Below are 72,089 nucleotides of genomic sequence, written 5' to 3' on the forward strand. Positions count from 1 at the left end.
TGTTTCTTTATTCAGGAGTTTGGCTCTTTAATAGCTGGTAGCTCATGGTGCAATAATTGATCTGGTCGACAGCAAATAAATTACAGGATGGGAATGTGTCTGGGAAATGAGAGGGTTGGTAAAAGTTTACTTGTAGCCCCCTTTTCCATGGTGAAAGCCAGCCATATATCCCACCCTTCTTGGGACAGGAGCCTGGTGGTGAGAAATGCCAACTGAGGAAGACTCGTGTGATGCCTCCACCCATTGTCTTCTCATGACAGTGAGACCCAGACAGTGCAAAAAGGTCCAGATTCCTGACACAGACAGCCCAGGCAGGGAGTCACGTCTCCGGGCTCTCCTCCTTATGTTAATCAGAAGCAGGCATGCTCTAAACAGACTGCTCAGGAGAGAATACAAATGCCTGAGCCTCCCTCCCCCCATTCACAGGATGCTTCAGGCCAAAGACCTGTGGAGCCCTTAATGCTTCGAAACCCAGAGCCTCCACCCACTTCCCCAGCCATGGGGTCTAAGTTTCATTACATATCTCAGGAGGGGTCTTCATTCTTTCTCAGTGAACATCTGGCCTCAGAGACCTCCTAATTAAAACCAGAAACTAATTATTGTCACCTACTCTTTCCACTTATTGTTTATAATCTCCATGTAACCCTCCACCCTGTCCCTGACAGACGTAGATCCTTCAGGAATGGCTAGTCTCTCTTACTTTTCTTTTTTCCTTTAATGAATCTTATGTCCCAGCTATGTTTCTCAGTGGAGCTGGAGGTCTGGCACCCTGATTACTACCAGCATTTCCAATTGCCTATTCTCCCCCTGGCCTTTCTGAAAGGATCCATTGAGAAAGGGGTCATGATTAAAGCCCTCGGAACAGGCAAAGTGTAATTGAAGTAGTGCCTGGCGCCTCTTGGCTTAATCTCCCTCCCCATAAACCACAGCCAAGCACAGCAGGCTGCACACCCTTTCCTGTATCTCTGCAGGGAAACGTGAAGTGGGGGCTGGGGACAGCCAAAGTTCAGAGAAGTCAAAAAGGGTAGGGTACTAAGAGGAAGCATCCCTGACATGTGATGGAGATGCTCAAGAAAAGTCATGCAGAAAGAATTGTGTCAGGCATGAAACAAAAGGACTGAAAAATATGTTGATATTGCATACAGTACAGGTTCGCATGTGCAACTCAAGACAGGAAAGGTCAGTTACAAGTGGGAGAAGGAAAAGGGTCTTCGGCTATCAGATCTGCATTTAAAGGCAGCTTAACACTTCCTGACTATATAATCTTGGAGCAGTCCCTTCCCGCTGAGTTCCAGTTTCTTCTAAAGATCTTACTTGCAAGGTCACAGTGAGAAGTCACAAAGTTGATGTGTACAGAGTGTCTAGGGCAGAGGCTGTGCATAAAGGGCACTGACTCACCGCAAATGTCTGTCTTTTCTCCTAAGTGGGAGAACAATGGAGCATTGGGAGCTTTGTTGTGTAACTTCCTTCACCGTGATCAACATTGTCACTGCAGCAGCTAACGTTATTCAGTTTTACAATGTGTCAGATACACACACACATGCACAAGCACATTCATGCCCCAACAATTATATAGAACATATAAGCTGGGTCATGTTATTTTCCTTGCTTGAGGAAACAATTGCTAAGGTGTGGTTTTTATTAAGAAGGGAATTGGATCCTGCTTGAAGCCACTCTAAGAAATTTAACTCTTGTTACTTTTGAACTCTGATAAGTGAACTATGTTGCACATAGAAAGATGCCCATTGCCTGCATTATTCATAGTCCTGATGCTATAAATACAATGAGAGAAAATAATACAAATATATACCCACGGCTTTATTGGTGTGAATAAATTAGGATGCAAACATCTATACTATTTGTCAGTGCCGTGCAGACTGTGACATCATTTATGGTTATGGTTACCAAGAGTTTCTGACACAAATATATTCAGAATATCACAGCAAGATGCAAAAGTATATCCTTATACAAACAGACAGCAAGTATGTGGAAAAAAAAAACACTAGGCAAAAAGAAAAAGACTGGAAAGAAATACATCATTCTGTTAAGAGTTAATCCTCTGGGTTATTTCTTAATATCTCTCTGTAAACTTTGGCATTTCAGTGTAGTGCAGCACATTGCTTTAAGACTGGGGGTTGAATCCAGGTTCTGATATTCCCAAGACTCAGGGCGTTGGGTAAGGTGCTCACTTCTCTAGCTCTGATTTTCCTCTCGTGTAAAATAAGTAGAGTGGTAATGTCTCCCAACACAGGAAGGCTTGAAGGTTCAAATGGAAAATGCATGTAACTCGTTCAGTACAGTGGATAATATTATAGTTTATTGTGCCTTGCTATTAAAATAGAAAGTAATGTGAGGGGAGAAAAAGGGCAGAAGCCACGGAGGGAGTTGGGCTTTACTGACAGAGGGTGGGATTGGGTCCAGACCTGTCTGGTGATGAGTGGGGGTCTGGCAGTCATGGCCTGGCCCTATCTTTTTTACAAACAAACAGAGCGCTCCTGGAGCCAGTCTCCACACCGACCATCTGTGTTCATTCAACACTCACCTTTGCCCTTTTACCCCACCAGGTTTCATTTTCAGCTTTTCCTCTTTGATGTTGATAACAATCTGGCTAGAGCAACCAAATGTTTTCAAGTGTGAGATTTAGACCGGGGGTCCCCAACCTCTGGGATCCAATGTCTGATGATCTGAGGTGCAGTTGATGTAATAGTAATAGACATAAAGTGCACAGTAAATGTAATGCTCTTGAATCATCCCCAAACCACCTCCCGCCAATCCGTGGAAAAACTGTCTTCTGCAGAACAGGTCCCTGGTGCCAAAAAGACTGGGGACTGCTGATGGACAGCAGATTCCCCGTCTATAGTAGAAAAACTCTGAGCAAGGTTGAGAAGGAGATCAGAATGAAGTCAGGACACCTGGACTAAGGACCCTGGGTTCTGCCCTTTGCTAAGCAAACAGCTAAGCAGGGTCCGGGCCGGGAAATTTGCATCGGCAGTGGGGACTGTGTTCTGGCTTCGCTGAAGTTCACCCTCTCTCTCTTTCTCTCTCTTTTTCTGAGCCTTTCTTGCACCTCAGCTAATCCCAAGAGCTCTCACTACCATTCCCACAGCACCATGGGCTTTTCTACTGTGAAATGGATCAAAATACCTGGAGTAATACTGGCTTCCTCAACCTGGTGAAAATGTCACCCAGACAGGGGTTTTATCTGACTTATTTGACACTGTGTCCCCAGCACTGGGTCTGGCATGGTAGTTTAATGTTCAGATGCATGACATGAATGGACTCACCAGTCTGGAAGCCCTGCGTGAGTGTGGGGGTCCCTGCCAGGTACAGTCTGGAGTTGCAGGGGCTGGAGCGGCGGCGAGAGCAACGCCAGTGGAAGGGACGAGACTGGCTGAGGATTCAGCAGCCCACATGCCACATGTCCCTTCCAGCTTGGTACGAGGTGTAGCTCAGGCCCTGACTCTTCGTCATCTTTCCACATGTGTCCATGTGCGCTCAGAGAGACTTTAAGCTGCAGTGATGCGGATGGTGGTCGCTGTAACGATGTCCTCACTGATGCTGTTCCCCCCACCCCCACCTCAGCAAGTGCGTTTCTGCAGTGTCTGGCATGCGGTAAGTGCACAGCTAAGACTTGCCGCTTCTTAAAATATCTGAGCACACAAAGAAGACTTGGAAACTCAAAGCTGGAAGCTTCAGGACCTACTTAATTCACTCTCTGGTTTGTGTGTGCTTAGTCGCTCAGTCATATCCGACTCTTTGTGACCCCATGGACTGTAGCCCTCCAGGCTCCTTTGTCCGTGGGGATTCTCCAGGCAAGAATACTGGTGTGGGTTGCCATACCCTTCTCCAAGCAATCTTCCCAACCCAGAGATCGAATCCAGGTCTCCCGCACTGCAGGCAGATTCTTTACCATCTGAGCCACCAGGGAAGCCTAGGTTTGATGACTGACAACCTTGGAGGCCTCATATAAATGGAATTGTGGCAGGAGCTGGGGGAAGAGGGAAATGGGGAGTGGCTGTTCAGTGGGTATAAAGTCTCAGTTGTGCAAGATGAGAATGTTCCAGAGATCTGCCCTACAACACTGTGCTTATAGTTACCACACTGTTCTGTACACAAGAAAATTGGTTAAGCTGTTAAGTGGGTAGGTCTCGTGTTACATGTTTTTAATTAAAAAGAATCTCTTTTGTTTTGTGTGGGTCAGATTTGGAGAGGTTTAGTGAAGGCTCTCAATGGCAACCCACTCCAGTACTCTTGCCTGGAAAATCCCATGGACAGAGGAGCCTGGTGGGCTGCAGTCCATGGGGTCGCTGAGGGTTGGACACGGCTGAGCGACCTCACTTTCACTTTTCACTTTCATGCATTGGAGAAGGAAATGGCAACCCACTCCAGTGTTCTTGCCTGGAGAATCCCAGGGACGAGGGAGCCTGGTGGGCTGCCGTCTCTGGGGTCGCGCAGAGTCGGACACGACTGAAGCGACTTAGCAGCTGCAGCAGTGAAGGCCCTGCCCCTGCACCAGGTCTTCCCAGTGAGGACCACATGGCTACCTGCTGTTTTTTAAGAATGCCAGACAACCTCTCAGGACTCCTCCTGGGGGTGACCACTGTCTCTGACTGTGGAGACTGGCCTCCCTGCCCTCCACACCTGGGCTGTCATTAAGGAACGATTCAGCATCTGCAGACGTGATCCCGCAGCCTCCAGACCCAGCTCTGGGCTCAGTCACAGCGATGCAACGAGAATGCACATGCATTTCCCAGGCCCCTTAGGCTTTCATTCTCCATCTGAAGCCAGCGATTGAGAATTTTGTGGAGCTGACCATTGGTTTTTCAGTGACTCCATAGCTTGGTGGTAATACCCCAGGATTCTCCTGGCTGTGTTTGTCATCACAGTTGCACTGTCAAGGGAGAAGCAAGCAGAGGGGCTGCCGTTTCATACGAAAGAGCAGGAAAGTTATTTGCCTGTGTCCTAGAAGTGACATTGAACCCTCTGAAAGGGCACTGGCTGCTCAGCTCTCGCCTTCTCTTCCTCTGCCTAGTTCCCTTTGGGTTTTCTGTAGGAGCAGCCGCTGTCGTGTGCAACTTCACCAGAATTTCTGTCCCCATCATCATACATCCAGCTCACCTGTACTCAACCCCCTGTGGGGATGCACTCGGCTCCCCTCAAGGTGACCTTGAAGGCAGTGTTAATGATGGACTTGCACAATTTCACTCCTGACTTCCGAATACATTTTGGCTGCAGGACGCCAAGCGAGTATGAGGGGCGGCAGTGGTCTGCAGCCACCGACCAAGCTCTAACCCATCTTCGTTTAAAGAGCCCTTAGCCTGACTGCACTGGGCATTCTTAATGCCTGGCGATATTGCACCTGCTGGAGGAGCAGGCCAGAGCACACACTAAGGAGCGATGCCTGCATTCACCACCCCGAACCTCTTACTTTCTAGCCCCCTGTCCTCCTTAATTTACCTTCCTAGCTCCCATTTGCTTAATACATTCCACATCTTTCCTGGTTGCCTGTCTCTTGTCCACTCTGAGATTTAAGGCAGTGTGCTTTCTCTCTTGCCTCCTGCTGTATTCCCAATGCTGGGAACCTTGCCCGGTATATAGCAGGCCCTCAGTAAATATTTATGGAAGAGATGGGTGGACTTGATGACACTGTGGGCTTGAGATTAAGCAGACCGCAGGGACAATCCTGGGGCTAATAATGGAGGGCAGTCTGTTCCAGCTCCAACTCCTCACTTCTAAGAGCCTCAGTTTCTGCATCTATGCAAGGAGGGTCGTAAATACCCAGACCTCCCAGAAATCTTGTCAAGACTGCCTGGGAGGCTGCAGGTGAAAGTGTTACTAAACAGTAATATACCTGCAACGTATGTGGGGCATGATTTCTCTGGCCTGGTTTTAATGTTTTGGTAGCAGCTTTGTTTTTGCTGTAAGTTACAGTCCTTTTGAAAGCGTGTAGAATATAAATGATATAGGTAGAAAAAGAAATTAGATAAGGATAGTTCACAAATGAGCATATAGTATTAGCAGAAAATTCACAAAAGAAAAAGGGTATAAGTGGTAAAATTATGTAAGAACAATGAGAATTAGCCCACTCGTAAGAGATGCTACTTTAAGAATCAAACTGGTGATAATTACACACATAAACACACACACACACACACAAACCCAGGGGCCACACACACACACAAACCCAGGGGCACGTAAAGGCCCCATGAGATGATACTTGTATGTTCCTAGTGGAACTATAAATTTTTTCTAAAAAATTATCAAGTACAAGAGCCTTAAAATGTTCATATTTTTTGATTGACTAATCTGTTTGGAATTTATCCAGTGAATAAATTACAGGCAGTTACATGTACAAGACTGTTAAACATTGTGTTGCTTATATTAGACAACTGTTGGTAATATCTGAAATCCCTGACAATAGGGGAAAATTCAGTAAATGTTTCAATAAAGAATAATGCATCTAGATTCATCCATGAAAGACATTGTACTCTAAGAATATTTAGTGTCAGAAGAAAATGCTCTCCATGTAATGTCAAACTGAAAAAAAGAAATAAAATGTACATACATATATGCAATTTCCCAAGTTTTCAAATAAAGCATATCTATATATAATAGTTACATCAAAAGCATACAAACATAGAAGTACAATTGTCGGTACCCATCACTATGATAAATATTGAATATTTGCAAATCTTATATATATGTGTATATAAGTATATATATGTAATTCATATTCTATTAATGTTTTTTCGACTTCTTCATGTTCTTCCTAATAATGATGTATTACTTTTGAAATGAGAAACCACTGTTTTCGTTGGCAAAATTTAATTTAAATTCTAATTTCCAATTTTCATACTATACACTAGGAAACAAATATATCAGTCATATTATTAAACCAAGATACATAAATATGAGATTTGTTTTCAATGAATAAGGCATCTCTCAGCTGGAGAAAGACCTGAAATAACCAGCTGAGACCCCCGTTATCCCTGCAGATGCTCTCATCACATCCCGCCCCGTGCCTCCCTAAGCTGGTCTTCTTTCCCGTGCCCTGACAGTTGGACTGTCCATCTTCTGTCCTTTTCTGTCTTCCCATCTCTACCTCTTTTGCTTTCTCTCCTCTCTGTTTCTGACAAAAGCCCCTCGTTGAGAGAGCAGGGACATCAGGGAAGAATCCCAGATCAATTCTGAGCTGAAGTAACTGAACTGACTTGTGCCCTGTCCTTCTCGTGGAACTGAAAGGCCCCCAGAACCGCCTCCATCTGAGTCCCCCTCATACCCCTCAGCAATTCAGGCAGAGCTCAGGTCACCATCTTGGCATTCCAGGGACTCACGCTGAGATTCTGGAGTTGTTTCTCTTCCACCCAAGTGTAAACATTAGAAAGATTCAAAAGTCACATGAACTGAGGCCCATGTTAATTGGACAAATTAGACAAGAATGCTGGGTATAGAATTCAAACTTCCAAGTACACTCAGGTTGCTCCAGTTCTCTATGCAAAGGTATTCTGCATCTACAGAGGGGAGGTAAGGATACAGACAGAGGCTTTAGAGAGATGAGATTGTGCATTCCCTTTCTGTTTTTCATGATTTTATTAGAAGTCCCTCTAATGTGGCTTACATGATATAATCATGTCATAAAAGACTGATTTGGGGGACTTTCCTGGTGGTCCAGTGTCTAAGACTCCGTGTTCCCAACGCAAGGGGCCTGAGTTTGATCCCTGGTCAGGGAACTAGATTCCACATGCCTCAACTAAGAGTTCACATGCTGCAACTAAGACCCAGCACAGCCAAATACATAAAAATACATATTTTAAAAGGTGATTTTAAATGTGGAAATGGATTCAGGGAGTTTTAGCAACTGCCCCACCCCCACCCCAAACACACAGAAGGTAAGACACAGAGCTAGGGTTCAAGTCAAGGTTCCTCTGACTCCACCCTCTTTCGAATCCCTGCGTGTGTGTGTGGGCACATACCCTCAGTCATGTCTGACACTTTGTGCCCCCATGGACTGCAGCTTGCCAGGCTCCTCTGTCCATGGGATTTCCCAGGCAAGAATACTGAAGTGGGTTGCCAGTTCCTCCTCCAGCGGATCTTTCCGACCCAGGGATTGAACTTAAATCTCCTGCATTGGCAGGTGGACTCTTTACCACTGAGCCATCTGGGAAGCCATTCTAATCTCTACTTTATAGCATTCCTATGAAATGAGGTTACCATCACAACATTTGGCACAAAGTATTTGTAAAAAATGTTTTACTTAGAACCAGAAGATAGTATGTGAATGGGGGATAGGAGGATATAAAAGAAAAAAATGAAGGAAAAAAATGAGCCCTGTGCTATAGACGGTATCAATTTTGCTAAATCGTGCCTTAGAAATAGTTCAGACTTGAGGGGGTCAGAAAACTTACTGCCCTCCACTTCCTATATTTTCTGTACTCTAATTCAAAGCCACCCAATTAGTCATCCTCTTAAGACTCCAAAAAATGACTTTAGGGCAATTTTACACTGATTTTTGTACTTACTTAGTGCATGTCTTATTTAGTGGCTTCCCTTGTGGTTCAGCAGTAAAGAATCCGCTTGCAATGCAGGAGACAGCCTGCACTGCAGTAGATGTGGGTTCAGTCCCTGGGTGGGGAAGATCCCCTGGAGAACGAAATGGCAACTGACTTCAGTATTCTTGCCTGGGAAATCCCTTGGACAGAGGAGCCTGGTGGGCTATGGTCCATGCGGTCACTAGAGTCAGACACAACTAAGCGGCTAAACCACCACACTGCCTGTCTCCCCAACTAGACCAAAAACTCCATAAGTGTAAAATTATGTCTGCTTTTGTTTACTCTGTGTTCCTCAAGTTTAGAGCTGAGTTTGTCATATAGATAATGCTCAATTAATGCCTGTTGGACAAGTGGGTGGGTGATGACTTTCTGTCCATCCTGATGTTTGAGGTGCTTGCTCCAGTGTCTGTTTCTCCTTCTTGGAGGTACTGAGAGCTGGAGAGCAGGTGTCATCCATGCTCCATCCTCCCGCTTACATCCTTATGCTAAGCCTTATAACAAGGTATCCTTCAATTCCTTGGCAGAAAAGTACAGGAAGCCTCCCCAGTGCTCCTTCTGCAGCCCCAGACCTGAGCCCCAAGAAACAACCCCAGGAGAAATGAGATTTTACCCACCTGCAGGCTCTTGTGTGGAGCCCTCACCTTGGTCTACCTTAGCTTTGCAGCATTTGAAAACATTTACTTCTCTTTTCCTTTAGACTTAATCTTCTTGACTTCAAGGTCTCTGTGTGCACATCACTCTGTGCCAGCATGAAGATCCACTCTCCCATCCGTCCCTTATTTATCACTTGTTCAGCAAGCTTCTATCAAGCATATTTTTCCCAGGCACCGGGCGGGGGGGGGGAGGGCAGGGTGCGGTACAGGACAACAGTGCCTAGTTTAGTCCAAAAAGCAGAGAAATTCTGTTCCAAAGTCCCCAAGAATGAATGTCGAGTCCCTGAAACCTCCCCCCATGATTCATGCTCGAGGAATATGCTAATAGATTAATTAGTACTGTTTCATGTGCAGAAGCTCCTATGTAAGATTTAAAAACTAAATAGAAGTGGTATCAGTGATATTTTTCCCATTTCAGGTACTTAACTGACATTTATTTTCCATTTACAGTCCCTTCCATAGAGTGTGACTGAGATGCTTTTGAATTTATGTTGCTTTGTTGCTGTTGGCATGCTTATTAAGAGGATTAAAGAGTGCGTCTAGTCCATCAGCCAAATATCTATTTCACTTTGATTGTAGGGAACATGGTTGACTACCACAGCCTTGGCCAATTATGAAATAATTAGAATGCTTTGTAATGTATATTTAACAAATTTTTAGAAGTATTTCTCAAACCCCTTGTATAGTTTTATTCATTTTGAGCCCTACTTTCCTGTTTTTCCTTATCTTTCAATATGATTATCATCCAAAGGAATTAAATCTTGCATTCTCCAGTTTGAGAAATAAGGAAGCAGTTTATAGAGTGCAACTTTATATACTGTAATTCCTTATAAGAGGAATAGTGTTACAGTGTAACTGCTTATAAAAAGAATCCCAAACCCAGTGTGGCACCATTCCTACTAATCAATGATCTCGGTAAAAAGGTAATGCCAAAATGGAAACTGGCTGAGATCTTTAGATAAGAGATACACTAGACTTGAAGAACTGGGGTGAGAGTTATTAAATGGTTTCATTACACTGAAAGTTAATCAATAACCTCAGATATGCAGATCACACTATCCTAATGGCAAAGTGAAAGTGAAAGTGAAGTCGCTCAGTCGTGTCCAACTCTTTGCAACCCCATGGACTGTAGCCGCCAGGCTCCTCCCTCCGTGGGATTCTCCAGGCAAGAGTACTGGAGTGGTTTGCCATTTCCTTCTCCAAGGGATCTTCCCGACCCAGGGATCAAACCTGGGTCTCCCACATTCCAGGCAGACGCTTTAACCTCTGAGCCAAAGGAAGAGGAACTAAAGAGCCTCTTGATGAAGGTGAAAGAGGAGAGTGAAAAACTGGCTTAAATTAACTCAACATTCAAAACACTAAGATCATGGCCCCTGGTCCCATCACTTCATGTCTAATAGATGGGAAAAAAGTGGAAACAGTGACAGACTTTATTTTATTGGGCTCCAAAATCACCACAGATGGTGACTGTAGCCATGAAATTAAAAGACACTTGCTCCTTGGAAGAAAAGCTATGATAAACCTAAACACTGTATTAAAAAGCAGAGACATCACTTTGCTGACAATGGTCCATATAGCCAAAGCTATGGTTTTTCTGGTAGTCATGTACAGATATGAGAATTGGTCCATAAAGAAGGCTGAGCACCAAAGAATTGGTGCTCTCAAATTGTATTGCTATAGAAGACTCTTGAAAGTCTCTTGGACCGCAAGGAGATCAAACCAGTCAATCCTAAAGGAAATTAACCCTGAATATTCATTAGAAGGACTGATGCTGAAGCTGAGGCTCTAGTACTTTGACCACCTGATGCAAAGAGCTGACTGATTGGAAAAGACCCTGATACTGGGAAAGATTGAGGGCAGGAGGAGAAGGGAGCAACAGGAGATGAGATGGTGGGATGGTATCATCGACTTAATGGACATGAATTTGAGCAAACTCTGGGAAATAGTGAAGGACAGGGAAGCCTGGCATGCTGCAGTTCATGGGAATGCAAAGAGTTGGACATGACTGAGTGACTGAACAATAACAACGATACTGAAAGTGATGGGGAGGAGGCATCTTTGGAGAGAGCTGCTGGTGTACCATAAGTCTCTATAGCTTCCATGAATGGAAAGGGGAGAGGAGTATTTCCTTCCTTCAAGTCTCCACAGCAGAAGGTCTTGGCAGGACTATTCTGAAAATATAAATGCTCTCTCTTGAAAGTTTGATGGCATAACAGCTTGGTGTGTGACACCTGCCTTGAACACAACAACAGAAACAATGAATATTTATTAGAAGCTTCAGCAGTGGAGCAAAGGTGAGAACTGTGTGTTGAATGGCCTGTGCCCCTAGTGTTGACACTGCAGCTGCAGCATGAGTATTTACCAGGATCTAGAAAAGCCATCCTGCTTTCCCACCACCACCCCACCCCCCATCACACACACATGAGACAGAGAGAGATCTGGCATGGGATCGTTGCTTCCAGATAGAGTTGAACAGCTCTCAGCACATAATCTAGATATCTTAGGACTGGGAAAAGGTCAGTGTCCAACCACAGCAGGTAAGCATTGTGTCTGGCACGGGAAACTGAGCCCTACCAAAGAGCGCTGGGTGTCTTTGAAGAATCTGCCAAATTCTTGTGGAGAAATTAAGCTCCAAAAAGGACATCGCATTCTGTACCACTCTATAAGACTGGAAGTCAGACAGCATCTGGGCCATGCGCCTTTCCGTCATCGCCTCTTGGTGAGGCTCAGAATCCTCAGTGGGCAAATTAAGGGAGAAGGAGTCCAAATAGTGGGAGGAGGAGAGGAGAGAGACTGGTGACCTGCTCTCCTGAAACTCTAGTCTTCATGTCTGCACTTGGAGCAGCTGGGGAAGAAGAGAAATCCCAACCTTAAAAAGCCATCAAGGTTTGATTATTCCATAGGACTGGATATTACACTTGCTAACATGAAATTGTATGCATGTGTGTGTGTGTGTGTGTGTGTGTGTGTGTGTGTGTGAGAGAGAGAGAGAGAGAGAGAGAGAGAGAGAGAGAGAGAGAGAGAGAGAATTGGATTGACCTGGGAACTGTTTGCATGGGCTAACACCAACCAAGGGAGACAGAGGTGTTTGTCGTATTTATCCACTGTCAGAGAAAGAGGCTGTGCAAAGGGTGACAGATTTGGAGGGACCAAGAGAGACAAAGATGAAGGTCCCCTATGAGTCTTCCTCATTCTATGTAATGGCTGCATGTGACACAAAGTCACTAGAGGATTTACAGGGGGTGGGAACAGGGTCTAATCTGAACGGTCAGAGAAAGTGTCTTAGATGGAGAAATGCCTGAGATGAGTGTTGACGGATAAGTGAAGGTTGATGGACTGTTGAAGTCCGATTGTTCTTAATACAGAAGCATCTAGAGCCCACATTCTCACCTCCTGAGATGACTTGGAAATCTGAGTCCAGGAATTTACAAATTTATTTGCACCCTTTATATCCATCTTGCCAGGTGGCACTAGTGGTAAAGAATCCACCTGCCAGTGCAGAAGACACAAAGAGATGTGCATTCAATCCCTGGGTTGGGAAGATCCCCTGGAGGAGGGCATGGCAACCCACTCCAATATTCTTGTCTGGAGAATCCCCATGGACAGAGGAGCCTGGCAGGCTACAGTCCATGGGGCCACAAAGAGTTTGGTGCTGCTGAGCATAAAATACTTCATATCTGCACTCATCATCTCTGCTTGATTCTCTCTTCTCCTTCTGCCTGAAAACATTTCATATTCTCCATGACATTCAGCCCTCCGCTGTCTTCCCCAAAGGGTCGAGGCGGTTCATTCAAGCCATTGAAGATAATAAAGGAGGCCTGCCACATTGCTTTCCTTAGGTCCTGGCATGAGACCCAGCAGGATTCTGCTTGCATCTAATCTTTCCCAGGTTCGCCATTGCTGTCAGAGGCTGCTTTCCCCTGCAAAACCCTCTTGGCATTCTGTAATTTCCTGATATTGCAAGGAGACTGATATTGAGGAGGCTGTGAGGATTGCCTTGGGAAAAACACATCAAAAGACAAAACTCAGCTGCCTTTACCTTGCCCCTCAGCTTAGTTATGCAAACCTCACCTGGCAGAAACATGAGGAATCCATTCAGAGCCCTGACCTCCCAGTCACTGGGAAGAACGCTGCATCCAGCTACAATTCACTGGGCACCTCCTGTGAGTCGGATCTTTTGATTAAAAGTACTTTGTGTATAGTATCTCTAAATTTCACCCCAAAATGGCAAGGGAGAGGTTATTGCTTGCATTCTGTGGGTGAGGAAAAATGAGAGAGAGAGAGAAGGGTTAAGTAGAAACCCTGCTCTCCTTCAGCAAGACCTGGAGTAGGGTTTCCAGGGCTGGTGCCCATTGCTGTTGTTTTATGAGGTGAGTAAGTCCATCTTTCAATTCTCAGAGCAGTCTTTCTGGCAGAGATTTTTGAGACTCCTCCAAACAGTGCCCTGCAGTTGTTTCCTCCCCTCGCTCCCAAAACCCTTTGTCCAAATCTTGCAAATGGCACCTACCTTGATGCTGTAAGGGTTTATTTATGTGCCTGCATTCCCATCAAACTGGAAGGTTCCCAAGTGCAGAGATGGAGCTCTTGCCTTCTGTTTTCGCTAAATATCTAGGCCTGTTCTGCACACAGTGCGGCTTCTTTTTTAAACAATATTTATTCATTTATTTTGGGGTGTGCTGGGTTTTCCTTGCTGCATGGGCTTTTCTCTGGTTGAGAAGAGCAGGGGCTGCTCTCTAGTTGCGGTGCACACGGGCTTCTCATGGGGGAGGCTTCTTTTGTTGCAGAGCACGGCCTCTAGAGTGCTCGGGCTTCAGTAGTCACAGAACGTGGGCTCAGTAGCTGTGGCACACGGGCATAGTTGCTCCATGGCACGTAGGAATCTTCCTGGACCAGGGATTGAATGTGTGTCCCCTGCATTGGCAGGCAGACTCTTATCCACTGTGCCACTAGGGAAGTCCCCCCAGTAGAAACTTCTTAAAGTCATTGAGGGATCAGTGCATCATCATTTATACATAAGAAATAGGGGGGAACTCGGAGACATGATACAATAAGCAGAGGTCACATAGCTGTCACTTTGAAATCAGAATCTGAAGTCCCTCTCTCCTGACTGCAAATATATAGCTGTTTTTCACTATATGGAAATGGAATTAATAGCATTTTTATGATGCCTCTGAAGATATTATACTGGACTACCAAGGCAGACTCAGAAAGTTGCGTCTGTGTGTATGCGTGCACACATGCACATACATAGAGAAATGCAGATGAATTTACCGTTAGCATGGCATTTCTCCAACTAGCCTGCCTGACGATCCTGGTTCTCATTTCTTTTCTGAGATAACATTCCACCATTGCACAACTTTCATTCAACGAAGATTTATGGAGTGCTTATTTCCATGTTGCAGGCAATGTCACAGATGTAGGGGATACACAAACATATAAATTTACTAATCTGAATTTCAGTGGTATGAAGAGTACAGTATGCTCCGAGAATGGGTGATAGAAAGCCTTGACCTGGGCTGGTCCTTCAGAGCGAGCGTCCCTGGAGGAGTGAAGGCAGATCTGAGAGCTAAAGGAGAGACAAGATTTATGTCTGAAGTAGATGGATGAGGGGCTAGGCGCCCATGGAACGTGTGTGGAACTGAAAGGGGGCTGACAATGCTCCAACCCAGGGATCAGGAGAAAGAGCTATGTGACTCCCTGCAGACATAAACCGTGGCCAGGTCACGCAGGACCCTGGGAAGATTATTGATATTCTGTCCCTTACTCTAAAAGCACTGTAACGGCACTGACGAGTTTCAGCTGGAGACTCATATAGGCAGTCTCGAGTTTCTCTCCCTGTTGGGAGAGTGAGTTGGAAGGAGATAAGGATGGATGTTGGGAGGCCAGGAACTCCTGATGTGGTCAGGGGAGAGATAACAGCATATCTGAATATTCTGTAAATCACCAGAGTCATCTATTTTTGTCTCTCTCTAGAGAAAGGAGAAAGTTCAGTCAGTCTTCTGGTTTTGACATAAATCATTAAAATTTTCTCTCCAAAGAATGTTGTTCTAATTGTCCTACAGAGTCCTCCCAAGTGTCCTCTAGAGGTACACACGGTAGGAAAACTGGATGCTGGGCTTCTTAGGGTCTGTGTGTGTTGAAGACAGTCTAGATGCTACGACTCTTTTTTTCTCCACCAACCTCACATTTCCCTGTCTGTGCCCGAGCCTGTCCTCCGCAAAGCTGCTGATGACCTGAGTTTGAGAGGCCCACATTTGGGAATCTCCTGAATAGCCAGTTGACTTAGCTACTGTCTGGAGCCCAGTGGAGACCTGATTCTCCACCTGGCTTGTGTCTCAGATAGAGGGCCTGGCTGCCTTCAACAGAGGTGTCTCTGTGGTTTGTCTTGCCTGCTCAACATGCAGAGCTGATGTGCAGGGAGGCCCCTGTCCTCCTCTTCCTTCTCCATCCTCTACCACCACCAGCACACTCCTACTATCATGCAATGGAATAGAGACCGGAGTGGTGAGTAGAGCAGTTAACCTTCATCTGTTAACACCAAACTGAAGAAGGGGGAGAAAAGAGAAAGCAGAGCATCCTCAGATTTCTCTCCTAACCGGGGGTTGTGTATCACACCAGCAGAGATAATGCCCAATTGATGGCTCTGCCAGCCTGATTAAGCCTTTTTTATCTTCTCTAAAACTGCAGAGGAGCAAAGGCCACCTCAGCCATCACTGCTCTGAGCCAGAATCTAGCAGTAGAGTCCCTTCCCTTTTATCCTTCGAGCCCTAGAGCCATTCGCTGGGGCTCGCCTAGCATAGCTCCTTGCATTTTACAGTTGGGAAGGTTGATAAACAAAGAACACGTTCATTCATTCAACCCAAAATCTGTACATAGCACCCTTTCTTTGTGTGGTAGGCTTTGTACTCAGTTAGGGAGTCAGAGAAACATGAGTCAAGTCTTCGCTGCTGAGGAAGCTCTCTGTCTGGTAAACAAGGGAATTAACCAGAGCCCGGGGAGAGCTCTAACCTTGCAAGGTACTGATAGCTCATAGGGAGAGAGTCCAGAGCGGCCTGGCCCTGGGCCCAAGGCTCTTAGAAAGGCTGAATCAAAAGTTCTATCTCTCTTAGAAAGTATTTTTTCCAAAAGCATCTAACTTGGTCAGCCTTGGAGTTGAACACAATGTTTTCTCCCTATCTTGTGTTTTTCAAGGCAGGAGTATTTCAACTACTACCATATTAGGCAGATAAATGTATATTTTAGTGCTTTAATTTGGATCCAGGAAAAGATACTGCAACTAGTTACCATATTAAGTGCTGACTGTGTGTTAGGAAATGTCGGATTCTACCCTCTTAGTTCTCAGTTACGTATGATATCTGATGAGTTATGTACCAGCAGGCATAGTGCAATTAGAACACACTGTCACTAGAGATGTAGCGGTAGTGAGGGACGGCTTAGTGAAAGACAGAACCTTTGCCTCAGTCCTAGAAGAATGGGCACAGTGTTGACAGAGGGCTGTGTACTGCAGAATGTCCTGCCGCTTATCATCCTGGATAAGCTATTCGCCCTGTGGCCACTGAGTTTCCTCAACTATAAAGAAAGAGAGGTTAATTAATAAGACCTACCTACCTCATGCTGTGCCAAATGAAAGATTTTGTTGCATAGCAATAATGATGATGATGCTGGTGGTGGTGTTAATCACAATATTGATGATGAAGATAAGGATGTTGGTGGTAGTGATGGTGATGACGACTATGGTGATGATGGTGTTGACAACAGTGACGATGATGGTAGTGTTGGTGTTGGTGATGAGGCGTATACGGATAATGATTTTGTGGTAATGGTGGTGATGATGATGGCAACGCCGAACTATACCATTTTTATAAATGTCATGATAACCTTCAAACATGCTTCAGAGTTCTGAAGTTTTTCCACTGTTCTCTCCAGCCACTGATGTACACTGGTTAGAGTGACAATTTGCCCAAGGAATTGTCCAGTGATCCATGCAGTCCCGAATGATGGGGTGACAGTTCCCAGTTGGCTGCGCCAGCCCAGCCCATGGGTGTTCCTGTCCAGCCACCCACAGGCAGAAGACAGATAGCTAACAGAGGGATTTGACATGCAACACAAGAATCCTCTCTTGTCTTTCAGTAGAAAGCTTATTTTCTATGTGGAGAGTTTGATGGATATTTCTTATTTCTCTGTTTTCTGTACTAGGCAGTAAACAACACATTCCATTTCATTCTTTACAGTGTTTTTATCAATAACAAGATTGCCTCTCTGCCTTTCTTGTAAGTACCTGGATTCGGGGTCCTGTTTATAGCTTCTCTAATCGGAAGACTCTTTTTAGTCTGAGGAAGAATAGCAGAGGGCCTGAGAGGAAGGCATCTCTAGAGTTTGAATGTTGTCTTCCTCATATGTTTGCCCTGTGGCCTTTGGCAAGCTTCCTGACACTCTGAGTTCCATGATACCAGTGTCATGCTCTTTGTCTCCTTTCCTCCATCGTCACGTCTTTCCTCTCTCTAGTCCAGTCCTTCTCGCATCAGTGACAGTGATTTTAAGTCACCTGAGATGTTTGCAGTGAGCTCCCTTGGGATGCCTGTTGCTCTTCTTGGCTGGCTGAGAACAGCTCTGGGATGAAGGGTGAGTTCTGATCGCACATCCTGGTGCGTTCTAGCTGTAGAGATGCGACTCTGTTGTTGACAGGACGGGACTTTCAAGGGGCTCTGGATGTCGCCAAGACACAGAGCAGACCACGTTGAACGGTTTGTGGAGCTGTTCTTTGAAGGTGTTGTTTAGTCGCTAACTTGTGTCCCACTCTCTGTGATCCCAGAACATGTCTTAAAAATAGCCCACAGCTCCCTCCTGCAGCCTGACCCTCTCCCCTGCATTCTGATTCTGCCGTACTCTGTAATCAACAAGTGAAAGCAGGTCCACCTAACCTTGACATAAAAGCTTTCTTAAAAAAGAAAAGATAGTATTAAAAACTGAGTGCTCTCCAGAAACCGGATGTAGAAGACAAAGTAACGATAACAGCAGTGAAAATAAAAGTAACAACCAAGTGGCTGCACCTTCACTCAGCATCTAGTGTTTCACTAAGCTCTTATGCGCGTTATCTCATTTAATCTTCAGAAGGACCGTGTGGGGTTTGTGCTAGTATTTCCCTAAATTTGCAGATGAGAAAACTGAGTTATCAAGGGGGTAAGGCTCTCCCACAAGATGCACAGGTTGCAGGGAGCAGAGTCAGGATTTGCATTCAGCTCCTCTGCCTTATTCTTTCCCAAGCACATGCTGATGTCACAATATTTACTTCTCAGATCTGTTAGAATGCTGATAATGTAAAAATGTCAGGGATGATAAAACGCAGACAAGTTGGACTTCCCTGGTGGTCCGGTGGTCAAGAATTTGCCTGCCAGTGCGGGGGACACGAGTCCCATCCCTGGTCCAAGAAGATTCCGCATGCCACAAGGCATCTGAGCCCATGTGCCGCAACTACTGAGCTCCTGTGCTGCAACTCCTGAAGCACACGAGAAGCGAAGCCACTGCAATGAGAAGCCTGTGCACCGCAACCCGAGAGTAGGACTCACTTATCGCAACTAGGGAAAGCCCACACGCAGCAATGAAGACCCAGTGCAGCCAAGAATAAATACATACACAAATAAACACAACTTGAAAAACGCAGAGGAGCACCAGGAGTTCTAGCCGGCAGCTGGAAGATGTCTTTGCCTATGCGCTCTTGCAGTTTGGGCTGGATACGTCTCTGTGACAGAGGGCTTTCACACCCATTGTAAGAGGTTTGTAGCATCCCTGGCTTCCACTCCCCCACCTCCAGTGTGACAACCAAAAATGTCTCCAGACATGTCCCTTGGATGCATATTTGTCCCAGTTGAGAGCCAAATATATTCTGTCCCTCCAGGCTTCGGTATCCATCACAGGACCGATCTCAACATTCTTTAGCTACTGGGCCCTCCTTCACAGTTTTTCTTGTCAGTCTGACCTTTCCCCATTGCCAGCCATCCTCTTTGTCCCTGCTTGATCAACAATAAAATGAAGAGGACACTTAGAGAAGTAATGTGACCTTCCTTATAAATGGTAATGACAAATAGTACTTACTAAAGGACCTAGAACATGATGATACTTAACAAATGCTAGTTAACTTCCCTTTGCCCATCTCACCCACTGTACTAAAGAAACCAAGATTGAACTTTGTCTTCCTGCCTCCCATGAAAGAATCTAATAACCCACACCACCCTCGCGAATCCGTGGAATCTTTTAAAAAAGTCAGTTCCCAAATTTGACTGTGCTGTGTGTATATATTAAGTAGACATTCGGGAACATCTGGATAAAGAATGACTTTCCTTATTTTTTATCCATATGTCTGCGCCTCTCAGATACAACCCAACTTATTTTAGTTGATTATGAAAGCTAAATGGGCCCTGTATGGACTTAAATCTTTTGTTTAAAACAGTTCAGTTCAATCTCAGTCCATCAAGTGTTTCATCTAAAATAAGACCGTAGTGTGATAGATTTACATAACAATGCTTTAGATTTTGATGGGGAGTAGAATTCATTTCACATCCCTGACACAGACTTTCCATTTTGACTGAAAGAAAGCAAGTTTTTTTCTGTGTGTATATGTGTGAATATGTTTATGTACATATGTGTTTGTGTGTGAGCATATATTTATGTACATGAATGTATATGTGTGTCTACATATCATGCACACTGTGTATATAGATAATTTCATGTATCAGTGAGAAAAAATATGTGGCTGACATAAAGCCATCTATATGCTGTGAAAGTAAAAAAGAAAATTTAACATATTGGCCAATCTGCATAGAACACACATACACAAATGCAGCCCATCTTGGAAGGCAAAAAAAAAAAGGTACTTTCCTGCCTCTAATGGCTTGATAATAGCCATTATCGGCAACAGTGCAAATGAAAAGAAAATAAAAAGAGGCATTTTCATGCACTGCCCATTAAGAGCAGCATACACATAAACTCATGAACTTGGAAAATAAATAAGCAGACTGGTTGCTAAACAAAAGCTTGATTTCATTTCCAGTGCTATCGATGGATAGTTTGTCATTAAAAAGATAGAGCTGTTTGAGCTGTCCCAAGGGAAAGACTTAAAGTGGGATAAAAAAGAATCCAGTGGAGTATGCAGACCTGGGCCAGTTTTAAATAATTGCCATTCCACCATGAGTCCAAAGAGATTGTGTTGAGACACGGCCCATCAACCACAGCGAGCAGGGCTTTCTTTTGGGACAGGATCCAGGCCCAGGTTGCCCATGCGGCCCCATGGGGACAAACCTTGGACAAGGATGGAGGCGTCTCTGCCTCCACTCTGTGACAACATGGTTCTTAAAGACCCGCCTGTCTGTTTCCCTTGCTAGTTTGTCATGTGTCCTCGTATATCTTTAGAATATTGCCTGTTAATTCTGGAATGGAACTCAAGAGATCGTTAGGTCCGGCTGCCTGCCTTCACCTCGCTAATCAATTTACCTCCATAAGTTACTTCGATATCAATCCGTAAAAGGGTACTAACTTTATTTCTTGGTGCATTAACTCATTAAATGAGGTATGCACATGGAGTGTATAACAGTGGCTGGCACATAATACATGCTCAGTATATGTCCAGTTTCATTGTTTCTGTATTTACTATTTTTTGAAAGGCAGTTGATATAAAAGAAACTTTATTGAGTTCAGAATTAGACAGAATTCTGTTCAAATCATCATTGCATGGTCTTAGTTAAAGATTTAGCGTCCATGGGCCTTAGTACACTCATTTATAAAACATGGTTGATGATTCTTGGTACGTTTCTTGACTCTTATGAGAAGTAAGTGAGGAAATACTTGCAGAAAGAGGGAGGGACATAGTAAATTCTCGGTAAGAATCAGGTACTATTATCAACACTTCCAGCAATAGCATTTACATCTCAATGGAAGACAGTCACTTCTATTACTGAAATTGCTGACATCAATGGGATGGAAGATGAATGGTATTCTTCCTTATTACTTTTGCCTTGTAGTGATGTCATGTATTGAGTCATTTTCCTCTTGACAGTAGAGTTTTAAGGAGAATTTGAGGGTCCCTTGGACTGCATGGAGATCAAACCAGTCAATCCTAAAGGAAATCAACTCTGAGTACTCACTGGAAGGACTGATGCTGAAGCTAAAGCTCCAGTACTTTGGCCACCTGATGCAAAGAGCCAACTCATTGAAAAAGACCCTGTAGCTGGGAAAGACAGAAGGCAAAAGGAGAAAGGGGTGGCAGTGGGTGAGATGTCTAGATGGCATCACTCAATTCAATGGACATGAATTTGAGCAAACTCTGGGAGATACAGAAGTTCAGGGAAGCCTGGCATGCTGCAATCCAAGGGGTCTTGGGGAGTCGGACACGACTTAGTGACTGAACAGCAACAACAACAAAAAAGAGGAAAGAAGATAAAGAGTAAGAGGTTGGTGATAAAAACCCTATGTGTGGACCTCGGGGGAGAAGGGGAATCTGAGTAGCACTCATGGTTCCCTGGAGGGGTCAGAATGGAGGTCCGGGAGGATACATTCGAAGTCTCACTTCTGTACTGAGCATGAACTGTGCTAGGGGTTGGGGGTGAGACAGCAAACAAGGCTGACATGGTCCCTGGTTAGGGAACAAAAGGTCTAGTAGGGGAGAAAGAGGACCCTTAGAATACAGTGGTGGGTAGTAGGGTGAAGTAGAGATTCAGAGATCATGGCCCTTAACCCTGAAGCAACAAGGAGGACTTCCTGGAGGAAAGTACATCTTGGAAACTTCTAAAGGATTTATAGGACTCAGGAAAAGTTGGCAATTCCTCTGCCACTTATGAGCTACCTTGCTTAAAGTTTTTGAACTTCTGTCTCTTTTTCTATAAAATATGGGTAAGATAATATGGACTGTGATCATATACACATATTATAATATATATTATACTTGGAATTCTCCAGGCAAGAATACTGGAGTAGGTAGCCATTCCCTTCTCCAGGTGTTCTTCCCAACCCAGGGATTGGACCTGGGTCTCCTGCATTGCTTCCCTGGTGGCTCAGATGTTAAAGAATCTGCCTGCAACGCAGGAGAACTGGGTTCGATCCCTGTGTTGGGAAGATCCCCTGGAGAATGGAACAGCTACCCACTCCAGTCTTCTGGCCTGGAGAATTCCGTGGACAGAGGACTGTGGCAGGCTACAGTCCATGGGGTCACAAAGAGTCCGACATGGCTGAGCAACTTTCACTCCTGCATTGCAGGCAGATTCTTTACCATCTGAGCCACCACGAAAGTCCTATATTATATCATATGTATATTTGGTGGCTCAGATGGCAAAGAATCTGCCTGCAATGCAGGAGACTCAGGTTCGATCCCTGGGCCAGGAAGATCTCCTGGAGAAGAAAATGGCAAACCACTCCAGTATTCTTGCCTGGAGAATCCCATGGACAGAGGAGGCTGGGGGGCTCCAGTCCATGAGGTCACAAAGAGTCGGACATGACTGAGCAACTAACACAGACAGATATTTTAATAGGTGATTCATCTATATATATATATATATATATTTTTTTTTTTTTTTTTTCCAGGCAGTTCCAGCTTTTATTGCCAAGCTGAGGAGTTTGAGCCAGTTACTCACCCACTCTGGTCTTTGCTTTGCAAACAGCAGTTCCTAAAATCCCGTTCTATGCTTTACAGTCTGATGAACAGAGCAAGGCTTCTCTCTGACAACCCTGCCTCTCCCCCTCCCTCCCTGCCTCTCCCGCTTCCTCCCTCCCTCTCTCCCTCCCTCCCTCCCTCTCTCTTTAGCTCCCTCTTGCTCATGCCCACCACTCCCTCTCCTGCTGTCCAGCCCCTCCTTAAAAGGCCTTAAGTCCTGCTGAGAACAAGAGGGCATATTTTATGCTGGGCGCACACCCATTGGGGACCACTTCCCAGACCTCAGCTTCTCCCTCCATAATTGAAGTGGAGGCTTTGAAATGTTCAGTGCGGCTTTCTCTGAAGTTGAAGCTGACCAGTTTCTCCTGCTGCCTCCCAAGCCTTTAATTTGTCAGTAAGATTGTTCAGTTTTCTTATGACCACTCGGGGTTTTTCATCCTCCTGTGGTTGCGGAAATGGAGCCTGGTGAGCGATGCCTATTTTTACAAGAACTCCTTTGCACAACACTGGCTGTCTCTGGGAGTGGCTCACAGGGAAATAGATGAGTGATTTCCTTCAAGGGCACCTGGATACCCAGGGAATTTGAGTTTCACCTTTTACTTCATTGAGGCCTAAGGATGGATGCTGCTTTCTCTTAAACAGGCACAGGGGAAGCATGATTCTAAGAAAGTGCATTTTTCTCTAAGCCAACATCAAATCCCATCTTTGCCCGTGATGAGCTGTGTAACTTGGGTATCTTCTCTGAATTCCAACCCTGTTTCTTCATCTGTATAATGGGGATTAAAATGTGAGTAACAGGACTGATTTGAGAGTGAAAATTGCTGGCATACTACATTCGCATCACTAACCTAGCTCTCGTACAGATGTCCACACACCCTTGCCTTCAAGGGGACTGCAATGTCATGAGAGGAGCTCAGGATCTCAACAGAGGGCAGCCAAAGAGACGGGAAGACAATGGAAACAGTGATGGACTTTATTTTCTTGGGCTCCCAGATCACTGCAGATGGTGACTGCAGCCATGAAATTAAAAAGATTCTTGCTCATTGGAAGAAAAGTTATAACAAACCTAGACAGCATATTAAAAAGCAGAGACATTGCTTTGTCATAAAGGTTCCTCTAGTCGAAGCTATGGTTTTTTCAGTAGTCATGTACAAATATGAGAATTTGTCCATAAAGAAGGCTGAGCACCAAAAAATTGATGCTTTCAAATTGTATTGCTCTAGAAGACTCTTAAGAGTCTCTTGGACTGCAAGGAGATCAAACCAGTCAATCCTAAAGGAAATCAACCCTGAATATTTACTGGAAGGACTGATCCTGACGCTGAAGCTCCAGTATTTTGGCCACCTGATTCGAAGACCCTACTCATTTGAAAAGACCCTGATGCTGGGAAAGTTTGAAATCAGGAGGAGAAGGGGACAACAGAGGATTAAATGGTTGGATGATGTCACTGACTCAATGAACATGAGTTAGGCAAGCTCTGAAAGATGGTGAAGGACAGGGAAGCCTGGCGTGCTGCAGTCCCTGGGGTCGCAAAGAGTTGGACACAACTGAGCGACTGAACAACACTCACAGATATTATAAGGTGGTGAGGAATAAGGTAGAGAAATATTGAGGCAGCCTTAGGATCAGCCCCCACTTAGGGAGAGGGCTCTGTGCCCTACCGTACCCATGGGACAAACTCGGATACTGGACACCATCCTTAGAGAAATGGGGAGCAGAAAAAGTGAGGATTATAAATTCCAACATCTGCCTGCTGGACTTTTTATCTCTACTTGGGGACAGAGTGTTTATTGAGACAAAGTAGCTTTGCAGTGATACATTAATATTAGTTTATGATATGTTCTGGGTGATGGAAAACTACCTCTAGACATATAGTAACAGAAACATTCTCTGTCGGGGAAAACAACAGCATCAAACCAGAGCAGTTCCCCAGGAAAAAAAAGAAAAAAAGAACAAAAACCTCCAGACCCAGATTATAGTCCATGTTGTTTTACTTTGAATTCCTAGAGTTTCTCCCACCTCACTGACTTTATGAATCTTTTGCCTTGAATTCAGATATTTTTGTTTGAAAGCTCTTGCTGGCATAGATACTATACTGACAACATTTGCAAGGTATTGCCTCCTTTTGCTTTGTGGTAAGTTTAGAGGCTCACCTTATATCACTATCTACTGCCTTTCCCATGTAACCTGGTGAGACCTTTGTCCTGGGTAAAGATTGGATATCTCTGAAGCAGTTCAGGTCATAGTGATCCCAGGAGATAAACATGCTCTTATGCTGTCGAATCAAAACCTTTTAAAGTGAACTGAGGTACTGAAGAGATCATTGATTCCCAGTGCCCCTCTTTTACAGATGGGAAAAAGATGGAGTGTCATGGTAAAGGTCACCCAAGAAATTAGAGTTTGGAGAAGGGATAAGAGCATCGGGGTCTGAAACGATGACGCTCTCATATGCATTAGGGATTACCATGATTCTGATTTTATGAATATGCAAATTATGTATGATCTTGAGGGCGTCATAAGTAAGAACATATCACTCATCCCCTCAACACTAACTCTTTTCCACTAGCTATCTGATTCTTGGAACATCTGTTGCAGGCATGATGCCTTTCATTCATTCACATTGGGAAAGCAAAATGTAGTTGAAATAACAGTGCACTTAGAGCCCCACTGGCTATACATTCTTGTTGTCGTCAAGGGGAATATATTAATACTTAACCTCCTCAAGCTTTGATTTCCTCACAGGTAAAACATTTAATGACAGTAGTTTTCTCCAATCTAAGAGTTATTAGATTGATTCAAAAGTAATTGTGGTTTTGGACTGTGTATTTTAAATCATTATAACTAGGCTCAAACACATCTTCATTAATCAAAATAGGAACCATTACAATCAACACATTTTTGCCAATGAGAAATAAGTTTGCTTGTTCCTGTAGCATAAATATCCACGCTTTGGGATTCACTGAACTCTTGGAAAGCATTTTCTGCCTCCTGCTGGTTGTGGAAGCAATTTCCATGCAAAAAGTTGTCAAGATGCTTGGAGAAGGGGTAGTCAGTTGGCGACAGGTCAGGTGAATATGGTGGATGAGGTAGAACTTCATAGCCCAGTTCTTTCAACTTTTGAAGTGCTGGTTGTATGACATGTAGACAGGCATTGTCATGGAGAAAGAATTGGGCCTTTTATTTTGACCAGTGCCAGCTGGAGGCATTGGCAGTTTTCGGTGCATCTCATTGATTTGCTGAGCATAATTCAGATGTAATGGCTTCACCTGGATTTAGAAAGCTGTAATGGGTCAGGCAGGCAGCAGACCACCAAACAGTGACCATGACCCTTTTCTGGTGCAAGTTTGACCTTGGGAAGCATCTTGGAACTGCTTCTCGGTCTAACCACTGAACTGATTGTCACCAGTTGTGGTATAAAACCCACTTCTCATCACACATCACAATCTGATTTAAGAAATGGTTCATTGTTGTTGAGTAGCGTAAGAGAAGACAATACTTCTAAACAAGGATTTTTTTTCTTTTCTTTCGGTCAGCTCATGAGGCACGCACTTATCAAGTTTTCTCACCTTTACAATTTGCTGCAAATGTTGAACAGCTATAAAATGGTCAGTGTTGAGTGCTTCAGGAACTTCTCATTTAGTTGTAAGAGGATCAGCTTCGACGATCCTCTCAGTTGGTCGTTGTCAACTTCCAATGGCCAGCCACTGTACTTATCTTCAAGGGTCTTTTTTCCTTCACAAAACTTCTTGAACCTCCACTGCACCGTACTTTCACTACCAGTTCCTGGGCCAAATGCCTTGTTGATGTTGCCAGTTGTCTCTTCTGCTTTAGGACCATTTTGAACTTGAATAAGAAAATCGCTCGAATTTATTTTTTGTCTTACATCATTTTTATAGTCTAACTGCTAAGTCATTTCAGTCATGCCCAACTCTGTGCGACCCCATAGACGGCAGTCCACCAGGCTCCCCTGTCCCTGGGATTCTCCAGGCAAGAACACTGGAGTGGGTTGCCATTTCCTTCTCCAATGGATGAAAGAGAAAAGTGAAAGTGAAGTTGCTCAGTCGTGTCCGACTCTTAGCGACCCCATGGACCGCAGCCCACCAGGCTCCTCCATCCATGGGTTTTTCCAGGCAAGAACACTGGAGTGGGCTGCCATTTCTAAATATAAAATAAACAGCAAGTAATAAGTCATTAGCAAAACATATGAAGCGAGAAATATGCATTAAAATGATGTATACCATAACCATGTTTACTGAGAAAGTATTCCAATATCAAACTGTAGATTTCAACAATGCAAAAACTGCAGTTACATTTGCACCAGCTTAATAATTTCACCTCTGTGATTCATTCAACCAGTATATATAGGATACCCACTATATGCCTGGCAATACCTATGTGCTGTGACACATAAACCAGGATGAAACATCATCCCTCCAGCTCAGGACTTTGAGTCTTAGTGCCGGATCTGCTCTGATCAGGTTTTGGGTCCCTAATATTGTGTTTCCAATGAGCTGAGATTCTATGAACATGATGAAGAAGAGCTGTTCACCCCTGAGACAGCACTACTAAAGGATGCTGTGCCCAGTGCACCCTGAGAAGTCAGATATCATCAGCCAGTCTTAGCCTAGCTTTGCAGCAAGTATGAACAGAAATGAGCCGCTTGGGGAGGGCTACCTGGTCAAATTTTTGTAACTATTAGAATTGCAGCATTCAAACTACTACCTCCACTAACTTCTCTTCTTCCCACCTTCAAACATTTACTCTACAGTAGCCTTGACAAACCTAGACGCATATTAAAATGCAGAGACATTACTTTGCCTATAAAGGTCTGTATAGTCAAAACTATAGTTTTTCCAGTAGTCATGTATGGATGTGAGAGCTGAACCATAAAGAACGCTGAGCGCTGAAGAATTGATGCTTTTGAACTGTGGTGTTGATGAAAACTCTTGAGAGTTAATTGGACTGCAAAGAGGTCAAAGCAGTCCATCCTAAAGGAAACCAGTCCTGAATATTCATTGGAAGGACTGACGCTGAAGCTGAGGCTCTATTACTTTGGCCACCTGATACAAAGAGCCTACTCATTGGAAAATACCCTGATTCAGGGGAAGATTGAGGGCAGGAGAAGGGGGCGACAGAGGATGAGATGGCTGGATGGCATCACTGACTAGATGGACATGGGTTTGTGTGGACTCCGGGAGTTGGTGATCAGGGAGGCCTGGCGTGCTGCTGTTCATGGGGTCACAAAGAGTCGGACACGACTGAGCAACTGAACAACAACAAGCCTTGATCCAGGCATTTTAAGAGCTGCTGAGATGAACTGGCCTTTGTAGTCAAGAAGTTCATGATCCTAGGGGCATTTGGGGAGGGAGGGACTTAGAGAGCATGGATGTTACCTAAATGTTGAGATCTTTAACAACCTGATAGAAGGAGTATCACCTTTTTTAAAGACAACAATCTAAGACAGTAGTTTATAATGGACCTGACTGCAGTTAGATTGTGATGATTGAGGATATTTCTTGTCTATGAAGATTTGTTGCTTGATGGGTGATAAAACTTACTTGCCTAGAAACCCATGTCTTAAAATAAGCTCTCTTCTAAAAGGTCCAGTCTTAGATAAGAAATGCTTCCTGTTTGTGTATGTGTATGTAGACGTGTGGGTCTGTGTTGTGGAGGCATAGATTCATGGAGCATCGCCCTTGTTTCTGGAGCACGTTCCTAAAATGTCCCCGTTCCCCTCACACACACACCTTTATCTGTCAGTCAGCACATGGTGTGTTCTTGTGAGATAATGCATCAAATGTTTACCTGGGACAGGGTGAATGTTCTTGGGGAAGGATATGTGTTACATAGAGAAGACAGTGAATTTATGAGGAGTTTGAGTAAAGCATCCTTTGGTGGTTTTGATGACAGTCATTGTGAAGAGAAAATGGCCCAATATGTCTTTTAGGGGGGTCCTTGCATCACTGAGGGGGTTCATTTATAGGCTTGGGTCATCCCGCTTGAAGGCCAGCCTTGGGAGTCTATTCTTTGTCTCAGAGAGGTTTTCTCATCTCTCTGCTTCTTTCTTAAAGATCCAGGGAGCCAGTCCTCCCCCAATCTCCTCCACTTCGAAACTACCACGTCCCCCTTGTCCCAGTTTCTCAAGGCCAAGTTCATCACTACCTCTTTATTTTCCTTGTTCTCTTAGTTAAATTTATGGGCCCATTTTTTTGTTTCTTTATTTGTTTTTAAAGTTAAAATGGGCTTCCCTAGTGGTTATACACTCAGAGGAAGAGGAAACTTAACTATGATGAATTGATCTCAATTTTTTCAAATGGCTAAAACATTCATTGCTAAATCTTTGTATGAATTACTTTACTTATATTCCTAATAACTCTGTAAGTAAACATTATTTTATTCCTAACCTATAAAGTGAGGTACCAAAAGGGTAAATGAGTTGCCTAGTGTTACACAGCTATCAAGAAGTCAAGTTTTATACACTTGATTGCTAACATGCATGAGGAAATAGGGATGAATTAGCAAAACAGCAAAGTCACAGAATTCTTAAATGATCCTCGTTAAACATCTTTGGGATTGGTCCCTTTGTTTTAAAGCTCTTCTATTTTTCTCTTTTTTATTATCTTTATGTCCCCATCCTTTACTCAAAGAAGGTCAAATTATGTCATTCTTTGGCAAAAGCTGTGCTGCTATAATTGTTTAAAAATGCATGATATAGTTAACGTCTCAAAATAGTTCGAAGTTTTAAAAGTGAATCATGTTTCAAACAGTCATCAACGGCAGGCCAATATGCCTGGCATTAAGTGGTTTCCTAGATGCAGAATTTACCAAATGATTTCACTTTGTTCCATCATTTAGTCCTGACAGCATCTAAGAATCGCAAAGGAGCTAAGCATTTGTTGAGGAACACATAACGCCGGTAAGCGTGGCTGTCATTCATCCCCCTTGATGCGCCAGGCACTCTGTTCAGGCTACACGCACACTACCATACTTGACTATCACGGCAACACTAGGAAGTAGGGGTTACTGTCACAAGTTGTTGTGTGTGTTTTTTTTTTTTTAGTATCTATTTGTTTTTTTAGCTGCACTGGGTTTTAGTTGCGGCATGCGGGATCTTTCTTTGCAGTTCACTGGCTTCTTTCTAGTTGTAGCACACAGGCTTATTTGCTGTGGGACATGTGGGATCTTAGTTTCCTGACCGGAGATCAAACATGTGTCTCCTGCATTGGAAGGCAGATTTTTAACCACTGGACCACAGGGAAGTCCCTATCTCAAGCTTACTTAATAAGGACAATAAGGCCCAGGAAGGTTAGGCAATGTTCCTAAGGCTTCCCTGGCGGTCCGCATGCCGATGCAGAAGATGTGGGTTTGATCCCTGGGTCGGGAAGATTCCCTGGAGAAGGGCATAGCTACCCACTTCAGTATTTTTGCCTGGAGAATCCCATGGACAGAGGAGCCTGGCAGGCTACAGCCCATGAGGTCACAAAGAGCTGGACACGACTGAGTGACTGAACAGCACCAGCATTTTCAGGTTCTGGGCAGCTAGCCGCTGGGTCAGTCCGAGCAGATAGCCTTCCATTCTGGGAGGGCCACCACTAAGGAAATGCTCCCATATTCCAGACCAGAGGAGGGGGCCGTGATGGCACCTGTTGGCTCTTCATCCATGTGAAACACATCTCAGAACAGCTTAATACGGCCATTGTACAGAGCAGCAAAGTGAGGATTAGAGGTAGCAACGCATTCTGCATGGTTTCTCCTGAGTCTGAGATTCTGAACCTGCCTGCTTGCCTCCAAACCCGGTCTTCTCTTCCCAGCACTGTTCTTTCCTCTCTGTTTCCATTTAGTGCACAGGGTCCTTTTGGTGTCCCAAGCCAGTGCAGAGTGGCTTTCCTCTGGCAAGCTGGGCGTAAACGCTGCGGAGCTCATTTTCACTCTCTGGGAGGAGTCCTCTCTTGGATCTCAGATGCACGGTTCCGCTGCAAAGCTGGATCCATGTACAAGGGAGGCAGTAACGCTTCCGGGGGGTGGTGGGGAGTTGGTTGGTTAGACGCCAGCTGGCTCAGAGGATTGTCTCTCTTCCCTTTTCTGGAGTAAGTGATGTTGCATCTGGCCATACTTGCCTGCTCTGGTGCCCAATTCCATAGCCATTTCAAGTCTTTCCTCTCCCCAAAATGAGCATTTACTCTCCCATGGATCACTCCTGTGATATTTCTAACCATGTAGCTCCAGCTTAAAAAACAAATCAAGAGTGGCATTCTGTATTTTCAGCTATAGCTCATAATTTGGTATAAAGCCTGTCATTGTCTAAGAAACATATCCCTGTGCAGGGAACCCATTGGACACCAGAATGAAATTGACTAAATAAAAGCAGTTTCATGGAACAATTTGCAAATATCACTGCTTCTTGCCAAGCCTTTTTGGCAAAACTGTCTTCAATGACTCGAGAGCTTTTCCAGCCAGAAAGAGATTTGGGTTACCTTATGCTTCCCTCTCTCATTTTTCTGATATAAATACTTTCATTAAAGCCACATAAGTCGCAGACAATAGAAATGTCATTCAGGAAAACATTTGCATTTATTTTTCAGGAAACATTCAGTTTTTCCTTTTTGAAGGGAGGGGAGGGAACTTGTTTCAGAGTCCAAAGTAGTATTTGCAGGAGACAGGTCTGCACTGGGTATTAAAGGGGTATGTGTCTGTGTGTGCGTGTGTGAGAGAGAGAGAGAGAGAATAGGGAAGAAGGCATTACTAGAGCCACATTGCTCTGTCTCTCCAAGAGATTAAGATTATGGAACGGATCTTTTTGAGATGGGAAAGAAATATGGCCCAAGGGACAATTGTGAATGCCTTAGAATGCACATCAGTGGCCATGGATTTTAGTCCAAATCTAACCAACAACTGGTAGCATGATCTTATAAATTCAATATATATGTGTGTGTAAAGCAGTATGAAGTTTAAAATTGAGTGGAAAAATTTTTTTAAAGGAAAAGGAAAAATAACAAAAATAATATATCCTGTACAGAGCTTAGGCATATCACCTAGTTTCTCTAAACCCTGGAGTTTTCAATCTATACAATTGGATGAAAAAGAAACAACCACCCAAACTGATACTTAGGTAGCCATGAGACAGACCGCAAATGAAACTTAGGACAATATGTCATCAGCTCAACTTTCTACCTGACAAAATCCGAGTTTTTCCAGTTGAGACATATCAGTGACACTAAGAGAAGATGCCGTCATGAATGCAGCAGTCCCATCCCCGTTCTTCATGGACCGTGTGGTCTCGTGACTAAGTGCGCATGCGTGGCTTCCAAGTCGCTTCAGTCGTGTCTGACTCTTTCTGACCCTATGGACTGTAGCCCACCAGTTTCCTCTCTCTGTGGGATTCTGCAGGCAAGAATACTGGAGTGGATTGCCATGCCTTTCTCCAGGGGATCTTCCCAACCCAGGGACTGAGCCTGAGTCTCCCGCAACTCCTATATTGCAAGTGGAGTCTTTCCTGCTGACGCACCGGGGAAGCCCTAATGACTAAGATCACACAGCTAAAATGTGTGTGTCTGGACTTGGTAGCCAGGACCCCTGGGACTGTAGTTTAGGCTCTTCCTGGTGTCTTCCTGTGTCCAGGACAGTCCCAGTTGACAGCTGGTCTTCAAGCAGAATTATTCATAGGTCATGTGCTAGTTTGGATGATAAATTTTGTGTGTACATTACCAGTGATGCCCAGGGTTCCATCTGAGACTTATAGCTGGATAATATTTTTAGGACACCCAGATGAAACCAGGTCAGGACATCTGCCAAAGCGTTTTAGTCCAGTAGAGGCTTAAACTTTTTTTCTGCACTAAATTATTTGCTGAGCCAAAGAGTTGGAATAAGAGGTGGAAGTCATTACTCAGAGACATGGAAGGTTACAGCTTCTAAAGGGCTCTTAGGAGATGATCTGGGCCAGCCTTGTTTACATGAGAAGTGAGACCCAGGGAGAGGCACTGACTCAAAGAAGGTTCAACTCAACATGAATAAAACAACAGATATGGCACAATAGCTAAGTTTTCTGGCCTCCAGTCTTCTGTCTTCCTGCTATCTCTATGTAAGTGTGACCCTCAAACGGATGTGATCCATCATAAAGGAATGAAAGAGCAACCAGAGTAATAAAGGGCCTGGGTCTTGCAAGGTGGAGCTGTTGAGAGTTCAGAGGTGTTTGCAAGGAGAGAAAGAAGCAAATTTCCTGCTTTTAAGTTACTTTTCAATTCTTATTCTTTTTCATATACACAGTAAGATTTTTTTATAGTATACACATGTATAACTATATAAATATATAGTATATATCAAAACCCTAATTCCACCACTAACAGATAAGGACTGGTCTGATCAAACTCCCAGGGGTAGAGCCTTCCAGATACTATCTATGCATACCTGTATTTTCTATGTTACTATAATGAGTAGACTGTTTATAGTATTAGGTAGTCTGTTTTGTTTGTTTTATTTGTTTTAACCCACTTAACCATATGTCTAACCTTGCTGGTGAAAGTCTCTGGGTTTCACAGAGGTGACTGGAGGAGAACAGAAGCGACTTTGTTCTCCTTGCAGCCCCAGAATATCCCTTCCCCATCTCCTGCGGATGCCAGGGGCTCCATTAGGCAGCCCTGTTGCTGCGTGGATTAGCATGTAGATGCCCAGAAAGAGACATGACATGAACCCTTTATCAGTAATTGAGATCGTAGCCCCAGCCAGCTGACTGGATCCTACTCTGCAGCAGACAGAGAGGCAGTTTCTGGCAGGAGGGAGGAAGGACAGGGAAAGGGCTGCAGTGTGTGTGTCTCAGGGAGGAAGGCGGGAAAGCAGAGAGCTCTAGACACTGCTCCTCCCAGGGGCAGGGGGCCAAGCAGGGGGAGGTGAATGAGCTACAGGAAGGACTGAGCTCAGACCCTGGGGGAGCTGCAGCCGGAGAGAATGGAGATGGGAGAGCAAACAGAAGCCACAAGACCCAGCTGGCCCCAAATGCTACCTTCCAGGCAGACCACTTGTTAGTGTTAAAACTGGGGTGATGATACTGCTGTCTGCGTTTCCTTTCCTCCTATCCTTCCATCCCTCCCCACCACTCTCTCCTTCCTCTCTACCTCCCTCCCTTCCTCTTTCTCTCTTCTCTCCTTTTTCTCCCTCCCTCCCTCTTCCTTTCTCTCTTTCTCTCTCTCCCCCTCCTTCCTCCCTTCCTTCTTTCCCGTCTTTCTGAAGATCTTTCTTTTGCCAGTATTTGTTGCAGGCGTGCCATGTGCCAGGAGCTTCCCTGGTGCTGGCTTGTGATGATGTCTCGGTCCTGTCCCCATGAAGTTGACAACCTCGTGGCAGAGTCAGACTTTTAACACAGAGATAATTACGTAATTAAATCATGTCTAAGTGCTAAGTGTAAAGGAGGAAAATAACAGTGTTCCATAAGAGAGAATAACAGAGCAGGGATGCCCCGTTGACACTGTAATATTTAAGGGAGATCTGAAGAGTGAGTAGGAACCAGGCTGTCAGGGAGACGAGGAAGGGATTCCAGTGGGCAGAGAATGTTATGAACAGAGACTGAAGGCTGGAGGGAGCAGAGTGCTTTGGAAGATCAGAAAGTCCGTCCCTGTGCTTGGAGTTTCTCCCGCAGTTAGAGGGATAGCCAGAGGTGAAAGCCCTGTAGGATCTGTTAGGGACTTTATGTTTATAGAGTTTTATGCAGAAAAGTGTTATTTTCCTGTTTATTTATTTTTCAAATCATTCCAGCTACTCTGTGGACAATTCAATATTTTAAATACTTTTTTTTTCTTTTTCCCTCTCTTTAACCCCTCTATAACCAAGATAAGAAAATAAACACCCATTAATTAAAAAAAAAAAAAAACCAGAATGCAGTGGTTGTCTCTCTGAGGTTAGAGTGGTCTGTATTCCATGGAAAATTTCTGAAGTTCAGCAAGGGTAGATCAGTTCTTAACTAAGCCAGAGTTGTGCTTCTGACTAATAATGTCTCATATTCTTTAAGAACGTATTATCTGCCAGGCATTTCATCAAGAAATGTGTATAGGTATCACCTTTTTTCTACTTAAGAAAGAAGCACCTAAATATTTATAGCAGCTTTATGCAGGAAATGCTGTGGCATTCCCTGGTGGCTCAGATAGTAAAGAATCTGCCTGCATTGCAGGAGACCCCAGTTCAGTCTCTGGATTGGGAAGATCCCCTGGAGAAGGAAATGGCAACCCACTCCAGTATTCTTGCCTGGGAAATCCCATGGATAGAGGAGCCTGGAGGGCTGCAGTGCATGGGGTCGGAAGAGTAGACACAACTAAGTAACTAATACTTCCCGCTTGATGGACTAGGGTCATAACCGACTCACCCAACCCTCCCAATAAACCAAAATTGGTTCCCTTTGCCTGAAATCTGTGCTGGTGCTGAAAAACTGCCCAAGGGGTCTGCTGGCCCCCAAGTTCTCTCTCACCATCTACAATGGCTTAAATCTGGACCCAAATAGTTTGGGCTATGGGTCAAATTGTGGCCCTTGAAAGACAGCTTTTCTCTTGTAGTTTGGAAAAAGTACTTCAGCGTGGAAGGAGACATTTCTGAGTGTCTAGAAAATCTTATCAGGATGAGGAAGAAAAATCCTCTTATCAACCGCTTGTCTGCTGCTGCTCGGGCTCTGGTGACAACCAGTGTCTTAAAAGGGGATACTGTCTGCTGGTGATTCTCGCTGACAGCATCAAGATCGGCGGAGCTGGGCTCTCAGACCTTGAGCTGCAGGGCCCTCCAAGGAGCAGCTGGTCCCGCCTTTTGCCTTCAGGCAGGGGCAGACCTCATCCATCAACCTGTCCCTCAACATACAGGTACCTGTTAAGGGGTTCAGGGTCTAGTCGTGAGGTAGCATTTAGGTTTAAGATGCAAGTGGAGAATGCTGTAGCTTTTGTTACATTGCAAAGCCAAGAAAACAAACGAAAAACTCCAACAATTTATAATTTCTTTAATAATTAGAGAAACTACGAACTGACAATAGTGAATTGGAAAGCAGCATAGGAAATTTCAAAAGGACAATTTTTTTTTTAAAGATTGCACAATGAAGTTTTAAAAAATAGTTAATTGGCTATACCTTGTCTTCATTGCAGCATGTGGGATCTAATTTCCTGACCAGGGTTGGAATCCAGGCCTCCTGCATTGGGAGAGTGAAGTCTTAGCCACTGGACCATCAGGGAAGTCCCCAAAAGAACAATTTTTAAGGAAGAATTTTTTTATGGTTTCCTCAAGGTTGCTCTGTATTCCTTTACTTGTGCTTATGCTAATTTGCACATTAGCTCACTGGATCTCACGTTGACAGATGATCATTTTTTTTTTCACTTCTATAAACTTATCCCCTTTGGTACACATTGGGTTTTGTAGACACATTAAACATATCGGTTTTTTGGGTGTTTACTTTTACAGATAACATTTATACGTATTCAGTTCAATTAAAGACAATAGGGAAACTACAGATAAGCAGAAACAAACATCTCAAAACCCCAGGTGCCAAATACGACAGACTTTGCTGTTATGAGAAATTGCAATTTCTTCTTCTTCATCTCCTTTTTAATCCTTTTTTTTTCCTTGGCTCAAATAAAATATTTATCTGTAAGTTGAAATAAGAGTTCAAGAATTAGTTTAAACTAATTACTAAGTTGTTTAAAAATGCAAATAAGTAAAGCTGTTGAAAGTGTTGATACATTTGTTTCTAGCTCTAGGCATTGTTTAATGTGAACATTAAAATACTAGTGACTTTTAAGATATAGCCACTTCTCTTAATATTTTTTTATGTAGTCACTGTTTCATGTTATTACATTATCTTTTAATATCATTTTCATTACCTCATATTCTTTCATCAAGTAGATGACTCAGGGCTCTTTAACCACGCCCCTATTGCAGAAAATATAAGTAGCTCCTAAGTTACCATGTTTACAAATAATTCTATCATGGTTATATTTCTATGGAAAATATTTTACACATACATTGCTTTCCAAGAGAAGTGTACCAGGAATATAATTATTGTGAAGAGATGAATGAACATATTTAAATTATAGAAAGATTTTCAAATTAATTTGCAAGTGGATTTTACTGATTTATGACCAACAACTGTTAAAAGAATGACTTTTGTAAGACTTCCTAATAAGCATAGGATACTTCTTATTTTAAAAAGGTCAAAATGATTCACATTTCATTGACTGTTCTGTTGAACTTCGCTTTCCATGTGCCTGTGTCCTGCTATTATTTTGGCAGTGCTGAACAGCTTGTGAGATCTTAGTTCTTTGACCAGAGCTGAACCTGCGCCCCTTGCCTTAGAAGCACTGAGTCCTAACCACTGGACCACCTTTGTCCTCGTATTTTTAGCTACATATTGGCTGTCCCTTTCCCTTGCTCATTTGTGTACCAGAGTCCTATTCTTTTCATTAGCTTACTTAAGGTCTTTATGTGCTAGAAAATCCACTCTTTGACTACTGTATATATTACAAAGGTTTTTCTAGCCTGAGTTTTGCTTTTATTTTTAATAAACTTTATTTTTACAGAAGTTTTAGATTACAGATAAATTGCAAAGATTGTAGGGTTCCTATATATCCTTAAATGGGTTCAGAACCGAATTCCAGTTTGTGGGGATATAGGTAGGATTTCTAAGCAGTTATTTGGTACCAGGTGGGGTACCAAATCCTACAATTCAACTCAGTTGTCTATGACAATTTCTCAGACTTTCCTTGATTCTGATGATTTTGCGAGTATTGGGAAGTATTTTCAGGTATTTTCTAAAATGATGCTCAATTGGAATTTGGCTAATTTTTTCTCATGACCCAACTAGAGTTATGGCCTTGGGGAGGAAGAACACAGATAAAGTGGCATTTTCACCACATCATATCAGGATACATACTGTTAATATGACTCAGGTTATTGCTGTTGATGTTGCTCGTGATCTGCCTGGTTGAAGTAGTATTTGTCAGGCTTCTCCCCCTATTGATTTATTGTCCTCCAAACCCTTGTCCATACCATATTCTGTGGAAGAATCACTATTCAACCCACAGTTAAGGGCTGGAGAGTTATGCTCTATCCACCTCCCTGAGGTTGAAATATCTACAGAAATTATTTGGAATTGGTATGTATGAGAGACTTATGTCTTGCTTCCCATCTATTTGCTTATTCAGACATTTATATCTGCTTGAACTAATGGATATTTGTTTTATACTTTAGGTTATAATCTAATACGACTTTATGTTGTTGCTGAGTTTGTTCCAGCTTTAGCTATTAGAGGCTCTTTCAGTTGGCTTATGTATATTTTTAATATATTTCCATCATTGTCAGTTTTCTTACTTTTAAACTTTGGCTATCTATCTGTGTACATGTCAGTGAATACAACTATTGTAATGTGTGTTTTAAGTTGTTATCTTATTAATGTTGATAATAGTTTAGACAGAAAAAAGTATATAAGAAAGCCTAAAACAATATGACATCAACATTATTTGATGGGGAAAAAGTCTTTCCTTGATATCAGACAGACCAGGGTTTCAAAATCACTATGAGAGATTATCACCTTAATGACCTCAATAAATCACGTTTCCTAAACTCCATGCCTTATGAAGATTATGCCCCTTCACAGATAGAATCTAGGCTTGACAATGAACTTCTTTGGCTAATGGGGTGTAAGCTAACTTGATATAAGAAAGACTTGATAAGAGCTTGCACACAGGCTTGCACTGTTGGAATTCTGTTTCCACTGTGTAATAACCCATGGCTTTCCTGCTGAGAAGGACCTATGGAAGAAACCAACACCTAGCTGACAGCTGCAGCCCACTGGGCATGTGCACGCTGCCGTACTGGAACAGCCGGCCTCCCCTGGGCCCCCCGATGCCTGTGCACACATGCATGTGGCCTTCTAGACCTGGGGAGAGTCTAAAAGAGGAACTACCCAGCTAAGCTCAGGCCAAAATGCAACACTATGAGGGGAACAAAAAGTGCATTTATAATCTGATATATTTGGGGTAGTTCGTTATGTTGAAAAAGATGACTCTATCAGATCTATACCAGAAGTTGGCTTCAAACCCATATAGATAATGTATATTAGTTTTTCAGCTTATTGTTTTAACTCCCTAAACTTCCATTATCTGTCTAGTGGGTGGGAAAAAATTGTACCTGTTTCTGTTCATCAAATTGATCATGACACTGTCACACGAGCGTATGTTCCTCGGTTCTTTGTCTCGTCACAAAGATTTGGAGCAACGGACATTAAAGCCCTCGGCGTATCACCGCTCTCGGGTCTTGGACAAACCATGCTATAGCTCTTAGGCAAATCAGTGTTACGGCTCTATTTTATTTAGAAGATAGCAGGAGAATCCATCCTTGAAGCATGAGGGCATGCCAACCCAAAGACTTGAAGTGAAGAGAGTGGAGGAGTGTTGGGGGAGGGGGAAAGAGAGGGAGAGAGAGAGAGAGCGCGCACGCACGTGGGAGAGAAAGAGAAAGAGAAAGCGCTTTGGCTCCTCCTTTTATGTTTTTTTTCCCTCCACCTGGGCCTGCCCTATGCAAATTGGGCTTAGCCAGGAGTGCCGTTTGTTCTACCTGAAGTCTTCACTCTGGTCCTTGGACCTTCTTTTGTTCTTTTTTCACGGGCTTTTCCCTTCCTTGTCTTTTAGCCACTGCTATTTTGGACTCCTTTTCCCTATTCTACCTACCTAACAACACCAAATGAGATTGTGCTGATTGAGAATCCCACCCAGGACTGGAAGACAGAACTGACTTTCACCAAAGCTTCCTCTGCCTCACCCATTTTACTAAAGCAAAGTCACAGAATATTTATCCCTTTCTCCAATGTGATGTTAGCTAAACAGAGTCCCTTTGCAATAAATAACATGGCTAAGTAGGCTCATTTGATCCAGCAGAAAGGGTTTCATGAACCAGTGCTTCATCCTGAAGAACCCAGTCATGAGGTATAGTGCCTAAGTGCTTGTTGGGACACTCTGATATGGCCTTCCAATGTCATTTAGATTCGGACGTATAAAGGCATAGGACTCTAGACATCAATTCGAAGCCAAGTCTAGCTTTTCCCCTGGTTTCTCAGAACCTTGAAAGAATCCTGGATATCCAACTGTGTTTTGTAGACAATGCCAGAATATAACTATGTGCCTTAGAAACAGCGATCTGTGCACATGGAATGCAGAAAGCAGGCACTGCAGAAGAGTACCCATGGCTGGGGCAGGGACAGAGGCCCAGAACTCTGCTTCTTCTGTTGGAAGACAAGTTGTGTAGAAATTTTGTGCATTTAGTCTTGGTTGAATAAGAGCATTTAAGATAGGTTGGATCGGTACACTGTCATTGTTGATTAACCCTTAAATCTTTTCTCTCTCACACATGCTATTTCGATGTCACAGTTTCCAAACTGACTAATTGAATGCAGCTTACTATGTATCATGACATATTGGGAAAATGGTACGGTTTTCAAATTCGGAGCCAATAGCAAAATAATTATTTAGATTATCTGAGTTTCAGTGTTTCTTTGTTTGCCAATTGGGGCTAGGCAACTTCATTTCTTAAATTCCATTCAGAGTTTTAACACTTACATGTGACACACACATAAGGAAACAGAAATACATCTGTATAAATAGCTGCACACAAATATATACCCAAGTACGCATGTAAACACACATACACATGCACCTTTACACACCCAAAACACGTTCTCCACCATCACTGTCACCACCACTATTGACTGAATAAATGAGTTTTTACAAAGCCTTGTAACATCATTTTTAGCAGGACTCATCCCAGGGCTAAGACACACTGATAGGGCATTGCCGGAACACCCCAGTGGGTACACAGATGTAGGAGCGCGGGTGGTGAGCATCAGAACCGTGGGGGGAGAGTGTCAGCATGCGTTGGGACCCACATACCCTTTTTTTCCTCCCTCAGTAGAAATGGCCACATTTACTCTCAAAAGAAGGCAGTCAGAAAGAGCTGGAAATCCTGTGTCCTGGTTCCACCTCTTCCCTATTGCCTTACTCTGTGATCTTGTGCAAATCACTTCTCTTCCTTGAGCATTAAACTTCTGATTCTTCAAACAGAATGGGGGCTTCTGGTTTGAGCCAAGATGCAGTAAACTCATTATGCCTCTATATTTTCTACTGATGATAAGTAAAATCTATAAATTGAATGCAAAAAGCAATACCTGAAATCTCCAAAAAGCAAAACCTTGCAGGTGGATTGGGGAGGGAAGTGAGAATCTGAGGAATACAAATATGGCAGTGGAACGTTTCCCCCTTCATCTCTCAGCATTGGCCTAAGGACACCACAGCACGTCAGGTGTTGACAGCAGAATTCTGAGATAGATTCTCTCCAGTTAGAAGAGGGCTCATGCAGTGAACAAGAAAGTGTGGGGTCACTGTGAGCAAGAGAGTCACTTTTTAGTCATCTTTCCCCCCTAATTTTATTGAGATATTATTGACATATGATGATTTGATACATATAATGCAAAATGATTATCACAACGTTAGCACCTCTATCCCCTCACATAATTCTCATTTTTGTTGCAATTATACCATTTAAAATTTCCTCTCCTAGCAACTTTCATTTTCCTGTTCTCTCTCCTGACTGTGCCCAGAGGTCACAGTATTCTGCGTGATGGTGGCAGCAGGGCAGAGGTGTGGGCAGTTAAAGCCCCGTCTGTATGGTCACAGAACCTGTACTGTGAAGGCAGTGTACTGAGGGCAGCCTCACTGTTTTATCATTTTCTGTCTATTTTCTTTCCATTTTCTCTCACTGAGGTCAGCCCCAGGTGTATTGGAGTGGCCAACAGTAGATAAACTGAGAAAAATGCTTTTTCTTTCTGATCAGATAAAGAGAAACAGGAAAAGGAACTCTCGAGCGCTGAGGGTTAAAAGGGAATCCCAAGAAGAAGACAGTTGGAGAAGGACATTTCCTTGCTCTGTGTGTGTCAGAAATGCCGAGCTCACCCCCGAGCTGCACATATGCAGAACAGACCCCGAGAAGCAGAGCAAAGGCTTAGAGAACTAAACTAGAATAAGAACCATGACTCATGTTTGGTGAGGCTTGTATGTTCGCACTAACTTCTGAGTGGGGCATGAGTGAAAATAAGGAGATAGCAAGGACTTTGGCGACTGAACTGATCTTGACACCTCTGCCTAAAGAAGACAAGCCAAAACTTGTGATCCGTATCTAAGCGAACCTGTTAAAATAAAGGAAATAGCATCCATATTCTCTAGAGGGTTGTAAGAGCCGTCAGAGTCTCCCAGCATACTTCACCAGTCCAGGATATGATCCAAAGTGAATGACAGACATAAAAGAAACCAGAAAACAGTGACTGATTCTCCAGGTAGGTATTGGCACACTGTGGTCCAGAAGCTAAATTTGCCCCACCACTGGTATCAGGAGCGCTCATAAAGTTGGAAGAGATTTTGTGCTTATAAACAGTTGGGATAAAACAGATGAATATTTGTAAAATGTGAAGTTTTATGTAATTCATAGTTGGCTCTCCATACTGAAAGTTTTATTAGAATATAGCCACACCCATTCATTTCTCTGTTGTCTCTAGCAGTTTTCATGCTGAGATGTCAGATGAGTCATTGCAACACAGAGCATAGGGCTAAGCCACAAAGCCTGAAACAGTTATTGGCTGATCTTTACAGAAAAAAAAAAATGTTCTGACTTCTGCTGAGGGAAAAGGCAGTCCAAAGAAATACCAATTATCGAGATGACCTAGATGTTGGAATTATAAAACAAAGTCTTTTAAGGCAGATATCGTAACCACTGTCAATAAGCTAAAGATTAGTACTCTTGAAATGAATGTAAGATGTAAGTTCTCCAAAGAGAAACTGCAACTATAAAAATAAAACCAAATGGAAATTTTAGAACTGAAAAATACATCTGAAATAAAGAATTCCCTAGATGGACTTGGTAGCAGAATGGACATGACAGAGGAAATGTCACTGAACTTAAATATAAACCAATAAAATTAAACTGAAGAAAAGAGGAAAAGATTGGAAAGGTGGGGAAACAGAGCCCCAGAAATCTATGAAATAAGCAAAAAGTTATAATACTTATGTCATTGGTATCCCAGAGGACAAGAGAAAGAGATTGGGTGCAAAAATAATTTTGAAAAAAAAATAGCTGGAAATATCCCAAATGTGGTGAAAGACGTAAATTTACAGGTTTAAGAAGCTCTGGAAACATCTAATAGGATAAACTCAAATGAAGTGATGACCAAATGCATTATAATAAAATTCATGTAGACCAAAAATAAAAAGAATGGATTGTTGGTACAAAATAGTTACTAAAACCTCAATAAAGAATATAGTAAAATGAGAAAGAAGTCAATCACAGAGAGAGACGTTTAAAACAAACATGGGTTGTAAGAAACTGTAAATACTTTGGCACACAGAATATTGCCTCAACCACAATGTTTTTATCTCAGAAAAAAATGAAGCCCAGGAAGACTGATTTTTGCCAAAGTAACTCTCAGGCAAGTATTCTAAAGAAGAAAAAAAGGGGGCGGGGGGACTTAAGTGAAAAGGAAGGATGGAAAGAAGGAGTGAGGGAGGGAAGGAAGAAAGGGAGAGAAAATATAAGTAAAGAAAGGAGAAAAAATAGTAATCTGTGTTGATCACAGATCTTAACACTGACTCATTATTAATACCATGTTTTTTCTTAGGGGTAAGAAGGAAACAGTGTGGGTTTTTTTTTGTTTGTTTTTTTAATGAAATAAACTTTTTTTTTTTTTTTTAGAAAGGAGTGCTCATTCAAACAGTGGAGTTTGGGGACATCTAGATTTTCATCCGGCAGCGGTAGAGATCACAAAGATGTACCAATTGCTTAAAAGTGAATGTGGAAAGTAGCCAATGAGATATTTTTCTTGGAGATTTTTACTGAAGTCCTGTTTAAAAGGGCAGGGAACAAGGGGCAGTATCTTTTCTCCACAAGGACAGAAACCATTGGAAAATCCAATCACAAAAGATAACTCTTTTCTGTGCCAAGAAAATCAGATGAATTGTTTGTTGATATTATGTATCCAGAGGGGAAAAAGTGAGACAATGGATTCTTGGCTAAACTTATAGATGCGTTAGCAGAGCATGGCCACTGTCTGTCCTTTCCTTCCTCTCCCTCTCCTCTCCCTCCTTCTCCCCATGTGCTCCTCCTCCTGCTCTCTCTCCCCGTCTTCCCTCTCCTTCCCCTCCTCCTTGTCCTTTTTCCCTACGTTTCTTTTAAACATGAACACACACCTTAGTAAAGATTCAAGGGGTGGGCTTTTCATCTTTTCCCTACCACTTTGGGAACTGTGACATGCAGAGATATCCAGAAAGGAGTCCAGATATCATGAATATCTGCCATTTCTTCTTGAAGACATGTTAAAGAAGCTCGTAAAACCACTATTCAGTCTTCTATAGTTTCTTGATGGAGAAGGCAAGGTGATTTCATAATCTCTGGGAGTCCAAGCACCCAGCATTAGAGTAAGTACGCAATGTATGTTTGATCGTGTTTTGTAATTTGAGGTTTGGAAAATAAAGTCACTGAGTATATATGAAAACGACGACAACAACGCCACTATTTGGGACCCCTAAAACTTTGGGGCATTAGATAATGAAACAGCAGGAATTTTCTTTGGAAGAGGAACTCTGAGATCCAGAGATTCACTCTAAGACAAAGAATTGAAATCTTTTCAATTCCTGTATGTCAGGACGTAGAGATAGCATGTATGCATGTATCCTGTATGTATGTATCCTATATGTATGTAGACTGTATGTCAGGATATAGAGACTGCATGTATGGACACTGTATGTCAGTTTACACGCAGTTGACTTCCAGTTCAGACCTGGAGTAATTTTTCTAAATTTCTTCCAAAAGTTGAGCCAGAAAGCTGAAAAGTCACTGACACTTATTGCTGGGACTAACGCCTAGTGGTAGTGAGGAAAGGGACTCTTCAGACACAGTCAGGTCAACATGAAAAGTCAGGGGTGCCCCAAGGCTGGCATCAGCAGCCGTCACAGTGACAACTTACTCCCGAGTTGTCAGGTGGCCAGCACTGCCTTGTGCGGGGAGAACAAGAATAAAATGATGAATAGGTGGAGGATATTTCTAATAAAATCAGCCCAATACAATGCTCCAGGATTCTCAGATACTTCTAGGACAAAGACGGGCCTTGGGATCCTTGAGATCCCTGAGATTTATCTCTGAACCAAGGTGGTACATGTAAGGTATAGTTTGGGCCAAGGCAGAAAAGAAGGCGAGACGACCTCAACAGAGGTAGGTTCCCTTTATTCAGGCAAGGAGGGGGTGACAGTCGGCCTAACAACCAGGCTGAGTTCAAGAGGGATCAGGGAGGCTTCATATTTAAAGGGAGGTTTGTGGAAACGATAAGGGAAACATTAGTCAGGTGGGATGTCTTGAGTATTCTTTAACTGACGTGGCATTTGTAGTTGAACAAGGGGTGGGAGGTTTTGGGCAGGGGATGATACATCCCTGGCAGATGTAGGGGGTTGAAGGTTTCTGGACAGGGGCTGATAAGTCCCAGGTAGATGCAACTGTCCTGGAGCATCAGGGCGGGACCTAAAGTTTGGTTGTGTTTTCCCTGAAGTTTGATGATTCAGCAAGGGCCTTTGAGACCATTGTTTTCTTTTCTAGGCCCAAAGACTCCTTCAGTACAAATGACCATTGGTAGCCCTGTTATAAACCATAGACACATCTTGGATGCTGCTGTGATCTAGGAGAGTCAGGGCCCTCCCTATGCCATTGTTCCTTGCAAAGCAAAACTAAAACAGCATACCACATGGGATGCAAAGATATTTTGAACAAAACCAGCACTTCAGAAAAGTCCCTGCAACTTCTGCTGTTTTCGAAGCCTAGGTGGGTCTGGTCTAATCTTTCTGCATCTGACATATTCCTCTGTTCTATCTTTTGTGTCTTCAGACTTAATATATTAAAAATATTGTTTGTTTTTTTTTTTTAATGGAATGGATGGCTGACAAGGAAAGGAAAGACCCCAGGGGATTTCTGGCAAAGGACAACAATGGATTGTTTTGAAAACTCTGCTGTTCTGGCCCTGTAGGGCATAGACTGGAAGAGAGAGATTGAGATTTGGCAGGGAAAAAAAAAAAAATGCTAGCAGATAGTCAGACACACTTGGCTAAAAAGATTTGTTTTCCCAATTTTGTTCGGATCTCTAATGTCATTTTACCTTATTTACCACTATTATTATTGCCGCAGAGAGCTGAACTGGAAAGACTTGCCTTGAGTAACAGTTACAGGCACAAAACAAGAGACCCCTCTGCGCCTTCCAGTAAGAAGTTAATCCTAGGTAATTGTTCTATCGTCAGTGTTTTAAGAGAGGTGACTCTGAAGAATCAGCATGCCTACAAATGATTAGGCATGATTGTTTGCTGATTGGATGTTAATTCATTCTAAATAGGATGATGAGCTGCAGAGGAAGCTTGTGGGTACTCAATGCCATCTCCTCAGTGTTGTGCTCAGTATTGATTAAGGAGGATCTGACCCAGTGTCCTGGGAGAAAAGACCCTTTCTGCACCACTGCAGTGGTCACTGGGAATGGCGTGGCCCCAGCTGACAGCTTAAGGGCACAGGGTGATTCTAGGGACCCAGCTGGTGAATAAGCAGCATTTCCACAGGTTGTAAGACTGGTGATGGGTGGAAGGGGAATAAGAATGCTGTTTTAAGTCCTAGCTCATAAAAATATGAACATCAGCAGTCCTTTTTGTAAAATAAATGAGGTGTCAGGGCGCACATCTTGATAAATAATGAAGTGCCCCTCTCTCTTCCTCTCTTCACACATCCTCTCTTTATCCACATTAACTTGTGAACTTTTTTCTGCCAAAGAAATCAGTAGAGATAGTAATGTTCATTTATTTAAGGCCATTTCACTGAATATTGTGTGTATGGTCATGGAGTGTTGGTGAGCTGAACAGGTGTGCGTAGCTAAAGGAACTTTCGAGAGCCAGGTAAGCATTACCAGTTGGAATTTTTCAGAGGTTTATCTTCATTCACATCAGCAGAAAGTTCCTGTTTTCTTCTTTAATAAGTGGAGTCACAAACTCTTGTCTTCTTTCCTTTCAGTTTAAACCAAATACTGAATATTAATTAACTGCTGCTCTGTGCCAAGTAACCGTGGCTGCTAAAAGAGAAACAAAGTAGGTTATGCTCTAAAGAAATACGGTCTAGAGGAGAAGATGGACATACAAAGGCGTCATCATGCACAGTGAGAAGTATAGCCCTGGATCAATGTATTCTGTGTACAAAAGAGAAAAATTTAGCTATATATGGTCATGGCATCACACAGGGAAGGCTATTTTAAATGCTTAAGATTTTAGCTCATTTTTGAAGAAGGGAAGAAAATTTGTTTGCAGTTTGAACAAAGAGGAAGCTGCAGCCACATTTGCAAGGCATGAAAGTGGGAAATGTCTGGCGTGTTATAAAAAAAAATAGTTTGGTATTGGTAGAACATAAATATGTGTGTAAGCAAGTGATGAAGTCAGCTCTGCAGAAAGCCAGCAACAGGATCTTCTCCTCAAAGAGAAGAAAACATGGCGTTTGGTGCACTTCATCCTCAGCTAGCAGGAAGGACAGGAGCTCAGTGAAATTATCAAAAGATAAGGACCAACGTGGGTCAAGACTCAGATTTCAGAATTTCTATTACTTTCCCATGCACAGTCATTACCCTGTTTGTTTCCTCAAAACAACAATCAGTGAGACCTTTACAGGAATGTGTAACTTTGAGCTTTTTTGGGTTTTTGGGTTTTTTTCTGAGAGAAGTGAAAAACAAAGAAACTGCGGGGAGATCCTGCACAGGCTGATATATAAACTTCCCTAGACTTCACTTTCACTTTTCACTTTCATGCATTGGAGATGGAAATGGCAACCCACTCCAGTACTCTTGCCTGGAAAACCCCATGGGCAGAGGAGCCTGGTAGGCTGCAGTCCATGGGGTTGCGAAGAGTCGGACACGACTGAGCGATTTCCCTTTCACTTTTCACTTTCCTACATTGGAGAAGGAAATGGCAACCCACTCCAGTGTTCTTGCCTGGAGAATCCCAGGGACAGGGGAGCCTGGTGGGCTGCCGTCTATGGGGTCGCACAGAGTCGGATACGACTGAAGTGACTTAGCAGCAGCAGCGGCAGGGAAGAATGGGTGCAGGCATACCAAAATAAAGATAAGCAGGCAAGCTATACAATGAAACTCATCAGAAGGCAAGAACAGGTGTGGTGTGTGAAATACCTTTTGGGGTCTGAGAAAGGGCCCAGGGGTGTAGCCTGAAGGGTTACTAGGGAGAGGTATTTTTCTCTCACATATAAATCAAGCCAAGGCATGCCTCCCTCAGTTTGAAGATGAAGTCTTCTGCCTCCAGGAGAGGACATGAGGCTAGATATGAGCACCCTGTCCCAAGGTCTGGAAGAATTAATGGGCATGTGATTCTCTCTTCTTATTGATAAACCATCCTGACTCAAGAATCTTGTCTAAGAATGATGTGAGTTTATCCGTCTTGATGGCCAGGAGAATCAGCCACTTGAGGAGCAAAGTAAAAATATGCAAATTATTTTTTGAAAACAAAGGGGGAAAAAATTGAAATACAACACAAAAGCATACACTCAGAATCATCAGATCTTGGGGATGAAACAGAATACAGAGATCAGAGGCTAAATGCCGCTCAAGAAACTGAATCCCCTCCAGTATCTCCCCGACAAGCAGAAACATTAACGTATGGTAGGTCCATATATGAGATGAAGAGTTGGGATGCTTACTTGCAAAACAGGGTAACAGTGTTATATATCACATAGGGATCTGTTTACTGAAAACGTTTTCCTTCCCAAATATCTGACATCCAGTAACTCTCCACATGTATGTTCTCTGAGTAACAGCTAAAGAATGTACAATGGCTAATGGGTTCCCTGTGGGGGTCTGGAGAATATCAAATCTGTGTACTAGGTCTCTGTTTTTTTAAGCTCACAATGTTGGAATGAGTTAGTTTATTTCAGCAAGATGTACTGGCTAGAGGTGTGGGATGTTGCATATCTGTTGAATAATGACTGTGTGCTGGGGATGGTGGAAGGAAGTCAAGTGGAGATTATTATCTCTTCTCAACATCAGCATTGAGATGTAGGTGTATTACTAGCCTCACAGATGAGTAAACTGAGTTTGAATAATTTTCCTAAGCTCCCGTTGCTACTGACAGTCAAAAGAAAAATCAATGGCCAGTGCTGTTGTTTGTCAAAAAATCATGCTGTCTCCAACAAATGGTGCAGGGACAACTGGATAGTTACAGGCTAAAGAATCAAGTTGGACCCCCTGCTTCACACCACACACAAAAATCAACTCAAAACAGATCATGCTTAAATGTAAGAGCTAAAACTATAAAGATCTTAGAAAACGTAAGAATCATTCTTCATAACTTTAAGGAAGGCAAAAGGGTGATTCTAGGGAACCCACAGGTTAGGCAGTTGGTGATTTAGTTGGTAAACAGTCTGCCTGCAATGCAGGAAACCCAGGTTTGATCCCTGAGTTGGGATGATTCCCTGAAGAAGGAAATGGCAACCCACTCCAGTGTTTTTGCCTGGATAATCCCATGGACAGAGGAGCCTGGTGGACTGCAGTCCATGGGGTCGCAAGAGTAGAGCACAACTCAGCAACTAAACCTTCCTACCTACATAGTTGATTTACAATGTTGTGTTGGTTTCAGGTGTGCAATAAAGTGATTCAGTTATACATATATCTGTGTTCATTCTGTCTCATGTAGGTTATCACAGAATATTGAGCAGATTTCTGTGTGCTCTATAGTAGGTCTTCATTGCTTGTCTGTATCTTCTAACTAGTGTGTGTGTCTGTTCATCCCACCTCCTGATTTATCCCTCCTCCCACCATTTCCCCTTTGGTAATCATACATTTGTTTTTGATATCTGTAAGTCTTTTTCTGCTTTGTAAATAAGTTCATTTGTATCATTTTCATTTTTTAAAAATCGGATTCAGCATGTAAGTGATATCACATGATACTTGTCTCTCTATGTCTGACTCACTGCACGTAGTGTGATAATCTCTGGGTCTATCCATATTGCTGCAGATGACATTATTTCATTCTTCTTTATGGCTGAGTAATATCCCATTATATATATTATATATATATATAATATTCATATTTTAGTTTACTTTAAGGCAATAGTTTGACAGTAAAAGCACATGTGAAAAAAATAGATAAATTGGATGACATCAAACTTAAAAATTTTGTGCTACCATTAAGTATGAGAAGACAGCTATGACTCAATAATAAAAAGACAGCTCATTGAAAAACAGGGAAAGGATTTGAATAGATATCTTTTCCAAAAGGTATATAAATAACTAATAAGCACATGAAAAGGTATTCAATATTCTTAATCATTAGGGCCATGCAAATCAAAATTACAATAGTCCCGCTTATCCATGGTTTTACTTTCTATGCTTTCAATTACTCATGGTCAACCTTGGTCCTAAAATATCAAAAGGAAAATTCTAGAAATAAACCAATTCATACATTTTAAATTGCATGCTTTTCCAATTAGTATGATGAAATCTCTCACTGTCCCACTCCTTCCCTTCCAGGAAGTGAATCATCCCTTTGTCTAGCATGTCTGTTAGTCACTTAGTAGCCTTCTTAGTTATTAAATCAACTGTCAAGTTATCTCAGTGCTTGTGTTCAAGTAACCCTTATTTTTCTTAATGATGGTCCCAAAGTGCAAGAGCAGTGATGCTGACAATTCAGACATGCCAAAGAGAAGCTGTAAAGTGCTTCCTTTCAGTGACAAGGTAAAGGTTCTCAACTTAATAAGGAAAGAAAAAAAAATGATATGTAGAATTTGCTAAGATCTATGGTAAGAAAGAATCTTCTATTTGTGAAATTGTGAAGAAAGTAAAAGGAATCAATGCTAGTTTTGCTGCAGCACCTCAAGCTGTGAAAGTTATGGCCATAGTGCATGATAAATGCTTAGTGGAGATGGAAAAGCATTGAATTTTTACAGTAAGGTATTTTGAGAGACAAGGCAAAAGAGAGAGACCATATCCATGAAACTTTCATTATAATATATTGTTTAAATTGTTCTATTTTATTACTAGGTATTGTTGTTTATCTCTAACAGTGCCTAATTTGTAAATCAACATTTATAATAAATATGTATCAGTCAGTTCAGTTTAGTCGCTCAGTCTTGTCTGACTCTTTGAGACCCCATGGACTGCAGTATGCCAGGCTGCCCTGTCCATCACCATCACCTGGAGGTTGCTCAAACTCATGTCCATCGAGTTGGTGATGCCATCCAACCATCTCATTCTCTGTCATCCCCTTCTTCTCCTGCCTTCAATCTTTCCCAGCATCAGGGTCTTTACTAATGTGTCAGTTCTTCACATCAGGTGGCCAAAGTATTGGAGCTTCAGCATCAGTCCTTCCAATGAATATTCAGGACTGATTTCCTTTAGGATTGACTGGTTGATCTCCTTGCAGTCCAAAGGACTCTCAAGAGTCTTCTCCAACACCACAGTTTAAAAGCATCAATTTTTTGGCACTAAGCTTTCTTTATGGTCCAATTCTCACATCCATACAGGACAAATGGAAAAACCATAGCTTTGACTATACGGACCTTTGTCAGCAAAATAATGCCTCTGCTTTTTAATATGCTGTCTAGGTTTGTCATAACTTTTTTACCAAGGAGCAAGTGTCTTTTAATTTCATGGCTGCAGTCACCATCTGCAGTGATTTTGGAGCCCAAGAAAATAAAGTTCATCACTGTTTCCATTATTTCCCCATCTTCTTGCCATGAAGTGATGGTACCCAGATGCCATGATCTTCGGTTTTTGAATGTTGGGTTTTAAGCTAACTTTTTCACCTTCCTGTTTCACTTTCGCCAAGAGGCTCTTTAGTTACTCTTCACTTTTTGCCATAAGGGTGGTGTCATCTGCATATCTGAGGTTATTGATATTTCTCCTGGCAATCACGATTCCAGTTTGTGCTTCATCCAGCCCAGCATTTCACATGACGTACTCTGCATGTAAGTTAAATAAGCAGGGTGACAATATACAGCCTTGATGTACTCCTTTCCAATTGGAACCAGTCCGTTGTTTCATATCCAGTTCTAACTGTTGCTTCTTGAGCTGCTCACAGATTTCTCAGGAGGCAGGTCAGGTGGTCTGGTATTCCCATATCTTTAAGAATTTTCAACAGTTTGTTGTGATCCACACAGTCAAAGGCTTTGGCATAGTCAGTAAAGCAGAAATAGATGTTTTTCTGGAATTCTCTAGTTTTTTCTATGATTCAACAGGTGTTGGCAACTTGATCTCTTGTTCCTCTGTCTTTTCTAGATCCAGCTTGAACATCTAGAAGTGCTCAGTTCATGTACTGTTGAAGCCTGGCTTGGAGAATTTTGAGTATCACTTTGCTAGTGTGTGAGATGAGTGCAATTGTGCGGTAGTTTGAGCATTCTTTGGCATTGCCTTTCTTTGGGATTGGAATGAAAACGGGCCTTTTTCAGTTATGTGGCCACTGCTGAGTTTTCAAATTTGCTGACATATTGAGTGCAGCACTTTCACAGCATCTTCTTTTAGGATTTGAAACAGCTCAATTAGAATGCCATCACCTCCTCTAGCTTTGTTTGTAGTGATGCTTCCTATGGCTGACTTGACTTCGCACTCCAAGCTGTCTGGCTCTAGGTGAGTGACCACACTATCAGGGTTATCTGGGTCATTAAGATCTTTTTTGTAAGGTTCTTCTGTATATTCTTGCCACCTATTCTTAATATCTTCTGTTTCCATGTATGTGTACGAGAAAACATAGTATGTATTTGGTATATATTTTATTCAGTACTAGTCTGTGGTTTTACGCATCCACTGAGGATCTTGGAAAATATCCTCTGAGGGTAAGGAATGTTACTGTGCAATGAAATACCATTGCATACCCACTAGGATAGTTCAGACTAAAAGGACAGAAAATAGTAAGTGTTGGAAAGAATGTAAAGAATTTGGAACCCTGATAACAATGCTGGGGCTTCCCAGGTAGTGCTAGTGGTAAAGAACCCATCTGCCAGTGCAGGAGATATAAGAAACTCTGATTCAATCCCCGGGTTGGAAATATCCCCTGGAGGAGGGCATGGCAACCCACTCCAGTATTCTTGCCTGTGAGAATCCCATGGACAGAGGAGCATGGTGGGCTTCAGTCCATAAGGTTGCAAAGAGTTGGACATGACTGAAGCAATTTAGTAGGCATGTAAAATGGCAGGGTCCCTTTGGGAAACAGTTTGAAAGTTCTTCAAAATGTTAAGTATAGAGTTTTCATATTACCCAACAATTCCACTCTTATGGATATCCTTAAGGAACAGAGAGCATATATATATATATACACAAGAGCACTTGGACATAAATGTATATAGTAGCATTATTCACAGAGAAGGCAATGGCACCCCACTCCAGTACTCTTGGCTGGAAAATCCCAGGGATGGGGGAGCCTGGTAGGCTGCAGTCCATGGGGTCACGAAGAGTCGGACACAACTGAGCGACTTCACTTTCACTTTTCACTTTCATGCATTGGAGAAGGAAATGGCAACCCACTCCAGTGTTCTTGCCTGGAGAATCCCAGGGACGGGGGAGCCTGGTGGGCTGCCGTCTAAGGGATCGCACAGAGTCGGACATGACTGAAGCGACTTAGCAGCAGAAACAGCATTATTCATAATAGCCAAAATGTGGAAAAAAACCCCAAATACTTATCAGTTATAAATTGGATATATAAAATGTGGTATATCCATACAAAAGACTGTTACTTGGCAGTAAAAGTAATGAAGTACTGATAAACATTACAACGTAGATGAATCTTGAAAGTGTTATTATCAGTAAAGGTACCAGTCATGAAAGACCATCTGTGGTATGATCCTGTTTATCTGAAATGTCTAGAATAAGCTAATCAGTAGAGAAAGAAGGTAAATAGTGGTTGCCTGTTGGAGAAGGCAGTGGCACCCCACTCCAGTACTCTTGCCTGGAAATCCCATGGACGGAGGAGCCTGGTAGGCTGCAGTCCATGGGGTCGCTAAGAGTCGGATACGACTGAGCGACTTCACTTTCACTTTTCACTTTCACGCATTGGAAAAGGAAATGGCAACCCACTCCAGTGTTCTTCCCTGGAGAATCCCAGGGAGGGAGCCTGGTGGGCTGCTGTCTATGGGGTCGCACAGAGTCGGACACGACTGAGGCAACTTAGCAGCAGCAGCAGCAGTGGTTGCCTGTAACAGGCGGTTGAGAGGTGACTGGGATATAGGCTAACAGGTATAGGATTTCTTTTCAGAGGATATACATGCTTTAAAATTAGATTGTGGTTTTTCACAGGATTGAGTTTCCCTGAGAATTTACTAAAAACTTTACATTTTATACTTTAAATGGTTTGGGAACAGCAAGTGAATTTTATCTCAACAAAACCATTTAAGGTCTTCCCTGGTGATTACCTCTATGACTTTTGGGGGGCTTCTGTCTCTGTAAGCCTCACTGTTTCTCATCTGTAAAGTAGAACAAGAGATTGTCATGAGGATTAAATGAGATAATGTATGTAAAATGCTTAGAGAGTGCCTGGTATACCAAAGTGCTTTGTCAGATGTTGCTTTTCCCGTATCCCCCCAGTTCTCCCATTTTACCAAAAAGTCTCCAGGTTTAGTCACTGCAGCCTTTTCCTAATACCTGCCAGCAAGGCTCCCACCCAAACAGCAGTCTCTGTGCTTTATGACTGTGTTTATTGTCTGTCCTCAGAGGGAAGAGCATGGACTTGTTCAAGAAAGAGTTCGGTTCAAAGCCTGATTCTACCGTAATAGCTTATTAGTCAGCCCCTTCAGCGTTCAGTTTTATTAATTGATCAATGATTAGTATTTTTGCCTGGAAATGCTGTTATGAGAATTGAATGTTGTGAGTCATGATAATATGGAAAACCCCAGGCACGGTACTGGGCACTGTGAAGAGACACTCATCCAATATAAGCTGTCTTCTCTCCCCAACCCTTTCCGGCTTTCAGCCTCAATGAAATAAAATGATCTAATAAGAAAAAAAATGCACTTGACATGGAGGGGGAAAAAAAAAAAACAGCACCTTGGCTGATGGTTTTCTCTGCCAAAAAGATCTTACCCAGAGCTTCCTAAATGACTCCAATTAAGAGGCATTTTTTGAAGGCATAACATGTACGCTGTTTTTATTCCCTGTTTCTCCAATGATCAGGTTAGATGGAAAGAAATAGGCTACTTCAGTTTCACACAGAGTTTTATGAAAAATTTAAACTTCCTGCTCCCCAAGTTGGCATTTATTAAAGTTATGAGGAGAGTTTGCAAGCAGGAGCTACATCAAAAATATGCACAGGGCTCTTGGAGAGTTACTTTCTGCAAGTGATGATGTCTTACTGTCAGTCTTTGAAAGAAATATCAAAAAGGTAATGTGAGCTGAAGCTTAAGATTTCTCAATATGTCCATTTGAGTTACAAAGGATTTTTATGCTCCATTTCAGACATTATTTAAACATTGTTATTCCTGCAAACATGCCACCCAGAGATAAGGTTTTGCTCTGAACCACATCGAAATGCAGATTGGTCTAGAAAGTCAGTTTCAAAGTGCCTTCTTGGAAGTAACTGTTTATTAAGCCTTGGAGGAATTTCAATTGCAAACCCTCAGTGGAAAGCAAGGGGAGCAGTAAGATTTGTAATATTCTCCTTAATCATGTGATTTGCACAACACTGGTACAGTTATAATCTAAATAAAGTTCCCAGAGCCATCAGGGCATTATACTGTAGCTGCTTCATTTAATCTAATGGCCCACATTTAGGTAATTTTCATGCATTTTAATCTATTTAATGATCACCTTTCTCAGGTGACTTACAGCAACTGGATGTCTGGGGCTCAGGTGCCTAGGAGCCATGTACTGTACAATAAACCAGAAGATACTCCTGGAAAATGTATGTTTTGGTTAGATCTGCCCTCATTAAGCACCAGGATAATATTTGCTGAGGATGTCCTTCTGCCTAATAAGATTTATTACTATACATTGTATAGGCACCCAAAGAACATAATTAGTCTAAATACTGTAGAATATATTGAAATACTGAGCCCTTTAGTGGACCAATAGACCACTAGAGACCTAAGACCAGGCAGGATGCCCCAGAATTTTCTATGCAAGATGATCAATGTAGGAGCTCCTTTACACTATAAGAGATTTAGGGCTCACTTCATTCATTCAGGGCTCTGAAAAGTCCTGTAAAATGAAGATCTGTTTTGTTTGCTGTGATCTGTGCTTCTTAAACTTCAATCATAGAACCCATCCTACCTTGTAATCCCTTTTTACATCCTTTAGAATATACCTCATGAAAGAGATCTTTAGCCTATATCCAATATCAGTTTTTTGAAAAAATACAATATAAATTTGGAGACAGACACAACTAGGCTTCCCTCTGGCACTTGCAAACATTGAGCTCTCACAGCATAAGCTATTTCAGCTCTCTGAGCCTTGCTTTTACCTTTTGAAAACATACGTTTTCAGTTACTGAGGGGTTTAAGTGAGAAAATATATGCGAAATTACCAGAGAGGTGTCTGGCACATAGTAGGTTTAAATCCATATTAGTGTCTTTCTTATATTTTATGCAGTCTCTAGAAGGCTGGAAATGCAGCCATAAATAAGATGGTTCCTATTTAGCAGAATTGTAGATTTTTCTCAGTGAAAAACTGGTCTCTGTTTAATGTGGCCTTCTGAACAGACCTTTTGGGAGGCCTGTCGTGGAACTCTCGCCTTAAATGAGGACTTACTATTTGTCAGATGGCATACTGTGCTGTGCCTTGTTTCATCATCATGGCAATCCCATGAAGTGAGCATTTTGAATGGGAGAACTAGGTCTGCTAGAGGTAACGATCTAAAATCACACATCCGGGGCTGGAGAAGTGGGCAATAGACTTAGTATTATCTCATTTTAAAAATCTGTCATTAATAACCACTAGGTTATTCCTTATCGCTAAGAATATGTTCTTTTTAAACAATATTCATTTATTTGGATCTTTGAGTCTTGTTGGGCCATGTGAGATCTTTCCTCCTGGTGCTCCTGCTCTCTAGTTGAGGCTCATGGGCTCCAAAGCACATGTGTTTCAGTAGTTGCAGTGCACGGGCTTAGTCGCCCCTCGGCATGTGGGATATTAGTTTGCCAGCCAGGAACTGGCAAATCCCCTCCATTGCAAGGTGGATTCTTACCCACTGGATCACCAGGGAACTTGTTCTTGTCTCCAAGAACTTGTTCTTAAACTTCCGAGTATGGGATCAACAACCAGTCATGAAAAGAGAGCTTGAAAGGAAGAGAATGAGGGAAAAAGGAAAATAAGTAGAAAGATAAATAAAAAAAGCAAAAAATGAGCCAGAATGTGAATGAGACTTGGGCCAACTGGGCCATGTCTGGCAGCCAAGGAGGTTCTCAGGTGATTCTGTGGCATCATTGTTTGGCAGAATTCTGCAAAGTATTGTGAATCTGTCAGAGCCTGGCAAATGTCATGCCTCATTAGGCAATGCAAAGTTCACAGTGTTTAATATAGATTAAAATACTATTCTGTTTGCCAAGATTTTGTCTATCATGCGTATACAAGAAATGGTAGAAATTCCCCTAGACTTTTGTCCCAGTAACATCAAAAGGTCCTCTCATTTTTCCATTGTGGGTTATAATTAGACCTCTATGAAAATCTGTCAGTAAAGGTGAGAGGTTTGCAAGAGCTAATTAACATTTAACTCATTATTAACTGTAGGATTTTTACAGAAATTAAGGCCTGTGACTGGCAATTTTTATTTTGGCTGGCCAAAAATTAATTCTGACATTTCACTATCACTTTGCAGGTTATCACATTCAACAGTTACACCTGACACACCTATAATGTCTTCTGATTTTTGTGAAATGTTGTCTTCAATCCTCTCTTCTGTGGAGACAAAGGAGCATTCTCCAGCACCATGAGTTTCATTTTCACTTTCTGTATCAGAATCAGTCGCTAAGGATTTTTTGTCTTTTTGTTGGTCTCATATTCACATCATCTGAATCAGAACTACATTCTGAAGAACTAATCTTCTGACCCTAATACATATGCTACTTGGACAGTCAGAAAAAGTATCTGCATAAAGTTTATCCGAAAATTGTTATTCACTAAAAATTTCATGATGTGCCATTTTAAAAATTTTTAAGTTTATAATACACTCAAGGTTGGAACAAAAACCTGATGGAGCAATATGTGAATGACAATGACAGTCATAGGTTGTATAATGAACCCTTGATCAGTTTTAAGCTGTAACAACTTTGCATGGTGATGTTCATTGTATCACTCTCTAAAAGCATATTAATAATCTCTGGTCAGTAATATGTTAGGATATTCAAGTTGATGATGAGGAAGTCATACTTTGACCAAAGTTTGAAGTTGGGAATGATTTTAAATAAGGGCTTTTGCAGACCTCAAGTTTAAATAATTTTGGAAAGTGACAAAATAGTTATCTTTGAATATCTAAAGTGGTGTCATGTTAAATAGGCAAGAAAATCGTATTTTGGACATCTTTATCCATAACTATAACAGGAAATAATCTGGAAAGCTGGTTTACATAAATATACTACTGCTATGTTCATCTTATTTAATCAATTAACATATATTTATTCAACTTATGTCTATCATGTACATACTGATGCCTGGAATTGGGACATATAAAGAAGATATAAAGACAACAGGTCTAGGGAATTCCCTGGCGGTCCAGTGGTTAGGATGCCCCCCTTTCGCTGCTGAGGGCCCAGGTCCAATCCCTGGTCGGGGAACTAAGATCCTACGAGCCACGTGTTTTGGCAAAAAATAAACAAGACAACAGACTTGGGCGTCTGCATGAAGCTCACTGAGAGAAAGAAATGCAAAAGTCATACTAAGTGAATTGAGCTCCAAGAAAAGATCATTTGCACTGGGAGCCTAGGGAGAGAAGGGCTGATTTTTATAGAGGAAGATAATTTGTATTAAAATTTCCAAAAGGAGTGATGTTCCAGTTAAATGTTGAGGGAGGGTAGGATTTTGACTGGGAGATTGTAGGCAAAGAAAACCCGAAGCAGGGGGAACTTGCAGGGCAAAGCCAAGAAGGTGTGCGGTGGGCTGATGTGCTCCATGAGGCTCAGCCAGCTTGGAATGCTCAAAGCCACCTGTGTCCCCGGTGAGGGCATCATTTGAGCTGAACCTGTTGGGTGCAGAGGAACCTGGTCCTCGTGGGCTTTGGATATTATCCCATGGGGAACAGAAATCCACAGAAAGACTTAAGCAAGACAAGAATGAATGCCCATCACGTAGAAGACCACTTCAGCATCGCTGTGCCTGGGTAAACCATTTCATGAGATAAAGAGACATCACAGAGGAGTCAGAAAGGGTCCCTCTGGCATCCACGTGCACATGGCAGCCATCCTCACTGAAAACCCGCCCTCTGGGAAGAATGATGTGCTGTCCATTCAGTAAGAGAAAATCCACCACATAAAAACTTGGCATAACATCTCAGATCCTTTAGTAGAGTTTCGAATCACACAAAATAGCACAGCTTGGGCAGACTTTAAGTTCTATATATTTTATAGGGCTATTTTGTATTGTCAGAAGTCTAAGATTAAAGAGGCATCAAAGATAATTTAATTTGATCTTTCAGCTGATGCTTGAATCACTTCTATAAAACTCCTGTCAAAGGTTGCTCAGTCTCTGATTATTTAGAGTGACAGGAAACTCACCTTCTGCCCAAATAAAAGTGCTAATCAAACCAGTGGGGACACATGAGGGATTGGAACACAGTGATGGGCAAGTGTGTCCAGGTGGTTAAGTGACCACTGCTCTTGGAGCCTGGGGGACTTGTGAAGATCTCCGTTCACGGAGGGGTTTTGTGTCTTCACAGTGGAGTCACGTTCTGAGCAGAATCTACACTGGGATTCAGATGCAAAAGCTAGGAAGTGAAGAAGTCAAGTGGTAGGATTCATGGGCTGGTCGAATCAGCATTATCTGAAGCACGGGGTAAGAATGGGGGCTGGTCACTGCAGATGGATCGCAAGGGGAGATGGCAGGTACAGGACTGGTTCAGGGAAAAAGCTCAGGAAAAAGACCATGAAGCTGTGAGATTCATCAGAGCATGGTCTTATGAATGAGGTCTACAGAGTGAAGGCACAGGGTTTTAAGGAAACAAGTGAGCCTGGAGAAAGCCTGGATGAGTCAGAGCCAGGACGGATCATTTGGGTTCACAGTTCAACATTTGCTGAGTGGCTTCCTATGCAATGCAGTGGGCTCGGTGTCAGCCTTTCTCTACAGGGAGCTGACAGTTCCTTGCACCTTGGCTGATATTTAACTACACACAGGCCTTGATTTGACTTTAAACCCCAAGGCAAATTCTTTCAGTGCGGAGGCCCCTCTTCTTTTCCTGCTACTGTTTTTATTTTGAAAATGTTAAACATGTTAGGCAAAAATCAGCTGATGAAGGAAGTGCCTATTAGCGATGTGTGTGATGGGGGAAGGGTAGCCTTTCGTGTGCTGCAAGGAACATAGAGGGCAAAGAACATCCCTGAACTGATCTTCTTAGGAAATTGCGGAGTGAAAAACAAAGGACAGATTTTCAAACTAGATTTCCTCTCTGAAAGAACATCCTGAGACATCGCTATTAGTCATAGATACATAATTTAAAGGTTCAAAAGAAGTGTCAGAAAACAATTTTCATGCCAATTTTTCAAACTCAAAATGGAGGGATGAAAGATATAGGAGGCGCTGAGGTCATGAACATGCATATCTTTCAGGCTTAATGTCCCAATGTAGCAATTAGAAAAATCAGGTAATTGGACAGTTCCTTTGTCAAGATAACTGGTTAAATCAGCTCAGCAGGTGAAAATCTGGGAGCTTGGTTTTGAGCATAAACTCACTAAATAAGATTTTAAATACATATTTAGGACAAGAAAATCAGATTCTTGTGCTGTGATTATAAAGCACAAGTTCATGAAAGAAAACCAGGACGGAAGCAAATCAACGTATATTCTCATTCTCTCTCTGTCTCCACATATAAACACACACAGATACACACACAGACTCCACACATGAACACATACTGTCAGGAGAACATTTCAGCTTTGCTAAGGTAACTAGTCACTGAACAGCAAGACCCATAGAAGGAAGCTAAAGGGTATTGTCCTACCTGGATCAACTAGTGAGCACTTCAAACCCATCACCTCTAGGACTTAACTCGTGTGTTCTCCCCTTGCAACTCTTTTCACTTCCTGTTTCTCCAGATTTGGTAAATAGCACTAAATCTACCCCTATGTGCAGATTAGAGACCTGGGTATCATTCTTTATAACTATTTCCCTCTCCCCTCCTTTAAAAGCAATGTCTATGTTCTGTGTAGTCCTGAATGATTTCCCAAATCTAACCACCACCCCCTCCCACTGCCACTCCCCGTGTCCAAGGTACCATTGTCACTAAACTGGACTGGCTGCCAACCATCTGTTACCACACATTCTTCTTGTTCCCAGTTGAATCCATATTCTCACAGGACAGCTGCCCAATGAGCCTTTTAAAATATAAACTTAATCATGAACCCCAGCCCTGCCCCATTGCTTGAAAACTGTTAGCTTCTCACTGGGGCTTCCCTGGTGGCTCAGTGGTAAAGAATCTGCCTGCCAACGCAGGAGACACGAGTTTGATCCTTGGATCAGGAAGATACCCTGGAGAAGGAAATGGCAACTCCCTCCAGTGTTCTGGCCTGGGAAATCCCATTGTCAGAGGTGTCTGGCAGGCTACAGTCCATGGGGTCACAAAAGGGTCAGACACGATTTAGTGACTAACCAACAACCACTTCTCATTGTTCTTGAAAAAAAAAAAAAAATCCTGAATGGACCTACATATTCCTTCATTAGACCCTGACTTATCCCTGGATTTATCTGTGTCTTTATTCCCATCTGCCTTAGTATCTGTTCTAGACATAGATCCTTCAGTTTGCCTCAAGCTTGCCTTCAAAGCCTTCCCATATCTTTCCCATTACATGAAACTCTATTCATTTCTTAAAACTCAAAGTGATTTCTGTATCACTCAGAACTTAAAGGTACATTCACAGGGAGTTTTCCCAGACCCCCTGGACTGAATCAGTCCCCTGCTTGAAGCCTGTTTGATGTCACTTTTATTGTTGTTGAAATTAGTTGTTTAATAACTATTGACCCTGCTGGAACTGTAAGTTCCGTTAATGGAAGAAAAGATGTGTGCTGTTAACCAGCATATCCCCAGAGACTGAAACAGCATCTCAAACTGAAAAAAAGTCCCATAAAAAGCATTTGTAAAATGACCCAATGAATCCCTTGAGTGACCTTTGGTTTATTGGCATCATAATGAGTGGTACTGATAAACCACATGGATCCAAAGTTAATATGAAGTTCTGAGCCCACATCCTCAAAATCAGCTTCCCATGAGTGTATGGAGGAAAGGGAACTGAAGATTTTGGTTAACTAGACGTGTAATTAAAATAAAATACTCCTGGATGCAGTTGTTGAAGAAGTGATTCTGTAAAGAGAAGTAGATTGTCTGGGACAAGAAACGTGGTACTTCTGTTCCACTCTGCACTGGGTAGGATATCCCTGTGATATTCTGGTCAGACCTGGGACTTAATGTATTTGAACAGTCCGGAGGTGAGAGAAGAGGATGCTGAGGAGGACAGGGAACCATGGTAACCAGGAGGTATAGTCGAAGTTCTTGGGGAAGTACTTGGGAACTCTGTTCAAAAATCTGAAGAACTCTCATGTTTGTGATGAAAATGTCCTACATGACCTAAAAGAGAAAGAGTGGCAGCAGTTCTTGGGTGAATTTCGGGTGGAGCCAGATGATGGCTGTCTGTATGGAGAACAGTCTTGATTAAACATCCTGGACTGTGATACAGGTTCCACCCTAGATTGAAAGAGTGTGCAAGGTGTCAGCATTCTCAGGAGGTGGAATGGGCAAACCCAGAAAGTTGTAAGATGTCTGCCTCTTGATTTGGTCCAGTGTAGACTGGCAGGTCACACGGTGCTGACAGTCAAGGCGTGTTTGGAGTTGGCGTGTGGCCATACCAGTTTCCTATTTAACTGGCATTTATTTGAGGGGCTTTCCTGGTGGCTCAGATGGTAAAGAATCTGCCTGCAATTGGGGAGACCTGGGTTCAGTCACTGGGTTGGAAGATTCCTTGGAGAAGGGAATGGCAACCCACTCCTTTATTCTTGCCTGGACAATCCCACGGGCTGCAGTCCGTGGGGTCACAATGAGTTGGACACAACTGAGTGATTAACACTTTCACTTTTTTATTTGAGAAGACACTGTGTGCCTGAAATTGTGCTGGGCTTGTTCACAAATGCTGGCTTATTAGTGCCACACCGCAGCTCCATAAGATAGATAATACACTTTTGAAATCCTGTTTTGCAGGGAATGAAAGGGAAACTTTGCAAAATAAAGAGACGTCTTCAAAATAGGCTAATGATCCTTTTTCTAGAAGATTTTTTTTAACATTTATTTATTTACAAATTATTTGGCTGCATCAGGTCTTAGCTGTGGCATGTGGGGTCTTTCACAGTGGCACACGCAGGCTCATTGTTGCTGTTCTCCAGTTTCTTTTGTTGTGGAGCACGGGCTCTAGATGGCCTGGGCTTAGTTGCCCCATGGCGTGTGGGATCTTAGTTCCTCGAAGCAGGTATCGAGCCTGCCTCCTCTACATTGGAAGTCAGATTCTCAACCACTGGATCACCAGGGATGTCCTGGGAAATGATACTTTGCTGGTGGTTCTTCTTTTCCAAAATCTCACAGTCCCGTTTTGCTTTTTCCAAGTAACACTTTGAGGCCATTCCAGGGCTCATGAGCTCTAATTCTTCCATACTGAGCTTGATGCCAAAATGGCCAGCACACTTAGAAACCTGGCACAGTGATGACCCCTGGCCACAACGGAACAAAAAAGACAGAAGTCTTCAAACTGGGTCATTCCTAATGAACAGATGTAGCTGAGATTACAGAGAATGAAGTAGGGTAGTAATGTGTGAGTGTGCTCAGTGGCTGTGGTCATTTCCAACCTGCAGCCCTATGGACTATAGCCTGCCAGGCTCCTGTGTCCATGGGATTTTCCAGGCAAGAATATCGGAGTGGGTTGCCATGCCCCCCTTCAGGGAATCTTCCTGATCTGTGGATTGAACCTGCATCTCCCATGTCTCCTGCAGGTGAATTCTTTACCACTGAGCCACCAGGGAAACCCAGAGTAATAATAGTGGCAGAATATTTGTGATATAGGGCAGGCTGGCTCTCTTAAGTATTTTATTCATGTTTCTTAGGGGTAGAAGTACAAGACTTAGCAACCAGGGGCTTATGACTCAAGCCATTGAAGGCAAAACCTGGAAAATCATAATAAAGACTTCATGATGCTCATAATTAGGCTAAAAATTAGAGCATATGGCAGCTGAGGGAAAACATGAGCTGCATATATTGGATTTCCAGTAGATGGAGTTGAAGAGGAATGGATATGTGAAGGCATATTATTGTAGGTGAAGACAGGAAAGAAATGGATGGAATTAATAACAATTCATCTGAAAAAGTAAGGGAGCTCTGCAGTGATAAATAGAAGTAGAAGAAAACAAACGAATAAACAAAGCAAAGGATAAATAGCCAATAATGTGAGATGCTGAAAGCCCAAGCTGCCATCAAAGACAATAAAAAGTATGGGGATGGATATATAAAAGATAAAAAGAGGCAAGAACAGAATGCGTAAGGCAAAAGTGGGGATAAGAAATATCATTTTCAAACAATATAAGAAATCTCTTAGTTAATGGGTGAGAGGCGTGTAGCTCATAAAACTCTTATGAAAGTAGAGTGGAAATAAGGAAGCTCCAAAAGCACTGGTTAGACATCCTGAGAAAGCCGGGGTGGTGCAGTAAGGTAGAAGAGAAAGAGGGAGGTGTTATAATGTAAGGGATTTGTTTTTCTTCCTGCTGGGAAGTGGTGTGGGAAGAATGGGGAGGCATATCTGAAAGAGCACAGATGAATTTGGGGATCATACCATTGGGGTTAGAGTGTTGGCATTATACTGTGGAGACAATATGCCCTTTGTCACTTTTCCCAACCTCTATAACCTTATGTTTTCTCTGTTGAGCGAAAATTATTAGTCCTTACAACTGGTGCACTGTTGTGAGCATCTGATATGAAGAATGCGTGTCAGTGGTCTACAAAAGCGCCACCCACATGACAGCTATTCTGATTGCAAAGTCAGATGGTAGCGTGGAAAGAGCTATCCCAAAAATGAACAGGAGAGAAGGCAGGAAATTCACCTTGACTGAACCCTTGCAGTATTCTGGGCACATACGCACTTTAATAATCTGATTCCTCACAATAACCTTATGACGATGACATTAATTTCCCCAAACTTCAGAAGCACAAATGGAGGTGCAGAAAGCTTAAATGAAATGTCTTAGGTCTCTCTGCTAATGATTGATCAATCTGGAAACCAAGCCCAAATTTCTGAACACGGAATTCTTATTCTTTGCATCACATCAGCCAATACCAGTTAAATTATATGAACCATTGAGATCCGTCTGGCTCAGATGCCTAAAAGCTGTGACTTTTGGAGTCTTACTGTTTGGAGTCCTGTTTTCTCTCCTTAACTTCAAAGAGATTTGTTTTCACCTCCAATCCCTTGAGTGGGCAAAGGACCTTCAGTATACGAGGTGTCTTAGGAGTCTATGAGTTTGAAAAATTACACCAGCTCCACTTTCTCCATCCCAATAAACATGCCAGCAGTAGAAGGCACACGGAAGACTTACAAAGACCCCCAAAAGCCAATGGCAGCAAAGCAGGAAAGGAAAGGACCAAAGACAGAGATCCCTGAGGGGCCTCCTGTGCTCCATCTTTCTATCAGCTTAGTCAGCAGACCTTTAATTTAGTTAGAAACTTCAGCTCCCATGGATGCGGGCAGTGCTTAGAAATGTGTTCTCAGCAAGCGAGGTGTCAGGATGGATTCACGAGAGGTGTTTCATGCCTCACAAATCACCCTGAATCTTTCATATACATTAAAAAATTAGTAGACAAAACTGGGGCCGTGGTGTATAATTTACCTAGAGTTGCAAGATGTTTTTGATACGGAGCAGGGCAAAAGATTTATCTGTGGGCGCATTAAGCCATGCTTGGAACACAGTGCATTGGCTCTGCGTTTGCACCCATCAGAGCGGGTAGCCGAGAAAGCTATGTCATGAGGCAGTAAATATGGGCGTAGAGCAGAGAAATATTAGCTTCATTTTTCTTTCCCTTCTGCAGAGGGCTCTCCGAAGGACAGTATTGCCCCCTGTATGAATGAGTTTAAAATGCATAAACAAGGGAGTCTGATGGCCTCATTTGGAGGGTCCAGCAGGGATCTACCTCCTTTCAGATAATGAGATTGTATTCGGAGTAGGTATGCCACCGTGTGAGAAAATGAACTTAATAGAAATATCACTCCTATTTACAACCAAAGGAACACAGGTGAAATATGCTGAAAAGAGAATGAATTCATGGCCTGCAATGTCTTTTTTTTTTTAACGTTTGGAAAAGCACTTAGTATGTGACCCTCATCCTGTGGATAAATGTACTCTGAGTTTATAGTAATTCAAACCTCTGAGTTATGTTTAGCTAAGGTTGAAAGAGTTTGAAAATCCAGCCTTGAGCTACGTTTACTGGCAGAAGATCAGTGTCTTATATTCACTTTCTGCCTCATTTCTAGATTCTAAAACTCTCAGAAGTTGACTCCAGTATCTTTTTCTCAACCAAGTATGTACCCCACAGTTGAGGCTACAAGGACACAGGTTTGCCCTTGACTCTGTAAACAGTAATTGTGTCTTGATCAGTGATGAAAAGACACACCATCTCTTCGGTTAACAGAAAATCATGTGACTGTGAAGAAGTTTAATTGTTTTTTCTTCCTTTTGGCCCTTTGGCTCTCCGGAACACGGGTGTGTGTCTCCTCAGAGATCTCATGTTGGGAATGAGTGTAGAGATCTTTGACTTGCAGAACACACAGATGCATCTCTACAAATGAACCCAAGTTGTAGGAGGTGGTGTTTATGGACTAGCTCGGTGAAGCTAGTCTCCCTGGATTATAGTGACTTTGCAAACTGTTGGAACTGGAATATAGAGAAACCACTTCTTTCTTAAGATGGTTAGAGAGTAGAGGAATGAGAATTGGTGGACTGGAAAGGAGAGGGGATAGGCAATGTTGATGATGGTCTTGCTGATATATAATCATTTCTCAGTGCCTGAAGACGGTCTGTGTTTCTGAGTTACCCACCTTCCTGTGGCTCTTTTATAGGTGGTTCATTTGAGTCATACAACGTACCTGCCTTACCTCCATTTTTTAACTGAATTTCAGCATTTTCATGATTTCTTAGAGTCACGTCATCTTTGACTAGCAGAATTAGAGTATACATGTATGGTTGACAAGCCATTAGCCCAGGATTCTGGGGCTCGGGACCCTCTAAGAAGTGGATCTCTAGGTAGAGTCATGATCCATCAGAGTGGCTTCAAAATCAGCCCCTCCCTTCTGGCTACCTGATTTCCTCTCTCTTGCCTGATAAGAAACCCAGATTCCTTTTTATGGATGTGGGAAATAAAATGAGATGAATGAGTCGGAGACTTAAATTGTTATAAAACTATTAAAGAGAAATCCGTCTTAAGTTATCACCTGAGGGGCCGGTAAAAATTGGTCGTCATAGAGGTGGATTTTTAAATAAAGGTTGAACAAAATTACACTCAGATCCCTAAGGATGCTTCTAAATGATCTTTTAAAACAGGGGGTTATGCAGGGAGGTGACCTTCCTGCCTCACTGCCTGTAAGTGTTATACCAAGATACCCTGTGTCGAGCAAGGCTTAAAAGATCTACACATCCTCAAAGAGTCCGTGTGTCCCCCTGGGTCTTCTATTATCTTGCCCAGAGTGATGCACTACTCTTGAAAACAAGGCAGTCAGGGCTTCCTTCAAAACTGGGTACTCACCTGAAATTTCAACCCTTGAAAATTCAGGATCCTTTGGAGAATCTTTGACTTCTGCAGATATCTGCATACATAGTGATCTAGAGCCCCATCTCCACTATGTCGCTCCCTTGCTTAGAAAGCTGCCACGCTTGCCCTGGTGTTCATGGTGCCTTGGCCCATCATCAATACCACTCCTGACTCTGCATCATGTTCTACTGGACTCCGCCGTACACAGGTGAGTAGAAACTTCCTCAACCATCACCTCCTGTGTTAAGAGTTTCTAAACCCCGGGTAACAGAGATAGGTTTTTGTTCCTTTGTGTCCTGTACCCACCGTGCCGTCTACTCAGCACACAGGTTTGTAATTGCCTATGACTGAGTCTGTAATCTGCAATTATCTCCAAGACAGAGACAGTGGCTCGAGCAGCACTTCCCCCCATGCTTCGAGGAGGGTTTGATCCACTTTAGGGAGGGAGTAAATGTTTACTGAATGAAAAATAATGAATGAATGGGTGAGTGGAGGGCTTATTCTGGAAAGGCCAGTGGAAGCTTTTCCCGTCTCCAAGGCACATCTGATCATTCCCAACCCCCTGGCGGTTCCTCACACACTACTCACAGTTCAGATCCTCCCAGTCCATCAAGAGCCCATCCAATAGTGCGCTTCCTCTACGAACTCATCTCCTCCAATAATGTCAGCTGACAGCTGCATAGTCAGGGAGCCAGTTTGTGTGGATGGTTTGGGGAGTGGTGGGAAAGAGAATAAGCTTCAGGGAAGTTTTGCTTTAGGGTGCAATGGTTTAAGTGGGAGGGAAAAACTTTTCCTTCTTGACTTGATTTTCAGTCTTCCTGAGCAAGGTAAAAGATGGAGCAGAGTGGGAGTGGATGATGTCAGAAAGGAGACACAGGCTGGTGAGCTTCATCTCCCAGATGTGGGAATAGGGCTGTGGGTTCCAGCTAACTCTGTGCCAGATGTGTTTACCAGTTGAGGGGTAGGGGGAAACAGTCCCATCCACCCATTTCAGAGGGGCACCTATTCTCAAGGATGCTTTTTCTCAAAGTGAGATGTTTAAGATCTACCTGAAATTGATACCTTTGGCAGCAGCAAGAGGCAGCCACAGAGAAGAGCCCCTCATCAGCCACCATCCTCCTGGAGGTAGATATTTCACCTCCAGGAGAGTTTACACCAGATGAAAACCACTTTCCAAAGCAGTTAGTCCAGGTATGCAGAGGTGAATAAGACCCACTGCACCACTGTGTCTGCGCCTGCCTAAGAAGAACATTGTTTCTGGGCTTCAGACAGGATAATTGTTGTTAGTTGCGATACCACATTCTGTTAGGAGGGGGCTTTTGTTGATAGTTTTTTATGACCATGACTCCATTAAGCTTCCTTACGCTCTCTGCTAGAGGAAACATCCTGCATCCTTTACAGATAGGCAAAAATGAGGCTTGGAGAAGTATGGCACTTCTATAGAGGAAGCAGCTGTGGGACTTGGGAATGAGTCCCTGTGTCCTGATTCCTAGGTTACCTGGCAGCCTGAGCTCAGCTTTTCTCTTTGCATCATCTAAAAATCTCCACAATCAGTCAAAAGATTTATATTTTCCTATTGCCTTAGCAGCTTCTTCCAAACAATTTTTTTTCTCCTCAACACAAGGAATGAACTTAAAGGAAAATATTAAATTTAAAAATGGGCTTGCAAAGCAAGATTCTACTTTGACCCTAATATCTGCCTCAGATTCCTTCCTGCACATGTACACCATTATCAAACACAATTCACCTTCTGTGGAAACAGGATGAGATTGAAGTCGTGGCCAAAGGCAGGAACGGAAGTGTGGGCATTACTGGGACAAATAACAAGCAAGTGGATGATGGCTGTGAGGAATTTCAGGTGCTAGACCACTAATTGCTGATGTTTTCCAAGAGTAGAGGAATTAGGGCAGATTATAATTTTAGTACAATTATTTTGAAAAATGAATTTTAAAGATTGAGGTTACTGATTTTTTTGTATTCTTTCCTATTAGACGGAATAAAACAATCTTATTAATATAGCCTTATGCCAGACCATTCCCTTAGTGCCATGAGATTTCACACACAACCTCACTGGACATCTGAAAAGCAGCTGCATGAGCAACTTCAGAAATAAATACCTAGGAACTCTCCTGGTGGTCCAGGGGTTAAAACTCTGCTCTCCCAATGCAGGGGATCCGGGTTCCATCCCTAGTCAGGAAACTAAATCCTACGTGCCCCGCCACTAAAATTCTGAGTGCTGCAACGAAGACCCAGCAAAGTCAGATAGATAGATAGATACTTAAACGTCCACATCTGATGGCACATGCTGCTTTTCTTAAGACATGGAATATGTTTCTTAGATGAGCTTGATCTCAAAGGGATGATACAGAAAAGATGATATAGCAGACTTTTATGATACTCTAATTTGATTCAAAATCACACCCAATTCAAAATTTAAAAGTAACTTCTTTGAAAAAATTGCCGTTTTCCTCCCCCCTGATGAGAATACACAGTCACTTTGAGGAATTTGGGGAACTAACGCAAAAAGCAAAGAAAACAAAAACACACAGAATCTCACTTCTCAGATGTAGTTGTTAATAATTTGGTAAATTCTCTGTTTATGTGTTAACTTCATTTATCATTTTTCCCACTTGTCAGGTATCATAGTGCCTGTAGAACTTTATATATGTTCTCATAATCCTTTTAAGACTCCCTGATACTTGCTTCCCCATGTTGATAAAATTCTTCATAAACATTTTAATAGCAATTCAGTGTTTTATGATATAGCTACCTTTATTCCCTTATGTTGTGAATTTGGGTTCTTTGAATGCATTTCTTAATGAAAGCAGGATATAAGCAAAGTGAATTTGAATTTATTAATAATTTGCAAGAAGAATGTACGAAATCATAGAATTGTTTAAAAAGATGTGTTTTATTTTTTATTTTGGCTGTGGTGGTCTTCATCGCTGCACGTGGGCTCTCTAGCTGCCGTGAGAGGGGGCGACTCTCCGTTGCGGTGTGTGGGCTTCTCGCTGTGGTGGGACTTGTTGCGGCGCACAGGCCCAGGCGCACAGGCCCAGGCGCACAGGCCCAGTAGCTGCAGCACGTGGGCTCTAGAGCAGGGGCTCTGTAGTTGTGGCGCATGGGCTTGGTTGCTCCGAGGCACGTGGTTCTTCCCAGAGCAGGGATCAAACGAACCGTGTCATCCCCTGCATTGGCAGATGGATTTCTAACCACTGGACCACCAGAGAAGACCCAGAAATCATAGAATTTCTAAAGCTAAAAGACATTTGGAAGCTCAAGTACCCAACCACTTTGTCTGTTTCAGAAATCTGAGAATCCCAATCCAGAGAGAGGGGACTGTTCTAGAGTGACACTGTGAATGAGCAGTGGAGGGAAGATTGGAACTTAAATCCCAGAGATCATCCTCCCAGGTCTCACCTTTCCTTGTGGAAGGCATTTTCCTTCCAGAAAGGCAATGCCCTGGTCTACCCTGAGAAGGATTACTTAGGGAACCACCATCCAGGGCCCCAGAAGAACTAAAGATGGGACGAAATGGTGAGCCAGCACAGGACACCTGCTGTTATTTCAGGCTTAAACAAGATCTTTTGCCCAACCAAATCAGAATTTTGCTCTGAGAACACCTGGGATAGTCGGCTTCAAAAAGTTTCAGGTGCCAACATCAGAGAGAGTACCAGTGACCCCATGTTCTGAAACATCCTAGACCTCTCATGCATCATACCTAAGAGTCCTTACTGTGGTATTCAAGCAAAAAAACACACTTCCCAATCTTAAGACCTTTGTCAAGTGTGTAAGAGGGTAAGGAAAAGAGTTACTTGAAGAAGATCGTTGAGATGGGGAAGTGGCCAGGCTTTGGGGGATGCCACAAAACACATAACTTTCCTCATCTGTGAAATAGGGATAATGGTATGCCTTTTTCTTAAGTTTATTTTAATAATAAATTGAATGAAATAAAATATTTAGTATGCTATTTAGTGTTATGCACGCTTCCCTTGTGGCTCAGCTGGTAAAGAATCCCCCTGCAATGCGGGAGACCTGAGTTCAATCCTTGGGTTGGAAAGATTCCCTGGAGAAGGGAAAGGCTACCCAGTCTAGTTTTCTGGCCTGGAGAATCCCATGGACTGTACATGGGGTTGCAAAGAGCCAGATACGACTGAGTGGCTTTCACTTTCACTTAGCATTATGCATACGATGTGCGTGAGTCAGTGTTCTAGAGAGATATATT

Source organism: Capra hircus, chromosome 18 (assembly GCF_001704415.2).
Source record: "Capra hircus breed San Clemente chromosome 18, ASM170441v1, whole genome shotgun sequence".
NCBI classification, from domain to species: domain Eukaryota; kingdom Metazoa; phylum Chordata; class Mammalia; order Artiodactyla; family Bovidae; genus Capra; species Capra hircus.